The sequence below is a fragment of the Zootoca vivipara genome, chromosome 10 (genome assembly GCF_963506605.1).
Source record: "Zootoca vivipara chromosome 10, rZooViv1.1, whole genome shotgun sequence".
In the NCBI taxonomy this organism is placed as follows: Eukaryota; Metazoa; Chordata; class Lepidosauria; order Squamata; family Lacertidae; genus Zootoca; species Zootoca vivipara.
Window position 1 is genome coordinate 43,627,749 of NC_083285.1, and position 64,710 is coordinate 43,692,458.

The 64,710-nt window shown below is 44.0% G+C and overlaps 1 protein-coding gene across 1 annotated transcript; it reads left to right on the top strand.

The window, feature by feature from the left end:
* The first annotated feature begins 21,646 nt into the window (after nt 1-21,646).
* On the top strand, nt 21,647-57,893 carry CSNK1E (casein kinase 1 epsilon). Its single transcript, XM_035127002.2, has 10 exons — nt 21,647-21,858; nt 26,032-26,119; nt 42,523-42,633; nt 42,755-42,903; nt 43,568-43,796; nt 52,638-52,808; nt 54,419-54,567; nt 56,035-56,227; nt 56,566-56,705; nt 57,828-57,893. The coding sequence occupies exons 2-10, from the start codon at nt 26,044-26,046 to the stop codon at nt 57,858-57,860; spliced, it is 1,251 nt and encodes a 416-aa protein (XP_034982893.1). The 5' UTR covers nt 21,647-21,858; nt 26,032-26,043; the 3' UTR covers nt 57,861-57,893.
* Nucleotides 57,894-64,710: the final 6,817 nt, after the last annotated feature.

Here is a 64,710-nt window from a genome sequence, read left to right on the forward strand (position 1 = left end):
AATGAATCCCAAAGTGGCTTACAATCAGTAAACAACAATAACATGATAGAACACCACAAATACGGCACAAATTGTATAGAATAATTAACAAATATTCTGTGAATCGATTTACAATCTATTTTTTAAAAAGTAAAGGTAAAGGACCATTGGATGGTCAAGTCCAGTCAAAGGTGACTATGGGGTTGTGGCGAGGGAGGTGTTTGTCTAGGTCGGCAGGAGCTGGGACAGAGCAATGGGAGCTCGCCCCATTGCCAGGATTTGAACCGACCTTCTGATCAGCAAGCCCAAGAGGCTCAGTGGTTTAGACCACAGCGCCACCCACATCCTTACAATCTATGAAACACTGTTAACAAAGCAACAACAAAAAATAAGCTAAACATCATAACTAAAGCAGAAGTCATATTATATGATTAACCAATCAGTTCAGCATTTATAATCTATAAAACAATACTAGCAAAACAGCAACCCCCAAAAATAAACTAAGCACGACTACATTCATACACACACTCTCCACCCTCCCCATCACCCTCTCCACAGCCTGGAAACAGATAAGAGGGCTGCAAAACTCAGCAGCGCATGGGGTAAGATAGCCAAACTTCCTTCAGTAGCCCCTGCCTTAGGATTGCAGCCTCAGTATATAAAAGGGGCTTAACTCTACACAGGATGAAACTGGACCCTTTCTAGGTGTTCCCAGGTTGGAGGTAACAGAAAAGCTCCAAGATCTGTCCTCTTGATCCCAAAGGACAGCATGGGGAGTCTGCATGCAGCTAAATGATTATCTACTTATTTCTTTTGGGTTGGGCAGGTGATGGTGGGGAATGATCCGTCATGAACCACGTGCAGAAAGCAATTTCCTTCCTTCTCCCATCTCACATACATCAGCTACTACAGTACAGTGAAGAGAGGCCCTTTGTTTAATCAGTGCCTCGTCCCAGCCCAGCCAGTTTGTTTAGCTGGCCAGGACAAGCTGTCCCTTCTGTGGAAACCCCTTGCATAAGAATTAAATCTAAGCTGGGTTGAGAATGATGCTGGGCTAATCCACTGGAGCATGCTGGGAAGGCACATTTCAAAGCCATCCCTTCTCCCTCTCCCCTCGCCTATATGCGTATTGCTGCTGCTGCTGCTGCTCTTCCCGCAGATGTCTCTCCTCGCTAAACCGGCTGGTTTCGTAACAGCATGTGCTGCCCCATCCAGTCCACATGGGGGCAGCCATGCCCACGGAAGTCCCCCAAAGCTCAGCGCCTGGCCTACTCACAGATGAGAAACAAACAAACAAGCCACCACCCTGAAGCTCTGCGCATCTCTGCCCGCCCACGCACAGCACACATGTGCTGCTGCTGCTGCTCGCTAGTCAGTAAATCCGCATTCTCGCACAGATGCTCATTGTTAAAACGCTTCACAAATGTGCTGCGCACGTGAATCCCATGTGCATCGTCACATACTCCTTTCAAAGCTGCAGCGGCTTGTTCTGAATTCAGCACATGGGCACATGATGCGCACGGCCCTACCGTTGGGCTGAGGCGGATGACAAAGAGTGGAGAGTGGCAGCAAGCAATTAAAAGCGTAGAGCTGTGTGCCACGTGGTCTGCCCTGTATAGCCCCTAAGTTAGCCTGCTGCCCCAGGAGCAGGGGAATAAGAGATGTAGCTCAGAGGCTGAGCATCTGCACAGCATGCAGAACTCCCTAGGTTCAATCCCCGGCATCTTCGGTAGGGCTGGGAGAGACTCCCTTTCTGAAACCCTGGAGAGCTACTGCCTGCCAGCGCAGATAATAAATAGACCAATGGTCTCACTCGGTATGAGTCAGCTTCCAATGTTCCTATGAGGACACTGTCCTGTTCATCAGGCGGTGTGACTTAAGAGTCAGCTCCCAATGGAATTATCTTCTGTGTATGGAAAAAAGAGTGGGAGGCCCCATATCGTCTTTCAACTGAAGCAGTAAAATGTGTCAGGCTTTATGCACAGTCCTCCCAATACGATTTGCTTTAATATTTGTATGCCACTTTTCCGGCAGGAAAAAACAACTCCGTGCCCAAATCAGTTTGCAGCAACAAAATCAGTGTGCAGCAACAGCAGGTACATCAAATAACATTCCAGTCCAAGTAGCAAAAGCAGTAATGAAACCTATCAAAGCCACAAAGGAAATATTTCGGAAACAGTTGATAAGAATGTAAGAGAGGCCAATGCCCACCTAGTCTAGCATTCTGTTCTCACAGTGGCCAATCTGTGGGAAGCCTGCTAGCATCTGATAAAGGTAAAGGTAAAGGGCCCCCTGACCATCAGGTCCAGTCGTGTCCGACTCTGGGGTTGCGGCGCTCATCTCGCTCTATAGGCCGAGGGAGCCGGCGTTTGTCCATAGACAGCTTCCGGGTCATGTGGCCAGCATGACAAAGTTGTTTCTGGCGAACCAGAGCAGCGCACGGAAACGCCGTTTACCTTCCCGCCGGAGCGGTCCCTATTTATCTACTTGCACTTTGATGTGCTTTCGAACTGCTAGGTGGGCAGGAGCAGGGAGGGACCGAACAACGGGAGCTCACCCCGTCGCAGGGATTCGAATCGCCGACCTTCTGATCAGCAAGCCCTAGACTCTGTGGTTTAACCCACAGCGCCACCTGGGTCCCTAGCATCTGATAGTAACTAGCATAGTTTAGTCACATAGTAATAACAGCCACGACTAACTAATGCCAATGGAATTGTTTTACAATTAGCAATAATATTTACCAGCCTTTCGATCGTAAAAGCTGGGTGTGAACCTCAGGCACATAAAGCGTAACTCACTGGTATGATTGTAGGATGCTTTATCTGCCAGCTGATTCCCCAAAAGGCTGCTGAGCATTTGGCACAAAGCACATGTGCTGTCCATAAAGAAGCGCTCCCAGGGTAGGGGGTGAGGAGGTGATGCCCGTACTTAGTCAAATTTCCCCTTTGTTGTTTCTTGTGTTGGTTCCCCAAACTGCTTCTTAAAACTCTTAAACAGCAGTTTGGAAATTGGCTGGAAGGAGCTACAGTACTAACGAGAAAGTGCTTATCAAAATAACATCAGAACATAGTGAATCTCATTCTTGGCACATACACAACGCTATCTGTAGTGTGTGGCTGGCCAGGGGGAAGGAATGCCTGAAGGCAGTAAAAATCACACTTAGCAGTTGCATCTTCCAGGAGGGAGAAGCCTCCTTAGCTGGTGTTACAAGCCTCTCTGCTTCGACCTTACCCACCACACAGCTGCAAGTCCCAGCACCCATAAACTACAGTTCCCTGGATTCCTTGGAGGTAAATGAGGAAAGCAGGGGAGAAGGGGTTGGAATAGAACAAGCATAGGCAACCTCGGCCCTCCAGATGTTTTGGAACTACAACTCCCATGATCCCTGACCACTGGCCCTGTTAGCTAGGGATCATGGGAGTTGTAGTTCCAAAACATCTGGAGAGCCGAGGTTCCTATGCCTGGAATAGAATATCCTGGAAGGGGAATGAATCCTTAACAGAAGGACTTTACATGGCACCATTTTGTTGCAAATGCAGCTTGCTAAACAGAAAGCTAAAATATCTGCAATATCCTCTGAAGCTAAAGTATTTTGTTTAAGATTAATGGATGTTTAGTGCCCTTTTGGTGTAATAAGCATCAATGGCCCGGGGTGGGTGAGGGTTCCTCCAGGATATGGGGGAGGGATGATGAACTGCAGCCCCTCATGCCTGGAGAAACTGGGGCCTTCTTGCCTCATCTTTGAGGGGCAAGATTCGATCCTCTTGCCCTTATTATGCCCAAAGGGATTTGCCATGTATGCGGAAAAACGCTTGAAATCTCCCAGCTCATTGGTACAGCTGGGCTGGTTGCTATTTCTAGTCGGCGCTAACACACACAGCCTGGTGGATCAAGGCTTAAACTGACGGAGTTAGTGCCTTAATCATCTTTGCCCACAGAGGGCAAAGGGAAAGGAGAGGTGGGGGAAGAGGAAGGCTGTGGTGGAAACGATGACAGCCCAGCATGCAAAAGACACCGCTGTCACACTCACACAATGCATTTAAATCACTCCTATTCCACTTTAACAGCCATGGCTTCCCAAAAGAATCATGGGAACTGTAGTTCATTAAAGATAGTGGGCTCTCAGTTATGATTCCTAGCACCCTTAACAGTTTCCAGGTAACTTTGGTCCCTGGAATTCATGATGTTACAGCCCCTTACCCCTCTGCTTTGGACAACCCAAAGGTTGTTTTTTTCCCCCTGTGTGAGGGGGTTGGTTTGTAACAGCAGCTCTCCCATCCCACAATTTAAATCCCAAGGGAATTGATAGCGTGAGTAGAGTGGGGTAATATCACAGCTTTGCCACATTCAAGTATGAATTCAGCTGGAGCACTTGAGCATGGGCTTTGCAAGCTCCTCCCATCCCCAGGAGGATTTCATGAGGAGACTTGGCGCCAGCCTTGAATCCCCAGAGCAACACTAAATGGAATTGTTGTCCCCAAGACCCATCAGTGCACTGCTTTTGAGCAGCAAAGGTGCACAGACAGGTGTTATTGGTGGTTGTGGTCCCAGTGGCACAAGTCTTCTTGGCACAGTGCTGCAGGCAGGTAACTTTGGTCCCTGGAATTCATGATTTTACAGCCCCTTATCCCTCTGCTTTGGACAACCCTGTGGATGCACAGTGGTGAATTAACATTCCCTTTTGTTCCCTTCTTTTGTAACTGGGCCATTTCTACATTCCTGATACCTCAGAGTAACAAATGAGAACAATTTGCCAAGCCTGACCAAGAAAAGAAACACTCTCAGCACATACAGTTTTGCACTACCGTCTCAATTAAATATTAACAGCATCGTCACTGTAGGAATAAAATGGGGCTTCCTTCTACTGTCCTGCTGCTACACAGTGACAATATGGAACAATCTCCATGTCAACAAAAAAAAACCTATGCTACAATTAGTAGACTCTGCAGATATCTGAAGTCCCTTCCCTAAATTCTCATCTTCCATTATAATTATTTTTTAAAGCAAGTCTTCATTTTGTTTACTTAAGAAGACATGGTGGGGGGAGGGACATGCCTGTCTTAATAAAACCCAGCTGCTGAATAGGTAGAGTCTTCTTCCAGCTTATAACATTCTGGCCGGTCTGAAATGTAACATGAGTGACATTCCAAGGATGGCATTATATTTTCATAATGAGAAAATTTCTATATTCTTATGCATTATTGTTTTGCCAAATGCAATAGTTGTTTTCTATATTCTTATGCATTATTGCTTTGCCAAATGCAATAGTTGTTTTGGATTCAGTGGCAATAGCAGTAGTGGAGAGTATTGGTGCTTTTATTAAGTACCAGGCTTCAGTACAGATTAAAAGGCAGTGAAACTGACTTTAACCAGAATAACACAGCATAAGAGCGATAAAATACTTCCCCGTTCTATTATAAGGAGCTCCAAGGAATTACAACGGAGAAACTCCAGCTGGCACCCAAGAAGTCATGGCCTACACCAAATCTTGAATGTGAGAGACCCCATCAGGGAGATTTATATACTGTTACAGAAGTCGGGTGCTAGACTCTTTCTCTGCCAAGCGGTGGCAAGAGCCCATGGAGCCCCAGGCACACACACAGGGTCTGTGTCCCTTTGGAGAACAGAAGACACAGCGGAGACTGTTGTGCTTTAAGAAATATGGTGTGTTCACCTATTTACACCTTCATTCTGCATGTACGAAGGCCAGCTCTTAGACTTACAGCATGACAACCTTCCCCCTCTAAGATTCAGCTCTTTCATCCTCCTACTTCCTCTCAGAAACCCTTGCTCAAAAACACACCCCATCACCTTGGCAACCCTTCAAACCCCTGTCTTCACACCTCAGGGAAGGTGGAAGTTCTCTTCCATTGGCAATGTTCCTCAACAGCCTTCTATTGTTCCCTTAATGGTCCTAGCTTGGCCAGGCAGGTCCAGGAATTCCCTGTCTGGCACAGTTGTGCACTTAAATCCATATCCCAATTAATCAAAACCCTGGCATTTATTAATCTCTAGGGGTTACCCCAAATCTAAAGCAAGACATTAGACCTTTCAAATGCTGCCACGAGAAGCTGCACCGAGGGGACTCATTTCCCTCAGCGTGTCGCTTCGGCCAGTCGTATCATGGATGACGAAGGGAAAACAACCTTGCATTCAGAATGTAAAATGACAGAGGCCAAAGCCAATGAGAGTGTGAAGAATGATGTTCACCACCTGTCTGATGAAAAATTAGACTTTGACCTTTCGCCGTCTCCTATAAGTGACAATGAGGATGAAGTTTTTGTCCAGCCCATGGGCCATAAAGAAAAACGCATTGCAACAGCTCTTGAAGCAACGAAAGACACAATTCCTCCATCACAACTTGTGGATGAACCAACATGGAGCCCCATTTTTTTGAGGAGAAATTTGTGGAGATTTCTAAGGAAGCTCACAAGATAGCAGTCCAGTTACAAACTGGAAGCAAAGCGAAAAGTAACAATGGTTGCCAGCTTGAAGAGCGAAAGACAGAGGCTGAAGAAAAATTTGTGCAAGAATCTAAATCAAAACGGAAACTCATTGAGAATGGAATAGTGATGGATAAAACCCCAAAGAAAGTTAAGAGAGAGACTTATTGTGTGTGTGAAAGTCTACTCTCCCCACGGCCACCTTTGTTTCAGAAACATTCAAGGCAACCGATGGTGGGGATGGTGGACAGCTCTCGTTCTCCACAAATTCCTCTAAATACTTCTAGTCCTGCCAGAATGAGGAAATTGCCCCACACACCGCTTGCATCTTTAGCACAAGGGGAGAATGACAAAACAAATAACAAACCGAGCACAGTTCAGACTGTGAAAAATGCATCTGCATTTGGAAATAGTCTCTTGGCAGTGGGACAGCCAAAACAAGGGAGTATTTCCAACTGGAATAATTTGAGCAGTATGGAGTCGTCAGACGATTTACTCTCTGACAAATCAAGTCTTGCTTCAGATGCAGGAAATGCGTCCTTCTCTAGCAGTTCAATGGGGAAAGACAAGAGAACTCTTTCAACTTCCAGCAAGCCAATAGATCTGAGCTCTCCTCTCATCAGTTCTACACTGAAATAAATCAAAGAGAACCTAGATTCTCCTGAAGTTTTGATTTATTGAGCAAATCTCTTAACTTCTCTTAACTTTTTTGAGCGCAAAAAGTGATGTTTCACTAAGCAGGATGTGGATGGGTAACACACGAGTAAAACAGACATGAAGTTTTAAAACTGAGCACTTGACAAAAGACATCATTAGACCCTTAGCGGTTGTGCGCTGGCTGGCCTGATATCCTAAAAGCCTCACACCTGTTCCAGAAGCCATTATTGGGATGGTGTGAGGGATGTTACATCACCTGCCAGGTGAGATAGGCCAATAGACAGGGCCAGCACAGTTAATTAATCCTGCAGGTGTACTACTGCTGACAGGCACTCAACCTTCATCCTGCCGGCACTTATCCTTGAAGCCCAAACAGGATCAAGACAATAAAGCAAACTGAAAACCCTTCAGAGTCCTAAAGGGTCCAACATCATGGCTAGTATATACTGTTTCCCCTTCCCATTTTTGTCTATACCTTATTTCGGAAGTGAAGGTTCATGAGATGTATCCCCTCCCCCCGCAACCTTTTGATATTAGTTGGTAGAATTGCAAAAATTCACTGGAAGAGTCCCAAGAGTCCCTGTTATGGGATATAGCTCTGAAATTGCCAAGGTGCTTATTTATCAGTGGACGTGATAACCCAGTTACATAATTTTGTGTGCATTTCTTTTAAAGGAAGGATTTAGGAGGATGGCAGAAATTATATTCACATGTTCCTAGGAGCAGGTGCCCTCAAATAATCCAGGGGTGCACGTATGATCAACTGTGAACAAGTTGGGGGGGAACATGACAGAGGTGTATAAAATTATTCATGGTATGAAGAAAGTTATAGGGATAAGTTTTTCTCTCTTCCAAAATCCTAGAACTTGGGGTCATCCAACCAGTAGTGGAGCTTATCCAGCACCAGGGGGCGGAGAGCAGGCGGGGGCGGGGCTGGCGTGCATCCTGGGGGCGGGGCGCCAGGCAGGGGACAGCCGCAATGGCACCCTGTTGGTATTGCGCTGCCAGGGGCGGTACATTCCCGTCCTCTTCCTCCACCAGTGCATCCAACCAAGCTGATTGTTGCGAGATTCAGGACAGACAAGAGAATATACATTTTCACACAATATATAGTTAAACAAATGGAACTCACTTCCACGAGAAGTAGGTGACAATCACTACTTACTTGTATGGCTTTATAAGGGGATTAGACAAATTCAGAGAGGGTAAGGTGATCAGTGGCTACAATCATGATGACTCAGTAGTGGACGTGTGCTGGGTCAGTAGCACTTGCCTGACCTCCTGACGGTTGAGTTGCTGCTGCTTACCAGGGTGGGGAAGAACAAGGTGGCAGGGAAGATCAGTGCGGTGCAAATGCGCCAGCAGGAGCAACAGGTTGGCTCCACCAATGCCTTCACACCTCGCCAACCTCCCCACTGCCTCTCGTCGCCTCCTGACAAGCAGCAGTGAATCAGCTGTCAGGAGGTCAGGTAAGAGCCATTGCCCCATTATACTGTCTGCTACTGGGATGATGACTGTTATCTCCAGAATCAGAGGCACTGTGGCTGAGATGCTAGTTGCTGGGGAACAAAGTGTAAGAGCAGTGATGGCGAACCTATGACACGCGTGTCAGACGTGACACGCAGAGCCCTCACTGCTGGCACGCGCCCCATTGGCCCATTCACGCTGTTGTTGTTATTCCCCCCCCCCATTTGTTCTCCCACTCCTCCTACAGCTTGTCTCCGCTGTTAAAACTCGGGTCCTTTGTTATTGTTGTTGTTTTTGCTGGTAGCCAGAGATTGGTTTTTTTACCTTTTCTGTGCTGTTTTTTCTGGCGCTTTGGCAGACGACGATTGGGTGTAACAGCATTCGTTTTTTAACCCGTTCTGTGCTGGGTTTTTGGGAGCTTTGGCAGACTATGTCGATGCTGCGTGTTAGTTCCAGCGAAGGTATTATTCGTCATTTATTTCTGTTCTCCTTCCCCCCAAAAAAGCGCTGCAGCTTTGGGGCACCCCCCAAAAAAAGCAAAGCAACTTTTGCACCCCCCAAAAATACAGTTTATTAAATACAGTTATATATTACAATTATACATTTTTGTTATTTAAACTATAAATATCGCAAAATTATGGTGTTTTTTTCTCAAAGTGACACACCACCCGAGTTATGCTCGGTTTTTTGGCTAATTTTGACACACCAAGCTCAAAAGGTTGCCCATCACTGTGTAAGAGAGAACTAGTGATGTCTTGCTTGCAACCATAGGCATCTGGTTAGAACAGTATACTGGACTAGACAGGCACTGGTCTGGCCCAAGAGGGCTTTTCTTATATTCAGAATAGGAGAAACATTTTCCAAAGGGGTTGCCATGCCAGTTTGTTGCAGCAAAATCAACAGAGCCTTAAGGCACCTTAAAGACCAACCCATTTATTATGGCATATATGCTTATCTAATATGCACACACAGGTTGGTGGGGTGGCATTGCAAACAGCGAGGTCAAAGGGAAACGAAACACAGAAAGTACAGACAATGATAACTGCGCTAACAATGGCCATTCACAAAACAGTGGCTGGTGATAACATAGACATCCTGGGCAGCTAATTAGCATGTGAATACTGATTCATAAAAACTTTATCTCAGTTCAGCCCTTAAGTGATTGGAACTCAACCTCTTGATGAATTGTAATTCAACAGCTTCAGGTTCCAGGGTCCCTCTGTAATTCCTTTGTCTGAGAGGGGCCATTTTGTTTTATTGGACAGCCCTCATAGGAACATAGGAGGCTGTCTTGTACTGCGAAAGATCATTAGCCCGTCCAGCTCAGTAATGTGTATGGCAGAGCGGAGGAAACCGTTTGGCTCTTGTGGGTCAGATCCTTAGCAGAGCCTAGCCCAGGCATCCCCAAACTGCGGCCCTCCAGGTGTTTTGGCCTACAACTCCCATGATCCCTAGCTAACAGGACCAGTGGTCAGGGAAGATGGGAACTGTAGTCCAAAACATCCGGAGGGCCGAAGTTTGGGGGTGTCTGGCCTAGCCCAAGGGGCCAAATTTGGCATATGGGTGGTTTGACACCTGGTGACTGGCTTGCAAAGAGCTTTGTGCACTGTTTTGAAGGTGATGGGCCCTGGAGCTGACACCTGCTCTACCTTGCCAATGCACACTTTCAGGTTCCAGATTTTGCACTGTCAGCTGTGCCTCTATCAGCTGTGCCTCTGCCTGTGATTATATCACGTATCTGGGGCTAGATGGATATGGTTTGGGGAAGATAGTCTCATGGGCCAAATGTGAGCCCAATATTGGCCAATGGTCTGGAGGTTCCCCACCTTTGCTCTAGCAGGGTTTCAGAGATGCCAAGTACTAAAAGTGGGAGTTTCTGGATACAAACAGAAGCTCTGCCTCCGAACTATTGCCCTTTCCTGTAACACACCTCAGCATACTTCTGCTGGTACCCCACGGCCTGATGAAAAGCACTGGGGTACCCACAATTTCGTTGTACTATTTAAAGTACAATGACAATAAAGTATCTATCTAAACACTTGGTAGTAAGTGCTCACTTTATGAGTAGTTCCACTACTGCCGTCTCCACTTTGCTTCAGATCCTAACTTCCTGCTAAGTACGTGACCAGAGGCTGAAACTCTTGGTCCCTTCAGAACAAGGGGTCTTCCATAAAGGGACTTCTTCAAGGTAGCAGCATAAGAAGCTTAAGTGGGAGAAAACTGGTGAATTGCTCCTTATTTTCCCAGTCACTCTGGATGCCTCTGAATCTCCAAGTTGGCCTGACCCACAATACTCCCTTTTTCTGATTATTCACAGATGTGCAGTGCTGAGACAACATATTCCACATACTCAGAAGGGAAGTTTACTTGAGCATTCAGTATATGAAATCAGATGTTATGGAATTAAAAGGTGTTGGTCTCTAGATGATATGACCCATTAAGACCCAGCAGGTAGGCCCTGAGGAGAATTGCTAAGATGCTGAAACTGGGATTTGGGTCGAAACAAAAAAAATTCCTTCCAGTAGCACCTTAGAGACCAACTAAGTGTGCATGCACGCTTCTTCAGACACTTCTTCAGGGATTTCGGTATTATAGGATTTTGATGTGACCAGATCTTAAAGATATTTGAATTCCATGTCAGCTGGAAGGACAATTTATTTGTTGCTCCACTTTGGTAAAGCATTGTTTGGGATGATCCAGGTTATAAAGTAACAGTGGTCCACACAGCTGACTGAAGTGCTAGGATTCACCACAGTGACATTTTGGAGGCTAGGACTATAAAACAATTCAGTATACCGGTATTTCTCAAGAGGGGGCCTAGGACAAGAGGAAGGTGGGGTGGAGGCCAAATCCATTAATTCACAGACAAACCATGAAGCAGAGATCTATTGACTGTTGCCTAACCTTCATGTCTACAAATTCACCAAGTATGACAGTTGCCATAGGGATTGTGATTGTGACTTGGAGTCTGGATGGGGGGGGGGGCTGTGAGCTCTATCTCAGAGAGACTCCATGATATGAAAAGTCTGGAATAGGCAACTTTGCTCTGACTAAGGAACTAGGGATGTTCCAGTCCTGGCTTGGCCTTTGTTATGATGGAAGAGCTCGGATCTTCAGAAATGAGGCCACCTCACCGATTCCTCACAAATGAAGAGCCATTTTGTCAGGTGAGTGAAGCCTAAGCTACTGATGAAGTAAACTCAGCCTCTATGACACCACTTGATATTGACTTGGGCAGGTAATGTTGTCCATTGCTGGTTGCTTGACAGCTTGTCTTTCTCATAGCCTCTGAGGACTACCTAGAGTACACTGAATCCCCAAGCCCTCATTGCAGAAGATAAAAGGCTGGAGAAAGGTATCGAAGAAGGCGGGTTTAAAAATGGAAAGATTATGAGGACAAGAAGTCATTGGTCTTGGGTAGCTGAGATAGTTGAGTCTCACTCAGCTTGGCCATGAGCCAACTGTAGGTGGTGTGGAAAGAATTGGAATGTTGACTTTTATGTTTGGTGGAACTTTTATGTTTATGTAAGTTGTAAGCAGCTTTTATGTTTTTTCCCCCTTACAAATATAAAGCTGTATAGAGCAGGCATCCCCAAACTTCGGCCCTCCAGATGTTTTGGACTACAATTCCCATCTTCCCTGACACTGGTCCTGTTAGCTAGGGATCATGGGAGTTGTAGGCCAAAACATCTGGAGGGCCGCAGTTTGGGGGTGCCTGGTATAGAGTAACATTGTGGGCACCTGTCTGTCAAAAAAGACAAAAGATGTCCCTTAAGGCAGAGGGTAAAAGCAGTATAGAAATGATGATGGTGATAATAATAATAATAATAATAATAATAATAATTTTATTTCAACTCAGGTAGGATAGTGCACTATTAGTGCAGTCCTCACTGGCCTGGGGTGCTTCCCCACTAGACGTTTACAGCGGAACTCCCACCCACTGGAATTGTGCTCTTCCAGACAACCCGTCTCTTGAGCATTCACCCTTATTTGCTTGCACAAAGTTTATGTGAATGTCAGATTGTATATGGCCTTTACTGAGCATTTGTTCCAATATATTTGCAGAGAAGTTATATGACAATGAATAGTCACTCTGATTTGCTTGTGAAGTATTTATTCAATTTGCCCTTCATTATTTGTTCATTCTGCACACTTTTCAGTGCGCTGCCCATCACTTTCCTAACTACAAATAGCAAATTTTAATATTTTTAAAGGGGATATATTGTTTTAGGGGCAACAGAGTGATTTAACCTGCTTCAGTTGCACAAATTTCCTGGTATACACTTGAATCTCTTCCACAAAATACTGGGTTTGGAGGCATCCTTTGTTCAGTCACTTTTTATGGGTTATCAACATGACATCATAATCACATTGTTGTCCTCTTGTGTGTCCCCTCTCTCCCAATGTTCTTTCTATCTTTTAGATCTTAAAAAAAACCAGTAGTTCAACATCTCTACAGGTGTAGATCACCTTGATGCTCCTTTTCCATCCTTTTGAAGGCATGTGGTTTTGATGTGCACAATAACAAACTAGATAGATGAGCCAGTATAGCATCATGTTAATTGTTCCCCTCTAATCCGGCACTAAAACACTTTTTAATTTAGCTTTCAGAAAAGGCATTGCATTTTTAGCATATCTTTGTTAAATTTGTGTCGTAGAATCATATAATTGTGGTATTAATTATCATTAAGGTCTACTATGAATAACTTTATTTAAACAAGCTTTCTTTAACTCCTAACTCTCTCTGAACATCCTGCTCTCTCTTTCTATACTTTCTGTGCTGAATCACTTTCTGGTAGCTGTTCGCTTAACCTGTGCCTTCCCTCTGTGTCTCGAAGTTTCTCTCCCTGACTGCTGTTCTAGGCCTCTTATTTACCGTAGTTCCACATTGTTGTTTTTGTTGTTTAGTCATTTAGTCGTGTCCGACTCTTCGTGACCCCATGGACCATAGCACGCCAGGCACTCCTGTCTTCCACTGCCTCCCGCAGTTTGGTCAGACTCATGTTCGTAGCTTCGAGAACACTGTCCAACCATCTCGTCCTCTGTCGTCCCCTTCTCCTAGTGCCCTCCATCTTTCCCAACATCAGGGTCTTTTCCAGGGAGTCTTCTCTTCTCATGAGGTGGCCAAAGTATTGGAGCCTCAGCTTCACGATCTGTCCTCCCAGTGAGCACTCAGGGCTGATTTGCTTCAGAATGGATAGGTTTGATCTTCTTGCAGTCCATGGGACTCTCAAGAGTATCCTCCAGCACCATAATTCAAAAGCATCAATTCTTCGGCGATCAGCCTTCTTTATGGTCCAGCTCTCACTTCCATACATCACTACTGGGAAAACCATAGCATTAACTATACGGACCTTTGTCGGCAAGGTGATGTCTCTGCTTTTTAAGATGCTGTCTAGGTTTGTCATTGCTTTTCTCCCAAGAAGCAGGCGTCTTTTAATTTCGTGACTGCTGTCACCATCTGAAGTGATCAAGGAGCCCAAGAAAGTAAAATCTCTTAGTGCCTCCATTTCTTCCCCTTCTATTTGCCAGGAGGTGATGGGACCAGTGGCCATGATCTTGGTTTTTTTGATGTTGAGCTTCAGACCATATTTTGCGCTCTCCTCTTTCACCCTCATTAAAAGGTTCTTTAATTCCTCCTCACTTTCTGCCATCAAGGTTGTGTCATCTGCATATCTGAGGTTGTTGATATTTCTTCCGGCAATCTTAATTCCGGTAGTTCCACATACATTGATATAATGGTGTCTTTCAAAAAGGGATGTCATTAGAAGCAGTCATTGAACATATTGACACTTACTCTTGAGTAAACATGCCTAGGACTGCAATGTTATTTTTGTTTATAAAACACACACACATTAATAAGGACATAATTTTATAGGTGCATAAGATTCTGCCTTATACTCTTATTCCCTTAATAAATTAGCAATATCCAGTCTGCCACTCCTGAAGTGCAGGCCACATGTTGGAATTGTGGGGTGGAAATAGAGGTTCCAGTTTCCGCCTGCAGGAATGGCGGACCTGTTTTCCATCTCTCTGACCTTCGTAAGGAATTTGGCGGTTGCTAGGGGAGTAAATGGCAACCCCCTACCCTCTCCGGGGGTTACGGAGAGGGGCCACTGGCCCGCGATGCCCCCAGACCCACTCCGACTGTTTTTGGAGTGGGGGGAGCTTGGGCTGAGCACTTACGAGGGCCAGGACTCCCGGACGCTAATCTGCATGGCGGGGATTTCCATGGTTAAAGAAGATAATTAGGCTTAAATCTATGGACATACTTCAGAAGGAGGGGAAGAAGCGCTGTTTACTGCTGAGAAATTTACTGCTGAGAAATTTATGAGGAGTCAAAGACTGTACTGCATCTGGAAGAAGGATTGATGGGGACGGAGCGATAAGGGAAGTGAGTTTTCATTTTTTCTTCATATATGTTGCCTCGTACCTTCCCGGACGCGATGTCCTGGCTTGTTTGGAGTGAAAGAGAAGCAAAAGACTGTGTGAGTTGAACTTTATAACTGTTGTTACTGAGCATATTTTTTAAAGATGTGGAGTTGCCAATGAGAAAAGCCCCCCCCTAGTCGGACGGAAGGAGTTTTGGACGCGTTCGGAGGATTTATGAGCTGTGACGTACTTTAAATTGGAGCAGCGACCTGAAGCTAAGTTCAGCTATAGGGCAAGGAGATCCATTAATTTACCAAGAGTTTATGGTTTGATGTTTGGGTCTCCTGCCTGGAAAAGCTGTAAATTCTATAAAGATCGTAAATCTTCATGGCTATGAGAGAAAACGAAAGTGATTTGAGTTTTTTAAGATGGCGCTACTTCGAGCTGCTTCGACGCAACAGGGAGCTCCATTAAGAAGATTTATGGGGAGGCTGGACTGATTAACTCACACAGGAGAAAGAACATCTGTGAAACTTTGTTTGATATTTATCTCAGCAGCTGGGAAACAATCGGATGAAAGTGGAAAACATCTATGTGACTGTAGACGATTTGAACTTTAGAAAAAAGACGGCAGTGGACGGTTGCGAGGAATTCCCAATTTCTTGAAGCATGGGAACCCAAATAAAAAATTCTTTAGATGATTTGGCATAACATTCGGTTTGATTGATATATATATGTGTATAATTTGAAATATTGAATGTGATATAATTGGTTTTAATTGGAAAATTAATAAAAATATTTTTTTTAAAAAAAAGGAATTGTGGGGTGGAAATAAATATAGATCACCTGTGTGGGGTAAATAATAAAACAATTGCCTGGCTCCGTAGGTCTAAAGCACAAGGCTAAACATACTCCCCATCAAAAGACTGCCCCCAGCAGTTTAAAATCACAGAATTATACAGCACAGTGAAGCAGGGGAATAATAGGCTGTTAGACCTTTCAAATATCCTGTTTCTAGCTGCTTACAGCGCTTCCCTCTCTACCCCATTGCAATGAACAAACCACATCATTATGGTAGTAAATGTAAATGCTTTACTTACAAACTCCGAATGCCAGATTAATGTGTTATTCCATGCAGCAGAAAGTAAACATAGGCAGAAATCTTGGGATACAAAACACTGTATAGTGAAATAGCTCTAAGCACGGGGACTGAGCTTGTAACGAACAAGCTCACACAAGTCCTGTCTTAGTGAGCTCAGATGATGGAGAGCAAACAATGGGAGATACTGTACTTAACTTCCTTCCAGGTGAGGGGCATGATCTAACTAAGTCTAGGAATAAAATTCTTGATCTTAACCCCTACTTGCATTAACTAGCCTTAAGCTTACTAAGTCAGGCTTACAAAGTGATGTTAGACTGCAATTCTGTTTGTTTTTAAGGCTGCACCAAAATGCCCTTTTATCACGTTGAATTTCATGTTGATTTTGTCCCTCAATAAATTTTTTTCATGCTTCCTTCTCTCATAATTATGAGTTGGGGCTTGTTATTATGCAATCTTATACAGCACATGTCTACTCAGAAGCAGATTCCCATTTAGCTCAATGTGAGTTACTCCCTGAGAAGTGTACACAACATTGTAGCCTTAGACTGAAATCCTAAACACACTGGGCAAATTATATTCATAGTAGACCCATTAAAATTAATGGCCGCAATTCATTTGGCTCCATGAATTTCAGTGGGTTTACTCTGAGTAGAACTTAGTTCACTGCAACCCACTTACTAGAAAGTAAGCCTCATTAAACATATTGACACTTACTCTTGAGTAAGCATGCCTAGGGCTGCAATGTTATTTTACACACACACACACACACACACACAACTATTAATAAAGGCATAATTTTATAAGTGCATTAGATGGTGCAGGGTTTCAATCAGGGTCTCTCAGCCCCAACTGGATATACTGTGCATTGAAGCTGTGATCTCGTGCATGCAAAGCACAGGCTGAACTACGCACTGAGCTACCGGTACATCTCTTCCTTTCCCCCAGTGTTCCCCCCCCCATCCCTCAATAAATTGATCCAGTTTTTAAAAAGTAAAAGGCATGGAGCACGCAACCTTAAGGCAGAGTGGTGCAGGAGTCAGATTTAGCTTCTTGTGAAAGGAATTTGCAGAAAAAAGTAACAGTGTCCAAACTTACCATTAAAAAAAATAGAAGAAAAATATCTGTTTATTCCAGGCCAAGGACAAGACAACAGGCAATTAGAAGGACAATCCAAGACTGCTAACTTTTTTGCCTCTTTTGATCAATGCTGTGCAAGTCTTTGTGTTAAGTATAAGCGGAGCACAGTGACAAATATTGGGGTACAGGGTGAGTCCAAAAAAGAGTGGGGAAGTCTATGGGTGTGTGTGGGGGGGGGGGGAAATGCACTTTTTCTTCCCTTCCTGCCAAAATCTTCTAATGCATAGCCTTCTCAGTCTAGCCATGCCAATGGCAAGCGTTTGTCAGCAAACTTGTTGAGGTCTGGTCAATATATCCTAAACTTTGCCTAGAGCAATCCTGACACATTTACACAGTTCCGTAGACTCTGCTGCTTAGATGAACGTGTTGCATAAATTAATAACAGATGTGTTTCTGGAGTTTGTCTGAGCTGCTATGCTCCCATGGGCAAAAGGTGCTTAGGAACATTGGGAGGTGACAGAATAAATTGTTGCAGCATTACTTTCCTGTAGGTGTGGCTGTAATTCATTTTATCTTAGGCCAGCTTAGTTTGCATATGAGCCAAACAATGAGGGGTTCTGGGTGCTGATAACAGAGCCAGCTTGTTGATATATTCAAATTCCTCAAGAACCTTCCTTTCTCTGCTTAATAAGCGTAAAGCTGAGTAAAAGAAATCCAAGTGGATTCTTGGAGCTTTGTCAACACTTCTTTCTTCTTTGTCGATCATTCGTAGCCGAGTAAGATTGTCTTCCATAAACACGGTTTTAACAATGAGTCCCTAAGTGACTCTGGAGGCCAATTCTGGATCCACATGTCCTTCCACAATGGGGACATTGGTTTCCGGGCAGGAGTTGATCACTGTGTGGATTTGCCAAGCGTGCCTTCCTCTTAGCACGTTTCTCCCTTGCATCCTGAGTTCGAGTGTCTTCAAAGCCCATGACACCTTTGGTAAAGGCTGTTCTCCAACTGGAGCGCTCGCAGGCCAGTGTTTCCCAGTTGTCAGTGTTTATACTACATTTTTAAAGATTTGCCTTGAGACAGTCTTTAAACCTCTTTTGTTGACCACCAGCATTACGCTTTCCATTTTTAAGTTCGGAATAGAGTACAGTACCGTAGTTGCTTTGGACCTCAGTTTTCAATTGCCCAGAAAGCTAATGCAAAGCGCTGTGAAGAAGTCTGGAATTGTTCCAGATATAACAGGGCAACCAAAATATCCCCATATTAGCCACTGGTGGATAGTTGGTTTTATGATGTCTTTAACATGAGTTATTTGTTGGATTGTCATGTTATGTCACAAAATGATAGGGGTAACACCCACTTCACACATTGAAAGCTCAGAGCTTTCCCAGAGAATCCTGGGACTCTTAGTTTCCTAGAGGTGCTGGGAAATGAAGCTCTGCAAGAGGTTTGACTACAGCTCCCAGGATTCCACGGGGAAAGCGATGTGTCTTGAGTCTTGACTGTGTTTGAAATGTCTGGTGTGAATGTCATCTTAGTATTTTGTTACTGTAATGATATCTTGATCTGCATTTTTGTTGTTCTGTTGTGAGTCACTTTGAGCATATATTTACGTGGAAAAGCTGCATACAAATTTAAATACTGTTTATTCCGGCATATAACTGGGCGTATAAGATGACCCCCAACTTTTCCAGTTAAAATATAGATTTTGGGATATACTCGCCGTATAAGAAATACGACCCGGCATATAAGACGACCCCCGACTTTTGAGAAGATTTTACTGGGTTAAAAAGTAGTATTATACGCAGGAATATACAGTATATAGCTTGACTACCAGCCTTGACATATCCTCCATGAATTTGTCAAATCCCCTTTAAAGTCATCAAAGCTACTGGCCTTGACCACATCCTTGTGGTAGTGACTTCGAGGCATTAATTATGAATTATGTTTTTTAAAAAACCCACCTTTTTTGGGCTGCATTCACATCACAGTTTATTCCATTTGCCTATGTTTCCCTAACTACCGTAGTTAATTTTAATTCAGTTATAGCTGAACTGTCACACCACATAAAAGCCATTTCTGGAAATATAGCAGAATATAGTGCAAGTTTAATATTCGTGCCCATGTTATTTGCTTCCAGAAAAAAACCCATATGTAAATAGCAAGGAAATGGGTGGGCGCTAAACCTTCTACTATATTTCCTCAAGTGATTTTTACACTGTGGGAAAGCTCCAATATACTGCGGAAATTAACAATTTGGGAAACAGAATACAAGGACACCATTGTGGAATCATCACTAACACACATACACATTAGAGACCCAGGTTGAGTTTTGTCACCAGACAAAATATTAGCCACAGGCAACAGGGCTTGCTGAATCCAGACCAAGCTTTGTGTCTTCACTAGTTGTTGTTTTTTTGTAGGAATCCTACTTTGGCCATTGATTTATTGCATTTATATCCCACCTTTTCCTCCAGGGAGCGCAAGGTGACGTACATGGCTCCCCTCCCAATCTCAGGTCCTACATTGGCTTCCTCTGGCTACCACAGACTGCAGCCACTCCCAAGTGCTTAGGGAAAGGGGAAAAGGGCTGGGCACCTCAGCTGAATTACATGATGATACATACCTATGCACTCCTCTTGATTTGGAAGGATGGCCAGGCTGTGTTCTAGGAAGCTACTCAGCACCTCCAGTTAAGCAAGACAAGGATGTCTAATACGGCAATTGCTGTATGAGAGCATACAATTGCCGTATTGTGCAATTATTTGATGATAGATGCTACCAACCTTTTTATCTGCTCTACTTTTGTTAATGGAGAGGTCAAATCAACACCATACATTTAAAACACGCTTAAAGTATATGTTTTTCCCCAAAGTATCTTGGGGCAACTTGCCCCTCACAGAGCTACAACTCCCAGCACCTTTAACAAACTACAGTTCCCAGGAGTCTTTGGGATAAGACATGTGCTTTAAATGTATGGTGTGGGTATGACCTTAATCTCCAAGTGGTGTACAGTAAGGTTACGAGAGGTACAATAAAGATGAAATCGGTTAAGGACAACAAAAATCAGAAAACTTAAATTGCCTGCTGCAATTAAGTGCTGGAAGTTCAACAGGGAGAGGGCCTGGGTGGGGGATTTCACAGAATTGGACCCACAATATTCAGGAAGTAGTCATTGCTTGTCTTGTGACCTTTGATCTAGGGCATCCAGAGAAATGTGAACCATTTCAGAACATTCATAAACAGGTATGTATATGAATGATCCAAAAGCTGATGGTTCAAATCAAGTAAATTTTGTTTGATAAAACTATTGGCTGGAAGAAGATATGGGGGAGAGGAAAAGTCATTTTTACAAGCAATGCAAATGACATAGCGCAGCCTGAAATGTTTATGGTTTGGATTTTGTGTTTGACTTTAAGCTGAGTTTTCAAGACAAGCATACAGCCCATTCCTAAGTGAGTTTCTTGGGATGTTCCACCCAGCACCATGAGGCAGATTGAAGCAACTGCCTCAGGCAGCACATGCTGATGGCTGCACAGACATGTCTGAGAATAGCTCTTGCAAATGGCTCAGGGTCCAATAAGTAAACAAAAGCAAATAAATGTTGCAATGAGTCTAGAGTGTTAAAAATATTTTGGTGTGGAGACTTGAGAGAAACACCTCACATTCTCCAGAATACAGGCTGGATGTTATGCAAAGCAAACCACAATCTTGAGATTTTAGGAAACACTGGAGGCTGCTTTACACTGTGTTAGAGGCCTTTGGTCTTTGCAGCTCAGCATGATGGCCTGTTCTGTCTCAGCCCTACCCCCTGGAGATGCTGAGGGTTGATCCTGGCCTGGGACCTTCTGCATGCAGTGCAGATGCTATCCTACTGAACACTGCCCTTTGTTGTCAGAGGGCTTGGTAGGAAGTCTTAATGGGATTTACAAAAAGAAAATGTAAGATTTGGCTGTTAATGCACTCACTACATTGGGCCAGGCTTTAAGACTATAAGCTCCCACATCTCAGCCCTTTGTCTAGAGTGCGTAAAATATAACTTTTCTGATCTTGAGGTTTTTATCTGTCTGTGGATTATTGATTTGCTAAAAAGCTACCCAGAAAGTTAGGATGAGTTCAGCTTCCCCTCCAGCTTAATATGTGCAGAAGCTTGCAGCCTCTCTTGTCCTGAGCCGAGCAATGAGAGCCTTTTCGTTTACCCCGACAAGAGGCATTGGGCGCCCGTTCTTTTGGATTCCGCGCAGCGCGATTGCGATGCACTGCGGTGCAGGTGTGAGATAGACAGTTTTCACAAAATTGCGCCGGTACATATTTTTTGGGATGGGGTAGCGTGCCATTTCATAACCCCCGTCCCCCGCGTGTTTATTCTCCCCCCCCCTTCAAAAAAAGCGGTTGCCAACGTGGGCGACCAGGAAGCCCTCGCAAAAAGCAAGAAGCAACAAAAACAAGCTGCTGCCCCTTTAAACCTCCGAGGGAGGGCCCAGGGCTTTGTAGGATGACATCAGTGGGTTTGGCCCTGAGACTCAATGGAAACTCAATGAGCGAGAGCCTCGGCTGTACACACACCGAGGGAGGCTGGAGGGGAAGGAGGGAGGCAGCTGAGCAGGCAGAGCGCAGAGAAGGAGGAAGCGGCGGCGGCGGCGGCGGCGCTCAGAGCTGGCTACGGCCGCCTTTCCCAATCCTCCGTCATCCTTCCTTCCCCGGCGCCTTTCCTCCCTGACAGCCCCGGGAGCAGAAGCGGCAGACAGGCTCCTTCCAGGCAGGGTGAATATTGTGGGGATCCGGGCAGGTTTTGGGGTGCAAATCCGGGGGGAAAGGCGGCCCCTCCGTCCCTTTGTTTTTCTGCTGAGAGAGGAGGATAAGGCGGGGGGGGAGGGGGAAGAGGCTCTCGCTCGCTCGCTCACACACAGCACACAGCACACAACGCACACATACACAACACAACGCACACAAGGCTGGGCTGCCCCCCCCCAGTGGAATTAGGTGACAGGCGAAGAAGGAAGCTGTAACCGAAACGGGGGGACGACAACAAAAGGCTCGTTTTCTCTCTCTGTTTGTGTGTGTGTGTTTTAATTTTTGACGGAGACAAAGGGTTATGCAGGCATCTTTCTCTCCCCCCCCCCCGGCTTCACTTTCGGAAGGACACATTGAGGGGCTCTTCCCCCCCCCCTTGATGTCTACATGCAGAAATGGCTCCACTACTTTATATTTATATATTTAAATTTTACTTATTGGGGGTTATGCTCAACCTTATGCCCAAATCAGTGTGTGTGTGTTTGTTTCTGAGAGGAGGGGGCGATTGCTGCCCCCCCCCCCAGTTTCTCCCTTTCCGTTTCCTATACTTAACATCTGTGTATGGGTTTCACAAACAATTGGTAGTGAGTAACGGGTATCTCTCTTTTCTCCTCTCTCCCCCCTTGGCTCCAGCCTTCGGCTGTTTGTGAGGTTTTTTTGGGGTGGGGTGGGGGGGTACACCAGTAGTAAACACTGTTGAATTTCTAAAAATGTTATATTTGACAAATAGGGTGGGTATTGTGAGGGGGAGGGGGGGAGGAAGTGGCTGTTATTGTAAATCACTTACCTCCTTTTGTGCACTGGGAAGGTTCGGTATTGTAGGGAGGGGGGTAAAGAGGGGGGCAAGATCTCACCCACCCCCACATCGTTTCTGAAATGTTGCTTCTTTGTACCAGCTCAGGAATTTGTAATGAGGATTGTATAGTAAATAGAAGTTTTGCTGCTATTTCTGCTGCCTAATTCTCATTCCCCGCGGCATTATTCTCCCCCCTCCCTATTTTATAAGATGCTTCTGGCGCTGAAAGAGGGTGATTTAATTTTAAGTTATACTTGTGGCTGAGTGATGAGATGATCTTATCAGTTTTTATCTCCTTTTAATGCTTGCATTTGTTGTGTGTGGTTTGATCTGCCTTCTTTAGCTCCTTTTCTTTTTTTGGTAACTGCTCTAAAGGGAAATGGAGAGGAAAGAGGGAAGGAAGCAAATATCTGTTGTGGCACATTGCTTTTTAGAAAAGTATTGCTATATTTATGTGCACACTCCTGTTTCCCCAATCCTTTGAAGCTGATATGGAATATTCCCCCTCCCCCCAATTCTTCAAACCCAGAAGCATCCATTATATATCTGGTCAGCTCTCACACAGTGTGGCCTACTGTAGCCCTCCATGCATCCTTGATTTCTAGCAAATCAAGGAAAGCTGGTATGGAGGTCCTCTTGTTTACAATAACTGCTTGGGGGGGTTGCCTATGCTGTACTGTAAAGTGCTGAATGCCAGATGTGTGGGGCCTGCTGTGTGTTTGTATGCACACATACCGGTATTTTTATTATATGATTGCATTTACATAATGTAGAGTAGGTTTGTGTGTGGTGCTGATTCGAATACAGCTTTCTAGAATGTGTGTGTGAGAGAGAAAGAAAGAAAGAGGGAGAGAGATAGAAGTGGCTATTAATATAGTATAAGCATCCACTCATGCAGAGTATATGCATTAGAGTGTGTGGGAGTCTTTCTAGTTTCATGAAGAGGGAATTCTTGGCTGGCATCTTGACTGGCCTAGGGCTGTTGCTCTAGTTTTAGGAAGGCCATAGAGTTGCCTTAATTCCTTTCTGTCTCTCTGGATGGAGGAGGTGAAGGCCTGAGAGTTTGGAGAGAAACTGATGTGGCAGCAGGGTGGGTGGGTAAGTGTTTCCATCCCCAGCACCTGGAAGCAATTCCTGAGGTGATTGGTTGATTTTGTTGTTGCCCTTGCCATGAACTGGTCTTGCTGCCTTCTCCGAACCCTCTGTCCACTCCAAAGCATTGCTTGCCTTATTAATGTTTCGATCATATGCATGCTTACTAGGAAGCAAGTCTGATGAAACTGGAGGTACTTAGGTGTGTGCTTCATTATTATCTTTATGAAAGGGAAATTGGGAGATAATCCTTCTTTGTCTCCACACACACACACCCCGAACAACACCTGCGTTTTCTGGAAAATGAGTTTGAAGCCCAGGGAGCTGATAGGCTTGTTGTAAAACTGTGTGGGGTACCTCTGATTTAAGCCCTGATCTTTCAGGAAGTTAAAAAGTCACAGCTAACTGCAAACCACAGTGTGAGCAGCTGGGCCCATGCTTGCTTGAGCCCAGTGCTGTCCTGAGTCAGATGGGTTACTAGCTGCTGATACGCCGGTCCCTACTTCTGTCTGTACTCTTGGGTTATGTGTTGAAGAGAGCTGGCAGAGAAACCTAGGAAACTCCTAACCTTTAGGGATCAAGCATCTCCAGAGTAACTTCTGAAAACTGCTGGCTCCTTCCGGTTTGTGTGTCACCAGTGTTTATTATACGAATAAAAAAACCCTTATCTTGTATTGAGAGCAAGTTAGAGTACGAGTCAAATGTATATGCAGTTACATTCCTAGTTTTAATTGGGGTAGTGGAAGGGATGAATCCTATTTTCTTGCTCAAATATAACCTCTTGATTCCTCTTTGTTCCCCAGGGCTGTACTTCAGTTGTGTATTCTGCTTGAATTTTAAGACAAGAGAATAACTGTAGTCCTTGCAGATTAACAATCCTGCATGCTTGGGTACATGATTTAGCAGGGGGCTCTGCCTTCTGTTGTGCTTTGAGTAATTGGAACTGGGTATTTAGGGTTCATGATGCCCTGTTAAAGCTTACAGTGAAATGTGTGCCTTTAAGCTCCACCACTTCTCTTTGTGCAGTACATGATTGGTTTGGATATGACTAGAACTCCGCTTACTTTGCTTATTCTGGCATATTGTAGTCCTTGGGGTGCAGCAGAAATGAAGCTGTCGACTCCATCAAGCGAAAGGACCCCCTGTCTGCTTAATCCTTGCCTGTTCTTTCAAGCAGCCTACCTACCCAGGAGAGCAAAGCCTGCATACAGTACATTAATAAATATGCATTACATAAATTAACCATACAGCAGCATCCTTTAAAAAGAGCCACAGTCTTTCAAACAGATCCACATTACTGGAACAGTGGTGGGGCGGGCAGAAGGAAACAGGAGAAACACAAGATGGTGGTCTTCTGGGAGAGGATATTGCTGGGAGTCTCCAGAACAACATTTGGCAGAGGCTTAAAGGAAGAAGTTGGCATGCATGGCTGAAGGGAAGGTGGTAGTGCTGGGGTTTGGATGGATCTCTCATGTTCATGAGTGTGATGTGTGGAAACATATGGTGTGCCTAGTGTCAAATGTGGCATCCAGATGTGCACCTTGGGCCCAGTAACTGGTTGTGAACCATGTGATTGAGGAATTTGTCCTGTACTACCATGCTACTGCCCAGAAGGAAAGTGAAGCAGAATACTGTAGAAATGTTGAGAGCCCAAATCCCAGTTCATTGGAATGCATGCCAGGTGCAGGGTTCCGGCTTGTCCTTGAGATGGGTTCACTTTCTCTACCATAAAGTTCTCCGCTAACCATTTTGTTTTAGCCAGAGACCCGCATCCTGGTTCCAAGCGTGTATTATGTTCAAGTCTGTCTCACTGATTTCATTGAGGCTTTTTTCTAGGTAACGTTGGCAGCCAAAGTTGGCCTTGCAGTCAAGGTTACTTTAGGTGACTGGTTTGGTTGAACTGTTACTTCCCCACATCTTCTGAACGCCCCCCCGCCTGGAAAAAAAACCTGTTAAGAAATATCAGACTACTGTTTACTAAATTGAAGGTTTTACTATGACAGTGAGGGAGTCCCAAGGGTTTAGGCAGCAAAACTGGACCCAAAAACTTTAATTGAAGAGGGAATAAACCAGGGGTAGGAACCTCTTGATGTTGCTGAACTCCCATCACTTATAGCAAGCATAGCCAGTGGCCAGGGTTGATGGGGAGTTCCCCACACCAGGAATAAATATTGGGTCCCTCATATGGTAGCTGAATGTGTTGACTTAGGTCATCTTTCTAATCTTACCCTGTATGTCCTCTGTTTTATTCCCAGAGCAACTGAATCATGGAGCTTCGAGTGGGGAACAAGTATCGGCTGGGAAGAAAAATCGGTAGCGGATCCTTTGGAGATATTTATTTGGGTGAGTTTGTCCTAACTGTAGGAATGCATCTTCTAATAGCTTAGAACAGGCATCCCCAAACTGCGGCCCTCTAGATGTTTTGGCCTACAACTTCCATGGTCCCTAGCTAACAGGACCAGTGGTCAGGGATGTTGGGAATTGCAGTCCAAAACATCTGGAGGGCCGAAGTTTGGGGATGCCTGGCTCAGAACATTTTGGAATAGTGAGCTGGTGTGTGTTGGTTCTAGTGTGTTTCTTCAGCCTTGAATTCTCCTCTTAACTAGGGAGGCTAAGGGCTAGAGGAAAAACAGCTCCTTTAGACAGAGACCGGGGAACATACTCTTTTATCTGACACCTGGAATTCATACCATTTAAAGAAATTGAGGTGCAAGATTTCTGTACTACTGTAAAGGCAGCAAGCATTTCGCACAGGGCTTCTGTTCCTGGCCCCTGCATGCGTGTCGCTGGAATGCGTATAAATGTGCTCCCTTCTTCCCTCTTCTGGGTCCAAAAGGACTATGCGTTGGCGATTGTGCCAATTGGACGCACCTAAAATGGTCGCCGCCTGTATTCATTAACGAAGGTGGTGGTGGAAGTTCTCAAGCTGCAATATGTTCAGCACTGTATAACAGCCTGACCCAACTTGATTTCCAGATGTTCTGGACTTCAACTTTCAGTCAGAGTTGTCAATGATCGGGGATAATTGAGGTTGTCCAACAACATCTAGAGGACATTGGGTTGGGGAAAGGTGCCATAAAATCTTGCATCTGTTTTTTGGATTTTGTATATAAAGTACATGTTTGTTATTTTATGAACATTTATAACCAGCTCAATAAAAAAGTACTCAAGCAGTGTATAAAACATGATATATAAAAGCAACAATGTTTTCCTTAATCCCCACCTTATCATAATAATGGTAAAGTCAAAATATTTGGTACAGGTTTCAGCTTTCAATAACCTGTTGGATTACTTAGATCAGAGAGTCCTTGCTGGTAGCACCATGTCTAGCAAAGCTAGGGCAATTGAAATAAGTCTTTAAAAAGATGTCTAAAACAAAGAAAAGAAAAAGCAACACATATGGCAGAAGGAAGAGTGCCAGGGTAGTGCTGTCGCTACCAAACGATGGTCCATAAGACATGGTGCTACTGGTAAGGAATCCTCAGATATAAGAAATCTAGCAGGTCTGTGTATATGGGCAGGTGGTTTTCAGGTAACCTTGTTTTAGAAACCTTTATATCCACGTAACCCTTCTACTGCAAGGTATTCAAGATAGTTTATAATCCAAAGCAATTGGTTAACAAACACACCACACAACAATGGAAATGTCAGCAGCAAAATAGGCAGGCAAGAAACATCAAGGGCATTTTAGTGGCTGAAAAGTTGTGAGAGTATACTGGGACTTGACACCTAAAAAATAGAAGTCCAAGTGTCAAATGTGGGTCTTCCTGCAGAAAATAAGCCCTGCCCTTAGTCTCAGCTCACCTGTCCCCTTTGATGGTGGGGGCACCCAGTTCAGGACTGTAGATGTTACACTATGCTGCATGCATTTGTTCCCTAATTGGGAAGCCCTTTTTGCTAGCCTGTGGCAACTAGGCTACGAAGCTGGCTGCTCTCAGGAAAACTGGCTTGTGTGACAAAACATGCTTTGTCTCACTGCTGCGTTGTACATCCCTGGTGTAGAGTATGCTTGCAAGGTTATGACAGCGGTGGTCTTAAGGATTCCTCCTTCTATATGTCCCATGTAGTTCTGATCACTGAGGGTGTGCAAGGGCCAGAGAAAAGAATTCAAATGCTTACCTCCTGTATTGCTGTGATTGGGAAGGGGAGATTCTTTTAGGATACTCATCAGGTTATGAATTGGGGGTGGGTGGGTCAGGGAGGAGTCTTGCCCTGAGATGCTTGCCTTTTTTCTCTTTTTACTTTTGAGGATGGTGGACTTAATTACGTTTGTCAGTGCTTTGGCTTATTTTTATACTGCCAGGCTGCATGTCTTCCTCTTGACAACCCAGGGATCTCTTCTCATAATCAATCTAAACTATCTCTTGTTCTGAATGACCCTACCTTTTTGTGTGTGTGTGTCCACTTGATGGTGTGCCCAGAGATAAATAAAAAGTCCTAGGTGTGGCTTCCCTTCCCAGGGCTGCATCCGAAAGGGCTACCCTCTGAGTGATCTGTAAGGTGATGCCTCTGCATACATAGCTTCTGTGTAGCATGTAGCTGGCTTTCCCAGCTTCTACCAGGGTGTCACATTGCAACCGCCCATCTCCAGTTTTCATTCTGGCATCTCCACAAGATTTGCCAGCCCCACTGTTTCCCAGATTCCTCCTCTTGAGTGTGGTTGCTTTGGGTTGTTTTCTTCTGAGCTGCCCTGCCTTAGTTTTCCAGTGTAAACCTTCAATTTTCTACTTATTTTATTGATATATATATATATATTCAGATTTTTATACGCTGCTTTTCCACCTAAAAGAGTCCTCAAAGTGGCAGGTGACAATGCAGTTATTAAGGATACAACTAAATTAAAACAATAAAAATTAGCCTGTGTTGTCATCCTTTGGGCTGTGTTTTGTGGGTGGATCATAATACTGGGCCTGTGTTCTTTGCCCACTGGAAAATCCTGTTCTGACACCATGGAAATGGATTTGTTTGATTTTAAAATTTTATATCCTCTTAATTTTACTTAAAAACAAATCAAAAGTTCTTTATACAGAGCTTAAAAAATAATATTTTTAAAACCCAATTTGTTATGGTATTGGGTGTGGTGGATATGGTGTCTCTAGCTGTATCCTTCTATACTTAGGCCTGTTAACTTGTACTCCATCTTGTCACCTTTTCCTTTGACAATTTATTTCCAAGATTCTGGTTTCCACTTGTCAAAAGCCCTCTGCTCCAACTGGATATCTGACATACCTATTTAGCAACTAAATATGTATTTCTCTCTCCTTCCAAGGTCTCAGGGTAGTTTTCTCATGCTATCCCTTTTTACCCTGTGAAGTAGTCTAGTCTGCAAGTGATTCTGTCTAAGCCCTGGTGAGCTTGTATCTGCCCCCTTGGTTTGGACCAGGCACCACCAAACTGCAGCCCTCCAGATGTTTTGGCCTACAACTCCCATGATCCCTAGTTAACAGGACCAGTGGTCAGGGATTATGGGAATTGTAGTCCAAAACATCTGGAGGGCCGAAGTTTGGGGATGCCTGGTTTGGATCATACTTGTAGTGAGGTTTTCTGATCTACTCTTAATGAGGTTCTGGAAACTGATGTGACATGGCTTTTAAAAGCAGCCCCCCCAATAGTAGTATCTAATAGTAGTAGTACTGTAGTAGTAATAATAATAATAATTAATAAAACTTATATGTTTGTGTGCCTAATAATTGATGCAAATTGCTTTCAGAATACTTTTGAATGAAGCAGGATATGAACATTTAAATTGGGTGTTGAGTCCATCTGTTTTGGGAGAGCCGCAGGTTCCTAACTCCCAGCAAACCTCATGGCCAGTGGTCACGGATGATGGGACTTATAGTTCAACATCTGGAGGGCCACAGGATGTCTACCACTGGTTTAAATAAACAAACACAACTTTGAACCCAGGTCTCTCTGGTCTAAGCCCTGTGTGTTTCCAACTGCATCCAACTGGACTAGCTGGACTAGCTAGACCCCCACCCACCTAACAGGCTACTTCAGCTGGACTAGCTGGACTAGCTAGACCCCCACCCACCTAACAGGCTACTTCAGCAAGAGCCATTGGGCCCCATTCTACTTGCACCTTGAATGCCTGCTGATTTCCTTCATCTCATCCAAAATGTTCATCCATTCCTTTTATCCCCAGCCCTGTATTGGTTGTATATTTTTGTTGCCAAGCCCTTGCTTACAAAGTACTTCCATGGTCTGTTGTGCATCGACTAGGAACTTTGCTGCTAAGGTGTTCAGTAATACGTAATTTTTAGTTATCAATTGATTATGGTAATTTGCACTTCACTGGCAGCTACATATATTGTAGCTTTTTCTGCTATTCCAGAACTGGCACACAGGTGGGGAGCTACAATATTTATTGCCTGTATTTTAAGTCCAGCTTTTGGTGCAGGGTTGACAGGCTTCAAGCAAGAGATTGTGGTCACTGACACTGCACATATAGTGGTTGTACTGCAAATTCATGATTGCTTCTAAGTTGGGGGTCAGCAAGTATACTTTGGGCACTGCCATGTTGAACGTAGAGATGAAGCAATGTGCAGTGTGCCCTCTAGGAATAAAGATGGCAGAACAGTCCATCCCTTTTCTTGCAATTGTGAAAGTATGGGCATAGGCAAAGATGGAACATGCCTGGCTTGAAGCCTTTGGAATTTTGCAGTATAAGATAAAGGCTAAACATTCTTGATTAGGAGTATTTCACTATAGCTTTTCTGTTAAGTAACAGACTCTTAAGTGGTGGTGGTGGCGGCTTGTTTTTTCATTCCTCCAATTTTGAATTTTCTGGAGCTGCTCAAGTGATGGGGGACACCAGTTCTCTGGCCAACCATGAGTTATGGAAAGCTTCAAAAATTGATGTCTAATGAGCTGGTGTATTTGATCCTTCCCAAGATCCAGCAGCCATTCTATGGTTTCATCTCAATGTCACCATGAGAGGATTTGAAAACGTCTCAGTTGGCTCAGCCCCCACCGTTCTTTCTGTCCACTTGCATCATTCCTCTAGGTCTTTCCACCTTTTTTATTCCTCTGTCCAATAAGTGCCAAGTGAAATGTATTTCATTAAATGCAAGCACTTGTATTTCCTACCCCACCACAAAATAACTGAAAGTGAAGTAGGTAAAAACAAAAATTGGCTGGCTGCTTCTGCACATGCCAGCCACCGTGTGGATTTATTGAAATTGTGCTCTCAGGATGCCAGCCCAGTTGTGCAAATCAGACTGGAGTGACTTGCGTACCCCAGAGGGAGGTTGCTTGTTGCTTGGCAAGCCTGGTATTGGGTAAAAGAGCATTGGAGATCAGGCCGAGAGACTGGGGTGTCCTGGGCTAGACACCCTATAAGCCTCTTTTGCATCCTATGATTCTGTAATTCAATGGCTTTTATAAACACACGTCTGGAATGTGGAGACTTTGCTTTCTGTTGTGAAGACTGTTTGGTTTGGGAGGCTCAACTGAGCAACACTGGTGAACCAATGGTGCGTGGGGGGGGGGGGAGAGGTGGGTGATCCTGAACACAGTAGCCATTCGGGAGGTGTATTGTCATTGGATCCAGAGGGAGAACATTTATCTACAGGAGTTGCTACAGGTTGGAATAGGGATATTTCTCCATCAGACACGGAAGGCTGTTTGGCAAAGCAGGGCATGCTGGGTAGCTGGTGGTGTCTGCTTGGACAGTTCCTGATGGCAGGCCCCTCCCTCGGAGGGAGGGGGTGCATTCCCTTTGTTTCCTAGCTAGTTAACTCTCTCTTTCCCTGCCTGACTTCACCCATCTGTTCCATTCCCATCCTTTTCTTCTGCCGCTCGGTAACAAAAAATGACGGGGAGGAAAGGTGGTGGCAAAATGTCGTTCTGCTCTTGGATGCCAATAGGGGTATGTGAGTGTATTTATGTGCCCCAACAAGTCCATGCATCTAAATTTTCCAAAAGAGTCCCTCATTAAGACTGTCATTTTCACTTAGGCTGGTGGCATCAATCTTTTTGTAAGACCTTCTCTGTCATGCCACCCTCTCCCAACATTTGAGCAGTTTGAAACAAATGGATTTTGAAGTACGCGGCCCACACGATTGAATGAGACAGGGGGTGGATGCTGCGTAGGATTGTTGATGATTTCCAGATTTCTCAGATCACTGAAGCATAAGGTCTTGGTAGCATTTGTATCTATACGGAATGAGGCAAAGGAACGGGATTGCTTCTAACTACCCTTTGTCTTGGCTGCTTCTTAATCTTATTTGTAATAGCAAAGGCATGATTATGATTGGATATGGTTTCCTGGGGATTTATGTAGTATGGGGACGGTGCCTGATGTTCACTTGACTCTTCCTTCTGTGTTTGAGCGATGAGGTGGGGATTATGGGATGGGCTGGGGAAAGACAGGAGAGCAGTGGAAGGAGTTGCAGGTAAAGTAAGGCGATTGGGGGTTCAGGAAAAGGCTGGCTGAAGAACTGGGGCTCGAGGAGGAACCTAAATGAATATAAGCTTTATAAATGAGCCTTAGGTATAAGCACCAGTATGGTTAAAGACCTGGGTATGAAATGGGGAGAAGTATGCTATTTTCATTTTTAATGTAGTCTTTGTTTTAGAAAGCATTTCTGACTTTTAGCAGGCAAGAGGTTATTTATCGTTACATTTATATCCCACCTTTATTGCAAGGAAGATCAAAGTGACAAACAAAAGTTTCCCCTTCTCTCCATTTTACCTTAACAACAACAGTGTGTGGCAGAGTTACACTGAGAAGCTGTGATAGTGAACTTCGTGGCTGGGGTCAGGATTTGAACCCAGATCTCCCAGATTCTTGTCCAACACATTAAGGACTACACCAAATGGGTAGAGTTCTTGTACTCTGAGCTGCATTAAATTTAGTCTTCTTCTTACCTTGTTCTCTGGTGTAGGCAAGCAGGGGCTTCTGTCATGCATAGCTGGATGGGACCAGGAAGATTTTGGACTTGGCTATGACAGGAAGTTGGGTCTTTGCTCATGCCTGCTGCCTTTCGTATTGTCCACACCTCTGGGCTCCTTGACTGAGCAGTCCAGAGACAAAACCACTCCAAAGAATGAATGCTACATAGATGCGTAGAATGTATGAGTGAGATAATTACACCATCTCCCGTTGTGGATTTCACTTGTGAGGCTTTTTAAAGAGATCCAGCATATTATTCTCCCCGTATGCTCTGCTGCCCTAAAATAATAATAATCTAATTAGTGAGTCACAGCCTAAAATACAGTTTTTAGGAAAAAGGTAGGCAGGTTATGTAGTAGTAGTAAGATGTTGGCGAGGATTCCTAAATAAGCAGTTTGCATACAACTTGTGTTGGGGAAGGACCCCCATGGCATGAGGGCAGAGCACTATGCTTTGTATGCAGAAAGGTACAGGGGAGAAAAGAGGTTTGGGTAGCAGGTGATTGGAAAGACAGCTCAGCCTAAGTCTCTGCCATTTCAGAGTAGACAAAGCTGGGCAAAATGGACCAATTAGCTGGCCTGGTGTAGAGCAGCTTCCTACATTCTGCTTACAGACTCTTTCGAGGTAGAGGACTATTTTGAATGGCTGCTTGGAAAAAACAGGTACCCCCCCTTCAAGATGTGTGTGAGGCCTCCAGCCTAAAGGACAGGCATCTTGATACAACTTCTCACATGGCATTCTCAATACAGTACTGCCTTAACACTTGTAGGATTCTAGACCAGCTTACAAAAATACCTTGCGTGTGGCCACTGATGTTATAAATGGATGCCATTTTTCCTGAGTCTGCAGACGACAGACCTGAAGCTGTGACTCAGATGTCAGCTCCTGTGTGCCCACAGCCTCCCTCCCCCAGGCTAATCTCATTGGGGTTGTAGCTTTAAAGCCTAGTGACAACACTCTTTAAATGTCAGCATTAACTTTGGTTTGCTGATCATTTTAGCAGTTGGAGTGAAAATAAAGCCCATGGGAAGGGGTGGGGGGAGAGGACTAGGAGTTCCTACAGAGAAGGAAATATGAGAGAGAGAGAGAGAGCGCACGCGAGGCAGGCAGGCACCGCAGGTTGTATAACTCTGGTCCTAAGGGGGAACGTATCTTCCTAATGAGTAATGCCGGGCATGATGATAAGATAATGGCCGAGAATTTAAAAGCGGAAATATGTATTATGCAAGTGCCATGCACCATCCTATTCAAGTGAAGAACTGAGTTGGTGGATCACATCCCTGAATTTACACCTTGCCCTCAGGGCTATGACTAAAATGGAGTGCAACTGCTTTGCCAAACAAAGTTCACTGACAGGTTGGTGATGGCATTACTTTTGTCTCTGTGTCCCCGCCCCAGACCTGTTCAAATGATTGCTTCACACACATGTTCCCGTGGAAAATGGAAATCTTCCTTTCTCTGGCCGGTATATCAGAACATATTATATTCCCAGCCTGTTGTGCCTTGTTCTTCATTTCCACTAGAGAGAGAATGTTGCTGATGAACTTAGAGCAAGATAGGGGCTGTTTTGTTTTGTTTTTGCTTTGGCCATTTTTGCCCACAATTGCAGAACTGTGTGCTTGTTGGCTATTCCTGCAGCATAGATAAGGACAGAAGTCTTTTACTTAGGTCACTTGCCAATGGGGTTCAGTCCTGTTGGGAAATCCTGCCCCCTATTGCCAGATGCATAGGAGCAGGCTGCCATTGCACTCTACACATATACCGAGGTGCTTTTTATTGCTTTACATTGTCAGTACCAACTTCCCAGAACTGTACACAAGTTAAAGGGCTTTCCTTGGTCGAAACTGCTCCATGCTGCCATACCTGTGCACATAAGTGTCGTGAGATGACTTTGAGGTGGTTCACACATAATGCCAGACCATGGTTTGGTCCAACATGAAAGAGCAGTTAAAGGAGCCTTGGAATCTCATGCTGCTTCTCGTGAGGCACTTCCCATAGTTTGTTTTGCCCACTGGGTACTTACGTAGTGTGTTCTTTCCCCTGTGTTGCAGATGTTGTTGGACTCAACACTCATGAGCCCCAGCCGGCATGGCCCGAGGTTCAGGGGTGACGAGAGTTGTAGTCCAGCAACACCAGGAAGGTCATGGGTTCTATATCCCTGCAATACTGGAATCAGGATCAAATGCTGATTTTCAATCCTGATTTGCAAATTAAGTGAAAACTGTGGTTCTAATTGAACAGCAAATGATGCTTTGTCTCAAAGTAGAAGAGTGGAGATCAGGCCAGAGAAGAACGGTGGGAACTGCTGCACATATGGAGTGAGGGGAGCCCAAGGCTTACAAAGCTCTACCCCTTTGAGTAGGTCTAGTGGGAGTTTCTGCACCTTAGGGTGAGTGGCTAACTGACAAAGTGGATCACTCCTGAAGCCCCAAACTAGATTTGTTTTCTCAGAAATTTGCCCCAACATGTCCTTTGCATGATCATGATTCTGCCCATAGAAGGTCACTCAGACTTTGAAAGTTCAAGAACCAGTGACATTACAATATATAGAATGGCAGCTGACCGGTTTATGGTAAGCCTAAAAAACCTCCATTTGTGTTCAAAGCAGTGCACCTCCTCTTACCTTTCTGTTCCTGGAGGGGGAGGTTAAATCAAATACAGTACTGTATTGCTGCTCTCACTGTTCCCTCTTAGCCTATGGCTTGTTGATTTGCCAAGCCTCTGTTTTGCATGGGTCATTCTTTATTAAGCACTCCAATTTGTATTTGAAATAAACAGTACCAAGCTTCAACTACATTCAGTATCCTACTTTTGTCTGTGAAGTGTAGGTTCTAGGTCACTTGAGCTTTGCATAGAAATGTCCCAGATAGCATTCCATGGCCTCGGGCTCCATTGTTTACACCATTTTTCTTATACCCATATGTGTATAAAATAAAAACATGCATGGCCTTACTGGGGAGAGCCCTTGCACAGACAGGAAGCCAGAACCAAAAAGGGCCTCTTCCTTGTTACCACTCATCAACCCCCCCCCCCCCCGAGGAAGCACCCAGGTAAGGGCCTCTGATACAGATCTAAGAGCCCCTATACTAGGCCATGTTGGGACAGACATTTCTGAAAAATACTGGGGTCCAGATCCACATAAGGCTTTAAAGATCAAAACCAACTTTTTGAATTGGCCTTGGAATGTAGAGGCAACTAGTGCAGCTGAGCCAATATCAGCTTAATATGATTATTTTGCCTCAAGTCTGTTTGCAATTGGGTAGCTGCATTCTGCACTATGCTGTTTCTGAACAGTTTTTCAAAGCAGCCTCGTGTAAAGCACAGTGCAGCCAGGTTATACCTGCTCAGGTAGGGTTGTAGTTGATCAGCAGCCTAAGCTTCTGGAAGGTGGAACTTGACACCACTGAAGCTACCTCTTCTTCAAGTAACAGCAGCGGATCAAAAACTATGAACCTGCTCTTTCAAAGAGAGCTCCCCATCTCCAGCATGCTGCACACCTCTCAGCTGAACAGGTGAACCACCCACCAGCAGCACCTGTCTCATCAGGTTTAAGCTGCTGTATGGGTTAAGCAGCCATGGGTTTCTGAAAAATAAGTCATGTCAGACTAATCTGATCTCATTTTTTTGACAGAATTACAAGCCTGGTAGATGAAGGGAACGCTGTGGATGTAGCCTATCTTGATTTCAGCAAGGCTTTTGACAAGGTGCCCCATGATATTCTTGTAAAGAAGGCCTTTGACAAGGTGCCCCATGATATTCTGTATCGAAAATGGGGAAGGAGCTCTCCCTGCAATTGCCCATGGTTATTGAGCTTTTTTGTGGGGGAAAGACAAGAGTTATTGAGGGTTTTTTTAAGGGGGAGAGCTCTTTTCTTTTAGGCTGGCGATCACTAAGGAACCCACAATCTACCCGGGATCTACCAGAAACGTCCTGGGGATCTACCGGTAGATCGCGATCTACCTGTGGCCATGCCTGATCTAGATCAAGGGAAGTAATGGTACACTCCTCACCTGGAGTACTGTGTCCAGTTCTGGGCACCATAGTTCAAAAAGGATACTGACAAGCTGGAACGTGTCCAGAAGAGGGCAACCAAAATGGTCAAAGGCCTGGAAACGATGCCTTATGAGGAACGGCTTAGGGAGCTGGGTATGTTTAGCCTGGAGAAGAGAAGGTTAAGGGGTGTAGCCATGTTCAAATATATAAAAGGATGTCATATAGAGGAGGGAGAAAGATTGTTTTCTGCTGCTCCAGAGAAGCGGACATGGAGCAATGGATTCAAACTACAAGAAAGAAGATTCCACCTAAACATTAGAAAGAACTTCCTGACAGTAAGAGCTGTTCGGCAGTGGAACTTGCTGCCAAGGAGTGTGGTGGAGTCTCCTCCTTTGGAGGTCTTTAAGCAGAGGCTTGACAGCCATATTGTCAGGAATGCTTTGATGGTGTTTTGATGGTGTTTCCTGCTTGGCAGGGGGTTGGACTGGATGGCCCTTGTGGTCTCTTCCAACTCTATGATTCTATGATAATTACACACAAACAATTCTGGTGAGGTGGCCTGGAGCACTTTTTTTTGGGTAAAAGATCATTAAAGTGCCACACAACTTCTTGCTTTCGCTGACTAAGAATATCTAAATGTAACTTTTGATTGTAATACTCAAAGTTGTGCATTCTCAGTGACGATGTCTAACATGGGATTTGGAAACGGAGCAAATTCCAATATTCTTAAGTGATTTTTTTTAAAAAAAGCTATAGTACACCAGAGGGGTCTAGGAAGCTGTGTGTGCATAATTCCCTCTGGCTGAGGGCCTAAGTCAGTGTTTCTCAACCCGTGTGCCTCCAGATGTTTTGGGACTACAACTCCCATCATTCCTGACCACTGGTCTTGCTAGCTAGGGATGATGGGAGTTGTAGTCCCAAAACATCTGGAGGCACACTGGTTGAGAAACACTGGCCTAAGTTTCAGACCTCTGTAGAATTACTTCCTCTTTCACTTGCCTTATTTGGGGCAGAATAAGATATGCAAAACATGCATAGTATATCCAACTTCTAGAATGCTACTTCCTTTGTATAGGCATTCTTTAGCTGCTGAGCGTTGCTAAGTGTAACAAGACTGACACATTTGTGGCAAGACTATAAAGTTAAGATTTTGCAACCCCGGAAGCCCAAATTGTGTAAGCTTGTTATAAGCAAAATAAGTGGTGCTTCTGATCTTGCAATAACTGATTTCTTTGACACAACACTGTCCTCAGCATTCACAGACAGGCTAACAGATTAACTGGCACCAAACCACTAGAGCTAGGTAAACCAATACTGATTACAGAATAAAGCAGGACCAGAAGGGGAGAAGAAACGTGATTTAATTATAATTTTTATAAGTGGTAGGTAGGGGAACTGAGAGTGGAGACTGCAAAGAGTAAAAATGGTTTCCTGGCCATCAAAAGCATATTCCAGAGTCTCACTTCTTCTTCCTTCCCTAGCTTCTCTGTAAATCAGGGTTAGATGTTTATATCTTACAAAAGGAGCTTATAAAATGTCAGGACAGCATACACCATTAAAACATAAAACACTTTTAAAACAATGCAGATACTGAGGTTCCCAAGAATGCTGGAACACATCCCCATGACTTCTGAATGACACATCCTAGAGCAGGCTTCCTCAACCTCGGCCCTCCAGATGTTTTTGGTCTGCAGCTCCCATGATCCCTAGCTAGCAGGACTAGTGGTCAGGGATGCTGGGAATTGTAGTCTCAAAACTTCTGGAGGTCCGAGGTTGAGGAAGCCTGTCCTAGAGAAATGGAAGAAGCTCCTCCAGGATTTTTTTTTTTTAAAAAAATCTGCTTCTTCGTTAGTTTTGCATGCCCTGTGCTAATTTGTTTAAATACAGATGAACTGAAACAGCTAGTTTTGCACAAGGTGACAAATCAATTCCTTTTGGAGATCTCTTTCATTGGGGCCTTCTCTCTCTTTTTGCTCTCCCCGACGAGCACAACGAGCCTGTTGCCAAAATGAATGGGATGATATTCTGCATCATGCTGCAGTGAAATCACTACAGCACAGTGTGGCGAGGTGGGAAGCATCCCTGTTTCCAAAGCAACTGGGGCAATGCTCTGCCTTACTAGTATAGTGCAGTTGCCATGACAACTGGCATGTTCCTTCCCTGTGCTTAAGGGCGCAAAGCATTGACTATCTTCTGCCCTCAATAATGTCACAGAGCCAAAACCTGGGTACATAGCCTTATGATGTCATGTTTCCTACATGATTCCTAACTGGTTGGGATCACTCAGAAGAAGAAAGCAGAGCCCTCTACCCCACCCAGCTGCAGTGGCACCACAGCAGAGGAATAAATTGAGAGCTGTGAATCGTTGCCAACAGTACCAAGAAAGATACTGTATAGATGCATTTCAGGCAGGGCCTTAGGTAGGCCCGACTCGCCTTGTTATGTTATGGGGTGGGCTCCCTCCACCCAAATAAGTAGATTGTGAGGGGTCTTGGTACATGCCAAAAGGATATCCTGGTCTTAGGGTCTTTGGTTTGAACCTTTTGTTTAAGGGGAGGGGAAAGCTGAAATACTTAGAGAATTGACTTTCATCAATTTATTGTAATCAAAAATTATATGCGCACACCGTTACTGCAACAGCTTCCCAAATGCTATACAGGTAGATGTTTTGTCATACGTATGTTTGATTCGGGCGGCATTCGACTAAGCTTTACTCAGATTAGACCCATTTAAATTAATGGACTTACTTTAATCATGTTTATTAATTTCAGTGGGTCTTCTCTTGAGCACAGTCCTGTTTAATCCCACCCATTATTTCTTAGCTTGGATGCCTTATGCTCAATGATTGCCCTGCCCACAAGGAAATACAATTGGATGTATGTGTTGGCTGGGGATCTGCCACTTTATTGGGTTAGAATTCCACCTCTGAATGTTCATAAACTGTTTTTCACCTTCTAAAAGCTCTGCTTTTGCCTCAAACTTTTGAGAATGCAAATTTAGCATGGTCCTAACATTTAATTGTTAAATAGTTGGACATAATTTAGTATATAAGCTGAAAATAAATGGCACCAAGAAAAAAGGAGGTCTGCCACCTGGGCGAATTTTGCATTTTGTTGATGGGAAATGGTAAGTTACACGGGAAATCACTGGAACAACTATTTTTAGAGCAGCAGAGAGCCTCGGCCCAGATTCAAGTAGGCCTCAGTTCTCGCCCTCAGCTGCACCTGGCTCCTTACATGAGCACTGCACAGGAGCGCATAGGAGCCAGGAGAATTGGTTAGAGATCAAGGCAAGAGAGGCTGTAGCCTTCAAAGTTGAAGAGGAGGCTGTGGGAATGTTTGCATGGAAGCAGGTATTTTAGTACACCCTTAATTTGGTTAAGACTTGGGTAGGCTGCTGATCAGATTAGGAATAATGAGGATGAAAAATGGTGATGTGCTCTGAGAGGGCTATGTTGAGAGTAAGATGGAAGTGGGTTTTGGAGGAGTTGATGGCCTGAGGGTGTTGAAGCAAATACTTGAGTTGATAGGGTTATATATTACTGGCCCCAAGGTCTCTCTTGAACAGGGGAGACAGCCATTTGCTTGCCTAATTTGTGAATTAATACTGTACAGAATGGCTACATGTGTGATTGGGAGGTGACAGGACACAGAGAGAGATGGGTGGGCTTGGAATGGCGTAGCAAATCTTCCCCAAGCATATGGGGCTACTGTATTCAGGTAGGCTGTGGAGCCTCGTACAATGAGGCCTAACAACACTCACTCTCTTGTTTTTGTTAGCTTCTGACCTACAGAATTGGAGTGTCCTGAAATAAAAGCTATCTCTTAATGACATATTTGACAGCTCTGAGATTGGGAAGGAGATTGTGGCGCAATCGTTGCAGGCAGGCTGAGTGCAAATCTTGCTGTTGTAATTTTTGGCTGGTGGAACCTCTCTATTCCCATAAGGGGGGGAAATGGCATGCTCCACCCTCTTCTCTCGCAACCAAAAGAACAAAACAAAAATGATTTATTTAAAAAATAAAATAGGGTTGTGTGCAGCACTTAAGCAATTTCTTGTTTTGGTGGCAGCTAAATTTAGCTCCACCCGTGTCAACATTTAATTAAATGAGAAATATAATGGTACCCTGTGTGTCATAGTCCCTGTGTGGTTTAATTTGCTAGTGAATCTTTTTTCTTCATTCAGAGTGTGTGAGTTAATTGATAAACCAAATGGGATTTTAAAAAATATTTCCAAAAGTATATTTGCATGCTTTGTTGAAGAGGAAGGCACCTGAAGAGAGGGAGCAGGTGGGATTGTGGGACTTAGCAAAAAGAAGCCAGTTGATTGCTTGCTTGCTTGTAAATGGTTTCACTGCAGAAATAATATGAACATTGTTTTGATGGCAGTGGCAAGAGTCCTGGGATACAAGGTGTGTGAACAAGAGCTACTCAGCTAGACGGATACCTTGGTGCTAGGAGAATTCTGGTGTTTACAGTGCTTGCAAAGCTACTGTGCTTTTGCTGCCAGTGGGGAAAAATGGGGTGTTCCATACATTTCTGGGGTACATCACCATGGCGTGTCTGCAGTCTTGTCAACCTTTGATCCATGATGTTGCTGGCTCCCTCTTTTATGAATGTTGTCCTCAGCCCTATTGCTGCCCATTCTGATCCACACTCCTGATGTGAAAACACTTGCACTCTTTTTTGGTGTGTGCTCTCATCTCTGAAGGCCATTTTGTGCATTGCACAACGGTGAGTGCAGGTTTGCCCTCAATAGGACACTCAGCAGTAAGGTGTGCAACCATCTTCCTGAGAAGTGTCCCAGCATGATGAATGTGTCTCTTTCATACTTACAAAATGCAGTGTGTGAAGTTCCAGTTCTTTTAACCCTGTGTAGCTAGGGTTAGACAATTTCCTTGCCCAGTGCCGACCTAAGAATTCCTGGCTAAATTGAGATTGTAATCTAGTTATTTATTTAGGTTCATGCATTATCTGCTTGACCAAATTTAGCACCTTGGGCTGTGGGTTTTTTTTTAGTAATTGTGGGCAAACTGGTGAGCCACTTACATGTATTCAGATCTCTGCTTGTGTCCTCTGATGCATCCTTTTAGGAATGGCTTCCTTTACATGGATGGTATACCAACACTTTAAATGTCTCTTATGGCTGTGGTATATTTATTGCAGCTGATACATGGCTTATGATGAACGTGCTAAAGCGTTCACTGCATTAAACAGCCTCTGTGCTTTCCATGCCATTTGAGGCTGAAAAGTGCAAACAAACATTTAGCTAATAAAAGCCAACTGTTTGTTTATACTTTTCACATTAGGAAGGCTCTATCCGGTGAGTAGTTCATCACCTGAGGTTTTGAATGTGTGTTTTGTTTTTTAAATCAAATGCTTGCTTTGGCTTGAGGGTCTTAATCTCCTCCTTGCTTGACTAATTATGAAACAAAAGATTTGCCTCAAATTCGTAAGGTGGATCTGCTACCCAGTATTAAAAAGACTAACACCATAAACTTTTTTGTGAAAGTAAAAGTGTTTCACCCAGGTCATGTGCAATGGAGATCCAGTGTGGAGTGAGATTAAGAAGTGTGTCAATAGGACCAAGGAGACATGTTCAAATTGCTTCCCAGCCATAGCTTGATGGGTGACCTTGGGCCAGTCATGTAGCACCCACCCAATCTACCTCACAGGGTTGTTGTGTGCATAAAACAGGGGAGGGGGAAGAACTGTCCTAAGTTCTTTGGATGATGATAAATGATGATGGTGATGATGATGTTTATACCCCACCCATTTGGCACTGTTTCCCCAGGATGGATGAGATAGAAATGTACTAAATAGTCATCTCCCCCCTCCCTCTCTTTGTTTTCATGCAGGTGCCAATATTGCCACTGGGGAAGAGGTAGCCATTAAGTTGGAATGTGTGAAAACCAAGCACCCGCAGCTCCACATTGAAAGCAAATTTTACAAGATGATGCAGGGAGGAGGTAAATTCAGCAAATAATGAAATACGAGTTTGAGGTACAGTGGGGTTTGGATATTAAACCTTGGTACCTGCTTCTTGGTGTCTCATAAGGGGTGTGTGTGTGTGTTTCTCTTCCCTCTTAGTGGGCATCCCTTCCATTAAGTGGTGTGGAGCAGAAGGCGACTATAATGTGATGGTGATGGAACTTCTGGGACCCAGCCTGGAGGACCTCTTCAACTTCTGCTCTCGCAAGTTCAGCCTCAAGACTGTTCTGCTCTTGGCAGATCAGATGGTGAGTTCTTATAATCTGTTCTTTATGCTCACGTGTACCTTTCTTCTCAGTTCCCTTCTTTGTCGCAGTAGTTCAAGATTTAATTATCCTAAATTATTACGCTTGAGTGGGGAATGGAGAAAATGTGCACAAAGGGTGTTTTGTTCTGCAAGAGCTGGAGAAGCATAAATCCTCATGATGGGGTGTGTGTAGCGTATGTGCTATTGGCCAGTGCTGGAAGATGCTGAGGGCAATGGGGTGTGTTGCTAGAGTTGATAGTCTGTGATGCACTTAGACCTGGGTGCTCGGTAGCATGTTTCCACACCCTCTTTGGTGGCGGCGGCGGCAGCAGCAGCAAGAAAATCTTGCTTCTGGCTCTCAACCCATGGCCAAGTAAATGCATTTGAAATGTTCCTTTTGAAAACTTACTAAGCTCCAAATGTCCTGTGATTAGGCCCACTTTTTCCCTTTCCTGCTACCGAAGGACAGAAAGTTGGGTTTAAAAGAAAACTTGAGGTTCCCTGATTTCTCTTTGAGATAACATTGCAAGTTACAGGAGACTTCAGGTTAACCTTCTTGTGTGTATGTGGTTTGCTGTGTAGCTTGCAGTGCTATTAGTGGCCTTGGTTTCACAAATTTCTGTGTATATTCTCCTTCCCGTCACCATTTCCCAACCCATTTTCAGATCAGCCGTATCGAATACATTCATTCCAAGAATTTCATCCACCGAGATGTGAAGCCAGATAACTTCCTTATGGGGCTCGGCAAGAAGGGCAACCTTGTGTACATCATTGACTTCGGCCTGGCCAAGAAGTACCGAGATGCCCGCACTCACCAACACATCCCCTATCGGGAAAACAAAAACCTGACTGGCACAGCCCGCTATGCCTCTATAAATACTCACCTTGGAATTGGTAAGCTTGTCTTGTACTCCCATGTTATTATGGAGAACATGGTTAGGTGGAGAAAATGTGGCCTTCTATATGTTGCTGGATTCCCATCAGCTTGCATAGCCAGTGGTCAGGGATGATGAGAACCTTAGATCTACAGGGTCTCCACCTTTGTGTTAAACAATAATCCATTTCATACGGTAGTGGTTTTAATTTTGCTAACTTTAAAAATTTGCAAACTTGTGTAATAACTTCAGGGTACCGCTCAGCACTAAGCTGAGCTTTCTTAGTCTGCAATTGTGTGCTTTTTTGAAGTTCTGACATGCCCCAGACACATGAGGCCAACTTTTTTTGTACAGCAGGCCAAGGGCATTCTCTTACTTGGCTCCTTGCGGACTCCTTTGTGATGCTATTGGGTAATGTGTGAGCTAGCAACCTAATAACTAGGACACTTAGCAAAAAGCTAGAAGAAATGGAAGCCTGTGGCATTAGTGTCCAGTATGAGGTCTGTGTTTGAAACTTCAGATGGTGTAAACCATCCAGCTTTTCAAGCAATTGATTACTCAGATTTACACAGTGGCCTTCCTGTGTTTGGATAGAGCCAGGGAAAGAATGTCATCCCCCCCCCCCACCTGCCCCCAATGGCACAGGGAAAATGGACTAGCTGACCTGTGTACTCTATGTAAGCTGGTCCTTCAAGAGTTTTAGAGGTCTTACTAGCCACACCCAGTTATTCAGGGAAAATGTTTAATCTCTTAAGTTTTAGTTGATTGTGCTCATTAATCAAAGTTTGCAGCCCATCCTATGAACTTAGTCACAGTGTCCAATGATTGGGCAGAAGATTTTGTTCTATGCTGGTTACCCTGTCTCAAAAAAGAAATTAAGAGAGCTGGGGAAGGCTTTAAGGAGAGGACAACTGAAATGACCAGGGACATGGAGGATTGGAGAACTTTTTCACCTTTAGTTTAGGGGGAAAGGATGGCTAAGGGGACACAAGGGAGGATATAAAATCATGAATCATTTTGTGAGAATCTGATAATTTATATCTTTCAGAGTACTGATAATTTATATCTTTCAGGTCCTTCAGGTTGCTAAAAATCTACCTAAGGTTAATTATGTGTTGAGTGAAACAACTTTGGAACAGACAACAGGACACACATGTTCATGCAATGCATAATTAACTTTGGATTAATTGCTCAGATGGCTTTGGGTGGGGTGGGGGGATTAGACAGATGTGTGGAGTCTTTGAATGGCAATTGGCTATGAAAGCTAAAAATGGTATTTTCCTACCAACAAGGTATAACTATTAACATAACGCTCTGCTTGGAAGCTTACAAGGGGCATCCTGCTGGACACTGGATCTGTAGTGTGGCCCAGAAAGGCAAGTTGTTGTGGGAAATTCCCATCCTCTGCCAGCCTTTAACTGTGCTGCTGAAGATGAAAGGAATGCATAGCCGAACTGAAGTAACATTAGAACATGTTTTGGGGGCCCTTTGGCAGCTTAAGCTTCTGGACAATTGGCCAGTGACCTGGTCAGTGCATGATTAAATGTCAAATGTTAAACAGTCTTAAAATTTAACTGCCATGATGACTTCCTTTTTCTGCCTTGCAGAGAGAGAGCGAGAGAGAGCTAGCTAGCTTATACCACATGCCTCAAGACCTCCCGTTGCCCCCCTGGGAACTTGGAATGTGCAAATAATTTTTTATAGCTGCAGGAAAGCCGTTGACCTGCAGAATATCTTCCTCCCCATTGTGTTGAAAACAACAAAGCAGTAATGTTGCTGCGTGGAAGATTGGAGGATCCCAGTACTGTAAATATGTTCTGCATCACATTGAGATCAATAAGAGGGAAATGTTTCACATGCTTTGTGTTTTGAGATACATTTACTTGCATTTCCCTTAGTGAGTCTGTTTTTGGGTGATTAGAAGCGTGGGGAGTGGGCTTCACACTCTCTTCCTTGAATAAAGGGTGGTTGTTGTTGTTTATAGTGTTTGCTAACATATTAGCCAGCTGAGCAAAATTGACCCAATTCTGGACAGAATGTGTCTAGTACCAGTGTCCACTGGTAATGGGGGACAATCCATCCTTCAGCTTTAAATAATCCGAATAAACTCCTAGGGAGCAATGGGGTTCCCAGGAGTAGAGCTTTAAAATAGTATTATCACCCCCATCACTGGTCCCTTAAGAGAAATATTAGTTTTGGCTTTTTGTATGAAATTCTAGCTCATGGAGACTCTTAAAACCTGGAACATCATAGCTAGGGATTTGCTTTTGTCATCATGGCAAATTGTCTTCATGCCATTTGGTTGGTTGCTGTGTTCTTTTGATAAAGATGCATCTGTAAGAATCTTGCAGCAATGAGCTTCATCAGTGGTAGCCAACATGGTGCCCTCCATATGTTGCTGGACTTTAACTTGCATTATCACTGGCCGTTGGCTGTACTGGCTGGGGCTGATGGGAGTTGTAGTCCAGCAACATCTGAAGGGCACCATGTTGGCTACCGCAGTGTACATGCTCTGCAAAGGCTGATATTTCAGACAGCTTGTTCTTTTTTAGATAGCAGTGCCGTTTGAAACAAATAGCAAATTATTATTTTTAAAATGGTATGGCGAGTCTTACACAACTATATTGTGAGGACTAGTGCTTATTTTTGATTCAAACAGCAATCTGATAAAGAACTTTCCTAATAAATTAGTCATCTAATCAGTTGCATGAATGTGAGAGACCAGTTGGTAGATTAGTATTGTTTGGGATGCTGTATATTGCTTGTGAAAAATCATTGGGGGGTATTGGTAGAATATAGTTGCTATTTGCATATATTTCTCTCTTATTTATTGTGTAGATGCTCTGTGCTTTGCACCTTGGAGTTTTTCCTTCTTATTGTAAACCATTTTGGATACCTTCTGTAGAAAAGCAGAATACAGATAATCTTGAGTTGTGGTCTGTGGTAGTTTATAACAGACCACAGTTTGTGATCAGTCGGCAAACTAGAAACCGTGGTTTGAAATGGGTTTGAAATTGTGGCTCATGTTGTTTTTTGGCATGCTGTGTCCCCCTTGGCCAACCATAGTTAAGGTCTCTGATCTGCCTCCAGAGGTCATTATGGGTGCAAATGGGGATGCTGAATAGACGGAAAATGAAAGCAGATAAGCAGCCCAAACCATAGTTGTGAACTGCCCTGAGTTCTGTGGATGAAGGGCACCCACACCCACCCACAAAACTATGGTTAGTGCAAAGCAAGATTTGCCTGTTTTAAGTTCCCTGGGTTGTTAAAATGTGTGTGGATCTTCATCTGCGCCTGTTGTGCAGGCCATGTGTACATGAAGCCAGATTAAAAAGTTTACAATTGTCATGCAGGTTGTGTACAACTCACTGCATGGTGTTTTTCGTGTAAGAATTTTTTCATGGCTGAGGGGTTCCTTAGTCAAGGTTCTTTCAGCAACGCTAACTTGCTAGACTGTGTATGTAGTAGCCTTGCATAAATCAGTCCCAGCTGCTGTTTGCATGAATGGATCTTTTGGACTTGGCAAATAAGCAGCTAAAGTGTGTGTTTGCATGTTGATTGGAGGGACCTTAAGACTCAGCAGTCTGACTTGCATATTGTAATGAATGTTTTGACATTCTTCTTAGAAAGGCATACAACCATACTGTATAAACCTGACTGATCTAGAAATTTCAACCTTAAATAGTAAACTGGTGGAAATTCTGTTTCTCATTTAAATGAGTGGCTTGTCTAATTCATGCTGGGCTAAGTAATCAGAAGCTCTAACATTAAAAACTAGTTATTTCTGTGGTGGGGGAAATCAAACTCAGGAAGCTGTAAATCTGTAAGCTACATTGAGCATGCACATTTTGGAAATGGATCTTTTATTTTTTTATTATCTTTTATGTTTTGATATTGTGGTACTGAAAGGCAGGGTGTAAAACACTATTGCCACTTTCCTATGCAGGAATTGTGTTTTACTTTAAATGCACAATTACAGTCAGATTTCTTCATTTAAAGAAAACAAGTTTAGTGACCAGAATCTCATGTTAGATTATGACACAATATTTATGTGCAGTACTATGTTGATGTGCTGTGATCTATTTTGAGGTAGGCCTACCAACTTGGAGGCCCCTGGACCAAATGCAGCATGCCAGTCATAGATTGCTGGCGGTCTGGGGCTGGATAGTCGCGCCCCCAGGCTGACCCTCTGTGTTAACATAAACTCTGCACTACTGAAACCTCGTAAATAAAATGGGCTTGAGGCACTTGTTGTAGGCAAGGCCTAGTGGATTGTCTGAAGTCTTGTGAGGAGTCTAGGCAGGAGCTATAATTGGAGCCGGCAAAGCTTTTAAATGGACGTTTGACAAGTTTGCCATTATTCAGAGTCTAGAATTTTGTGCTTTAGAAATACCACGTTCTGAATTGGCAAATGTGGCTGGTTGGCTTCATTTTGGCTGCCCAGCTTTAGCAGTGATTTTAATGAATGAACCCAGTACGTTTTTATTCTGTAGTATACTTGTGTTTGATTTTTTTTTAAGGGAGGAGGAGGGGAAATGCATTCTGTTGAATTTAATTTGGCTACAGTATTCTAAATTTGAATGTGCAGTGCAGTGATTACAGTGTCCAGAGGACATGGCAGGGTGTGTATCTATTCAAACCCTGAGTCAAATAAACTGGGAAGGAGGAGGGGGGAATAGACTGCAAGATCTGGGTGAGCGCTTCACATGGACCTTGCAGGAAATATTACTAGGAGGAAAAATTTGGAAAAGGCAGCTCTCTAGTCAGCATGGAGTCAAGCATTCCAGTCAACTTTCACATGCTCAAAATATGTCTTCCAGCATATTTTAGATCTGCACCCTTTAGATCTCGAGATATATGAAACAGACACCCAAAAGTGCCCAGGGAGATGGCCTGTAACAGACTTTGTCTAAATAGCTGGAGGAGAAGGGCATAAATATATGAATGGTGATCCCTCCCCTCTCCCTGCTCTAGCTGGGCCCCAGAGCCTTCTTGGTGATCCTGCCTTCTAGCATCTATAGTTGATTCCATGCCAAAGTGTAAAAAGCATTAGCCACACACTCCAGGTCAGGGAATCAAAATTTACTGACTTCTCTGATTTTTTTTTAAATGCCAGTCAGCAGCAGGCAGGATCAAGCCCCAAATTGGGGTGAGATGTTGCCTGATGAGCTGCTGCCGCTGCTTCTCCAGTGCGGTGTGGGTGGCGCAGGTGGCTGTGGCAGGGCAGAGCGGCACTTCCTGTTAATGCCCCAAGTGGCGAAATGGTTAATCATGAGCCTGGGCCCCAAGCACTCCAAAGCTCCATTCTGATTTATGATACCAAATCGCTCCTGGTGCTGCGGGGAGCAGTGACAAAGTAGATACGCGTCTGCTTCTCACGGTTTTTCTGCTGCCATGGTGAAGCCACCTACAGTGTCTGAGGCAAAGTCAATGTGAATAAACATAAAACTTTCAGAAGTTACATTAAAAACAAAAACAAAACCCTGCTCCTCCCTGTTAATGTGTTAATTTAACATTGTTCTCACAGAGAGGATTCCACAGACAGTTGAATGCGGCTGTTCAGCTGAAGTTGCTGTAGGACTTGAGTTGTGCCACAACAAATTTATTAGCATCCTTCAATGTGCCTCAGGACTTTGGTCCTCTGCTGTAGCAAAAACAAACCAAAGGAGGCAAGCTTGTGTTTAGAATACAGGATAACACAAAGTCTCCACCCAGGAGCCCAAAGGGTACGCAGGTGCTGAAACTTCCCCTCGAGACACCTCCCTGAAGTCTGTTGCTTTTCTCTGAGGAGAGCTCTGGTGCTACTAGTGAGCTCAGCTGGAAGAAAAGAGCTGGGGTGAGTGGGGGAGAGGCTGTGGCAGGCACAGGCTCAGGGTGCCCCTGCCAAATGAAGAAGGACCTTTTTGGGAGGAGTAGCATCCTGGCAAGGGGACAGCATTCCCAGGCACTATCCTTCTGGTTTCCTTTTGCACCAATTAAAGGCCTTTGTGTTCACCCAAGCTCTTTAAAAAGTTTTATGAAACCTGGACTATCCGTGTTTACCTCTTGGGGTGCGGTTTAAATGTTTGTTGCATTTTTCTTTAAATTATGTACACACACATTCAGAGAGAGAGAGAGAGAGAGAGAGAGAGAGAGAGAGAGAGAGAGAGAGTGTAAACTGTCCAGGTAACATGTTATGTTAGAAGGTGTATACAAGATACACATGCAGATAGATAGATAGATAGATAGATAGATAGATAGATAGATAGATAGAAACACACACACACACACACACACACACACCCTCTGCTTTATATATGACTGGGGCAAACCCACTTTTCAAGATTCACATTTCTGTTCCCTTTGCACCTAACAACTTTTTCACTTCTTTGTTTACAATTTTTTTTATTCTGCCTCTCCACCAAATAGTGCTTAAGGCAGCTAACAGTGATAAACTTGTTTGTTAGCTTGTTCATTTCGTTTGTGAATTGCTTCTCGTGAAGCATCCCAAAGCACTTCAGCAATAAAAACATAAGAACAAATTTCAAGTCCAATAGGGAGACACATTAGGTTTTAAAAAACACCCAGTGGTTTGGGGAGAAAGGTCTTTGGTAGGTACTGAAAGGGTGATAGAGAAGACATGCCTGCCTTATATGAAGCGCAAATGAGTTCCAAAAGGTAGGCACAGATGTAAAATGCAAAACATGGGTACTTCTCTGGGGTTTGTGTGGTCTATTTTTAAAAAAGAAAAAGCTGAAAGCTGCTTTTCTCCTACTGTATTTCCCCCAATATCCGTAAAACTTTAGTGCGGTAGTTTAATTTGTGGTGGCTTGTAGCATTTTGTATGGTAGCGTTTGTTTTAGAATATTGTGTTTTGATTACTTATTTGTAACCTGCCTTTCTTTTAGGAAGCTCAGGGGAGTGCACACAATTCCCCTCCCTGCGTATTTTGTCCTCACAGTAACCCTGCGAGGTAGGATTGGCTGATAGTGTCTGGTCCAAAATCACCCAGTGAGCTTTGTGACTATGTGTGGATTAGAACCAGAATCTCACTTGTTCCTAGATCAACACAAATGGCTGTACAGTACTGCACTTTGAGACAATGAAATCCTTTCTCAGTGATTAAAAACTCACTTGGGTTGTTGCTGCTACTTAGCCGCAGCACGGGTGCTGAGGATAAAATTGGATCAAGATGCATTGTAACCTGCCTTGAACCCTTATAAGCTAGCTGAGTTGTTATTAGGGAACGCTGGAGAACTTAGTACAATAAGAAAACAGCAAAAGGGAATACTGTATAATTTTTCATACTGACAGTGTGATGAATATTGCTCAGTCTGTATACTAAATAGATCATTTGGTCAGGAAGCTCTTTTCTACATGGACAGATCTTTCAGAGACCTAGCTTCTGTAGTAACATTTTTTCCCAAGTTTCTGATATGATCCAAACAAGGAAATGGCACAGATATAGGGAAGAGAAATCCAGCCACAGTAGAAAGCTATGTCGGCCAAATGCATGCTAGAGGCCAAGTAATAAAGGTCAGGGCCACAGTCCATCACAGTTAAGCATGCTTAAGCCCATTTGATATCAATGAGCTTAAGAGTGCTTACCTCTGTACCAGATTTTATTTTTCTTCTCAGCTGCACACTGAAATATGAAAGGATTCTGTTCTGTTTTTGTTTTTTACATTACTAGTGCTCTCTGAGAATTTTTCAGCTATTCTGTCATAGGGTAGGGTAAAAAGGCAACTGAAACTTTAGGTAGCAGGAAACATGAAAGAGCAGAAGGATAGACACCTGGTGCCACAAGGATCCACAAGAGGCAAAACATATGTTTTGGTCATCTCTCTCTCTCTCTCTCATATATATAAATAGGGCATGCAGTATTTTGTGGGGTAGGCAAACAGAAGTTATCCCTTTATCAACACACTGGTCTTGATGAAAATCACTTCCTTGAAGCTGCTATTTGCATCAGGAGGGAGTTTGCATTTAGACAGCGGCTGCTATTTCAAAAAGACAGGCCAAACCCATATGCGTTAACATAACACACAGTTTCCCCCTGAAACCAGTGCAAAATGCAGGAGTGCCATCCTTTCTAGCATCTGAGGAAGGACAAATCATATACAAAAGATAAGTTGGATTCTAAAAAGCATCTAGAATTTATCTGTATCGTCAGTAAAGAGCCTTGTAAAAAAACCCAGAAAAGTTACAAGCCTTACACCCACCCACACACACGGGCTTGCTAAGGGCTAGCAGAGGAGAGATGACTGTCCCCCTCCTCCAGCAGACTGTTCTCTTGCTTTGATGGTGTGAGGAGAGGGCTTCCGTCCTCTGCCCATGTGTTTGTTTTCTACTTGGCACCACCAACCTGATCCTTTGTCTGCATGCTATTCCTTGTCACCCATGGCTACTAGGCAAGTGCTTAAATACAAGCCTGATTATACATTTACTTTGGGTTATTAACTTTGGCTTCTGTTGGTCATGGGGAAAGGTAACTATTGAAGCTTTGATTATAGGAAATCTTTACCTACAGCAGTTTCCTCAGAATCTCTTCTTTGCAGTCTTGAGTGCCTACTTTTTCAAAAGAAAAAAAGAAAGCTGAAACTCCAAAGATCTTGAATTGTGGACCAGTTTCAGCACCTCTTTTCCCTTCCATGGTTTTGTGCAACACATAGCCCTGCCTGGATCTCAGTCTTGCCACATACTTGCAGGACTCCGTCAGAGGGGATGAATGCAGGGCATAAACAAATCTTCATTTCTTGGCAGGATAAGCCAAATTCTCTGTTCTGTAGCTTGTCTATATCATCACCTTGACTTTTCTGACGTAATGCAAGCTATTGCTGGAATATCTCTGCTTCATGCATGTGTGCGCATCTGTTTCCAGAACAAAGTCGCCGTGATGACTTGGAGAGCTTGGGCTATGTGCTGATGTACTTCAACCTTGGCTCACTGCCTTGGCAAGGCCTGAAGGCTGCTACAAAGCGCCAGAAATATGAGCGCATCAGTGAGAAGAAGATGTCGACGCCCATCGAGGTGCTCTGCAAAGGCTACCCTTGTAAGTTCTTTCTTTGCATGCACAAGTTGCCCTTGCATCTCCTACACTCAGAGATTTGTGTCTCCATAAACATGCTCAAATTTGTCTAGTTGCCATCTTTGCATGTGCTCTGTGACCTTGCTACCTATTTAGGATCAAGATGAACGGTGCTACTCTGATTGCAAAATATTGGGTGAACAATCTTTCAACAAGTTCGGCCCCCAATAGTCTAAAAACTGTATAGCTAAAAGGGCTGCCTCAAGACGTAAGGGACAAGCCTGGGGAAGGGTCATAGCTTTGCTATGTTTTGCATAGTTTTGCATCAGTTTTGCATAGTCCCAAATTCAATCCCCAGGTAAGATTAGGAAAGAGCCGTCTGAAACTTTGGAGAGCTGCTGCCAGTCAGTGTAGACTCTACTGAGCTAGATGGATCAGCGGTCTGACTTGGTATGAGGTGGATTCCCATGTTCCTAAAGCCTTGCTTGTACCTGAAGCAGTCCGCTGGGTATATGTTGGGCAAGCTCATTTCAGAGTCTCCAAATATGGGACTTATGTAGAGCAGGATTAAGTCCATATGCTATCCCCTTTATAGAGGGAATTGGAAGCCTTAAATGTGTGCATTCTAGTATGTCAAGTCACAGAGTGTGATGGACAAATTTCACTGCCTATGAACAGATGCACAGCAGTCTGTCTTTCCTGCTTAAAGCATGGCCTCTCCCTGTACAGCACCAATACCAGAGGTGCATGCCCTCCCAATATACAAGTCCTGAGCCTCGATCGGCGGACCTGTATTTATGAGAGCAAGGACTGAAAATCTGGGAGGAAAGTGGAAGGGGTGGCATGCAAGCCTGCTTGTAGGTTATTTCTCTCCGGTTTGGGGGAAAGTGGGGTGAATTTGGGGGGCATGTATTTGGCAGGTTTCTGTGGGAGTGAACTGGAGTAAGAAGGGGTAGGAATAGTCATGTACCTCTGCAAATTGTTGAAATAAGGATTTTGGCACCAGGTGGGCTTTAGGCTTGATAACAGAAGAAGCACCACAGCTGAAAAGGTCTTTTCTTGGGTCCATAATATGACCCCAAGAGGTTAGACAATGAAAATCTTAACTGCTAGCTAGGCTTGTTTTCCTTTCCCAATATTGCTGCCTAAGGTTGGTGTGAGAAATAGCCAAAATATGAAATGAACACAACCATATAACATGCACATACAGGTTCATGCTGCTTTGGCTCTTTGAAGTTGGAGAATTTATCATGGTTTATTTAAACCCTTAAAAAAATTAAAACATACATAAAATAGAAAGACAAACAGGAAAACTAAAACATGATAGCAATAATAGAGTAATATTAACAGCAGATAATGTATCTAAAGATCTAAAATACATTAAAAGATATTAAGGCTGGTGAAATTTCTGGGGGAAACAGAAAGGGCTTCACCTGGTGCTAAAAGATGACAACTTAGTGGCGGGTGAATGGGAAGGCATTCCACAACTGCAGCGGCACCTCCGAAAAGGCCCCTCTAGTAATCTATAACATGAAGACTTTATGAAGGCGAAGAAGAAAACAGCAGTGCCTCATTGGGGGGACCGACCGCTGTGCTTGGTGGCAACTAATAATCTCTCCCTGCTTTTCTCCCAGCTGAGTTCTCAACATACCTCAACTTCTGCCGTTCGCTGCGGTTCGATGACAAACCAGATTACTCTTACTTGAGGCAGCTGTTCCGCAACCTCTTCCACCGCCAGGGTTTCTCCTATGACTACGTGTTCGACTGGAACATGCTCAAGTTTGTGAGTAATTCCAGTTCTGAGCCTTTTTGTTGTGTCCTGGAGTCTGTGTGTGCTTGTGAGCTGCAAGTGGAGGCGAGTGGGGTGAACAGTAGGGATGGCCATGTTTGAGGGTCTCTTTTTTTATTGATGGACTCTTGTGTTCACACATTATACTACTAATTCTTTTTAGTAGCAGAGTTCTGTGTCCTGACCTCAACTGCTGTTTGTTTGTTTTTCAAATAAAAAGCAAGTTCAAAACCCTGTATGGCTGTAGAAATAAGCTTGGAAACAAGTGCATAAAGATCACACCCGTACGATATATTTAAATAATATTTAAAGTGCATAGCTTCTTCCAACAAATCCTGGGAACCGTAGCTTGCCCCCCACAAAGCTACAATTCCCAGTACCTTTAATAAACTACATTTCCCAGGATTCTTTGGGGGAATCCATGTGTTTTAAACATATGATCTGGATGTGACCACAATCTTGGAAGGGACACAATGGGGCTTGCTAGGCTTCCTTGTTCTGCTCTGTTCCTTGTTGGACCATAGCCAAATCTTGTGATGGGGCCTAAAGGTACGCTGAGGTGGCACTGTAAATTGATGGAAAAACTTAAATATTTAGTTGCTGTGTTCTTAGTTTTGTCTAACCATGAGAGGGAGCATGGGGTGGTGGGTGGTCTACCCTCTCACTCCCCTTCCCTGAATGTTCAGCTTTATTTTTCTTTTTTAAGTGAAATGAGTCTCTGCCCTCAAATGTAAAGTTGATTAGATATTAGTCAAGCCCCTGAGCTAGCAGGAGGGGGCAGTTGTATACCTGTGCCTGGCCTTGCCTGGCCTCCACCTGCAAAGTAAGCTGCACCCATCAGCAGGAGAGCCCTTCTGCTGAGGAGCAACCTCTTGCATCTGCCCAAACAGCCTGGGAACCTGGCACAGCGAACGGGCATTTACCACCACCTTCTGTCCTGCAGCGCTGGCTCTGTCACTCCGCTAAGCTGCACCACTGCCCGCCATGAGTTACGGTTGCAGCATAAATTCCAACATTTGTCTATCATTTAAGTGCCTTTGCACGTTATGTCCAGAACACTGGAAGACAGGGCGGGTTACCATTTACTGAGCAGCAGCAGTAGAACATTGCCTAAACTTTTACTTCTTTTCAGCTTGAAAAGGGTAGAGACTCATTCCACTTTTTTAAAAAAAGAAAGAAAAGGAAAACTGAACATTCAAGGAAGGAGCCTGAGGGGGTTCACTGTCCACCCACCCACACTCACTGTCATGGTTAGAAGAAATGAAGAAACCAAAATAAACCAGCATATGGAAACTGTCCTGCATGATTCAGCATGACGGTTTTCCTTCCCCCCCCTTCCCTGAACTCTTATCTCGTTGCATGTGCAGCTAATTCTGCATATGAATAAAGTGATTTGTAAAAAAACCCCTTTTTAACCTGCTTCTAAAATCTGGATGCCTTCTGGGGTGTTTGATATTTCAGGGAGCAGCCCGGAATCCTGAGGACATGGACCGGGAGAGGCGAGAACACGAGCGAGAGGAGCGGATGGGGCAGCTCCGGGGTTCAGCTACGCGGGCACTGCCCCCTGGACCTCCTGCCGGAGCCACAGCTAACCGCCTCCGCAATGTCGCTGAGCCCATGGCCTCCACACCCACCTCCCGCATCCAGCAATCTGGTGAGTAGAGGGAAGGTCAAATGCAAACCTGTTCTCTGCATAGCAATGAATTGCACAGCCAGGCATGTGCGTCGTTTGCTTCATGGGCTCGTTCCTAAGTAAAGTAAAGCCTCCGTATGTGTAACTACAGCTGCTCACCTCCTTCACTGCTGCTTGCTCTTGCCTTTCCCGTTCCTCCCCCCCTCTAGCGGCAGCGGCAGTGGTATTTGTAGGACTCTTGCCCCGTCTCCGCCCTGCCTTTATCCGTTCAAAATTTAGAGTTTGAGCTCCCTCTTTTTTCCTTACATTGCTCTGCAAAAAGCATCAATTTTACAAGTTAGTAATTTGCCCCTTGCCAGGAAACACGTCCCCCAGGGCAATTTCACGGGTGGACAGGGAGCGGAAGGTCAGCATGAGGTTACACCGAGGAGCCCCTGCAAACATCTCCTCGTCTGACCTCACAGGGCGGCAAGAGGTGTCACGGATTTCAGCATCACAGGTGGGTTCCTACTGGTGGCCAAGTGGGGTCAGAACTGCTTCCATCTGCTTGTGGGCTGTGGCTAGAATTAAGTAAATGGTAGAGTTGAGTCTCACCAGGGCATGTTAATCTGGTAAACTACCCAGTTGGTGCAAGTCCTCCTTCTGCTTCTGTGTGGGACTGCATTAAAAATGGCCTGCTCCTCTGAAAACGATGGCAATTACATCCTTATGTGAAAGGGGGGAAATTACCAACCTTCCAGCTGTTGAGAATTTAAACATTATGGCAGCCCAGCGTGAGAAGCAGAACAGCTAAGCCAACTGTGTTGCAGGGCTTGTCATACGCTGAAGTAAAAAAAAAGAATCTTTAGTCTGAATTCTTGTGTGAAGTCCTATCAGAATAGTCACAAGCCACCAAATATGTTCAGCAAAAATACATTACGGCTGCTAATCTGCTTTTCTTCCGCCAAGATACATATGGCTCAGACCCATGGGGTATTTTGTAGATTAATAATAGTACATTGAATTGTGCTTGGGAGTCAGTGTTGCAGTGCAGCCTATGTGCATTCTTGTCTGCTGATGTCAATAGCAGGCAGGCTCTTGCATTCTGTACTAGTTGAACTTCCCGATTCTTTTCAAAGACACAGCCCCATTGCAGTGATTTATTCAAGTCAACAACAAATATGGATTATTTTAACCAGGGGGGAAAAGGACAAAACCCTTGGACCAGATGGAACTGGTAGAAAAGCACTCATGGCTGCAGCAACTGCCTGCTTCCCCAAACTGGGAACAGGATCAGCCAGAGGATATGCATGTGTGACACGATCTCCTTGGAATCTAGGAACCATCAGTCGTCATCATCATTGCCTCCTTTTTTGTGAATTTGGTTTTAGCTTTATTAACTAATCAGTTAAACGATTCTTGAATCTGCTGAAAAATAAGTCAACTAGGAAATAAGGTTGCAGTGCATTCAGTACTTTGATGAAAATTATCTTGTGTTTGTAGGTAGTTGAATGTATTCCTTGGAAGGAGGGGTGGGGTCTTGTTGAGACAAGGGTGGGAGAAAGAACTTAGATGACATCTCTTTACCCACCCTTGCTAAGGTCTTCTTCTGCAGCCTACTCACTTCTCTATTTGTTTGTAGACAAGTGTGCCATTTGATCACCTGGGGAAGTGAAGAGAGGATTCCACCGGACCAGTGTTTGCTTAGGTTAGTCTCTGCCTAACCCCTTCTCTTTTGTCTACATGGATAGTGGATCTTTGTGGGTTGATATGCTTCCTGTATTTAACCCCAGCATAATGCCCCATGGTTATAGAAACGGCACAGTCTGTGAACAAGTGGGGTGTTTGAACAGCTCCAGCTATTTAGAACCTATGACAGAGAGATCTAAATATTCATTCTCTCTGTGTCTCTTGGTTGGTAAATGTTCCAGGCCCACCCAGTATCACAAGGCCATTTTTGAACATTAATGGTCATGGCTAAACTTTGGCTAACATGCCACGGTTAGCAATCTCTGCTGTGGGAACATGTAACCCTAGGCATATATTATGATATTGTTGAGGAATGCATTCACCCTACCAGCTCAACTGCTAGGAGCTACTACCTAACAGTAGTAGACCTCACCCTTGAGTCTCACTCACATGGGACTCTTGAAAGATGCAATGTGCCCAATTCTTCAGCACACCATAGTTTGCTTTCTTGTCCCCTTGAGTGAAATCAGTCAGTTAGAATGCTTTTTAAAAAAAACACACAGCTTGCTCTGTACATCCTTTCTTGGTTGGAAAGGAATATGGGGCAGGCTGCTATTTGCCTTTATTGCAGAGGGTGAAGGAAGGCAGCAGATTAAGGGGGAAGAGCAGTGACTTGAGTCCTCTTCCCAAAAGCATGCAGATGTTGATGTAGGAGTAAGCCACTGCTGTTTTTAAAAGCAGGCCTTTATGTAGCTTACTGGACTTGGTCCTAACTCTCTAGCGTTCTTTGGGTGCTCTTCCTTGTGTAATTACCATTGTGTGGGGGGAGAGTGCGGATACGTTCCCTAGCCTCACCTCCCCACCCCCATAAATCCCATCATCGTAGCTTATCCCATCACTCCCCTCCACATCTTGGGGGCTGAATTTCTGATTCAGAAAACCTGCCCTGCTTCTGCAGGCTCCCTCTGCGATTACGAACCCTGACCTATCAGGGTTCTCAATGGTGCCGAGAGCCTCTTGTGCAGCAGAGCAGCCTGCCGATTGCAGAAGTTCAGCCCCCAACCTGTGCAAGCTGCAAAGAGTGTTGATGGTGTTGTGATCGAAGGAGAGGGGCCGTGGAGTGTGCCCCTGGAATCGCAGCACCCTTCTGATTTAACCCGCCTTTCTTGCTGTGTAGAATTTTGATTTTTCTTTGGGAGGTGGGAAGAGGCTATCCTGGTCTGATGCTTCCAGCATTAACTAAGGTGAGCATCTTTTCAGTTTTGGGACTGCTTCCAGGACATCCCGTCCACGTTGCCGATGCATTGTAAAGCTTAGGGAAGGAACAGGAAGCACCATGTACACTGTTTCACAAATGTCCTTTCTAAAGAGGGTCAGTGGCACAATCGGCTGACACTTTTTCACAAGAGTTGCTGCTGTGTGTAGTACTAGTGGTAGTAGTTATTAGTAAGATTTGTCATAGGGTCTCCACTGTTGGATGGGGGAAAACATTTTTAACAATGCTCTCTTCTTTCTCTCTCCCCCCCCCCATTTCTTTTTCTAGTGTCTTCACTGTATTTTTCTTTTAAAAAACAAAATAACAAAAACAAATTTAAAAAAAGAAAAAAAAACGAAAAAAAACCCCAATTCCCCCCCCTGCCAGCAACAAGGAGAGGAGCTGCCCTATGCTGGCGTCCATGTCTTTTCTGAGATCGTTGCCTGCGTTCCCGAGCCCAACTTGCCTTGGACAAAGTCACAGACTCAGGAGGAGCCTTGCCGAAACACCTCTGCTGCTGTCGCGCAGTTTCATCTCCGTAGGCCTTGCCCAATTTCACGCCAGCAGGCTGTGGCCAGCCACCCCCAGCTTCAGCTTCTCGCTCCATTTTTTTTTTGATCTGTTTATATCATTGGGAAAAGGAAAAAAAATCACACAACACCAAAATCAAACTCCCGACTTCCATATTTTTTAAAAGTTCAGTTTGTGCAAGATGGAATTTGTTTCCAGCATAATTTTAAATTCCATTGGGATTGGGGGGGTTGGGGGGGAGGGGAGGGTTGGGGGGCGGAGGAGGAGGGAGAGGAGGATGTTTGCAGCAGACTTTTACAATTCCAGGCCCGAGTGGTGTCAAAAGCTGGCTTTAACATTCATTAAAATGTGGACTGTGGTTTCAAGCAGGCGCTGCCTTTGTGGGTGGCAGGGGCCGGGGCGGGGCAGTGGTGGAAGAAGCACCCAGGCATTCTTTCCCTAGGGGACACCACTGCCCCTCTGCATTCACGGGCATGTTGGGAGATGCCCACGGGCAGACCAACAAGGCGAACAATACCGGCACAGTGGCAGTTGCGTGCGAAGGGTGTGCTTATGGTGTGGAGGCATGTGCTGCGCAAGGCAGGAGCAAATTTGAAGGACGTGGAAATGTTGCCTGCCTCATATCCAGGCAGTTGAGGGGGGGGGGTCTCTCTCTTCTTCTTCTTCTTAAAAAATTGAAACAAAACTGTTTGCGTGTGTTTAGTTTATATTTTTTTAATTATTGTTTTGTACTTCCTCAGGAGCTGGGGAGGGTGTTGAGGACAAAGGGGGAGAGGTATGTGAAAATAACAGTGGGGGGAGAGTCCCTGCTTTTACTGCAGGGGGTTGGGCCTTGTGTACCACCAGTTTCCCAAAGGACAACCCCAGCTCAGACGCACAACCTCTCCTCACGAAAAGGTGTCTCCCACCCTCTGTATTCACCCCCATTACTATTTTTTTATTTTTTTTAAGACTTTAGGCTTTCCTTAAGAAAACCAATCCATCCTGGGATGTTCATTGCCGCAGTCGTTGCCATGCCCTGCAGCCTCTTGCTTGGCACACTTTCTTAATTTTATTTTTTACTTTGGAGAGTGTGGAACCATTGGAAGTGGGGGTGGGGCCTGGCATATTGGGTTCTTTTTATTCTTTCTATTTAACACACAGCTCTTTTTATTTTCCCCCTAATTTATTTACCCTGCTTACTGTGTCTTTCTTCCTTTCTCTCGCTCTCTCCTTTTTTTAATTAAAGTAAAAAAAAACTTTTTATTACTTTTAAAAAAAACAAAAACAAAAAACCTTGAAGAACTTTGGGGGGGATTTTGTACTTTTTTCCTGTGTAAATATTGGACTTTTTTGAGCTTTATCGTGGTTGTTAATTTGAAGTAATAAAGTAGAAAATGATAAAGTGATGGAAGCATCTTGTCTTTTTTTCTTCTTCTTCCCCTCTTCCCCTTCCAACCTGGCTGTGATAATGTCATGTCGGCAGGAAGTTTCATCTTACATATAGCCTCCCTCCTGCTCTGTTTCCAAGTTCCAGGAAAAAGATTGACAGGGAAGAGAATGTACACCATTTGTACTCCTAAAAATAAAGCTGGTCTGGCCTTCAGGTTCATAATTGATATTGGTCTGATAGCAGAAGAGTCATCTGAAATGTGATGCTCCTGAAGAAATGCTGCCTGCGTTTTGGGCTTGAGGGAAGAATAGTGTGCAGAACTAGGAATCTCCAATTTGGTTCAGGGGCCCTTCGCTCTCTATTCTTTTAGAGTTCCAGGTGTTCAAGCCAGTACCACAAATACCAACAAACTCAAAACGACACTTCCAAGCCTGCAGCCGTGACCTCCATTAGAATTTAAACAGCATAATTGTCATGAGTTAAAGAGCAAAAATGTCATTGAGCACTAGTAATTTCTGTTCAGCCATAGGAAGCGTATGATTTTTAAGCTAATGCTTCTAGACTCTTCAGCTGAACCTGGATGCACATTTTAAACCACAACTAGCCAGGCAATTGCAGATTTATGGAGAATATGTTGTTTGTATTGAGATTGAATCATCTCTTGGTGCCTTTTTGACAACCTTTTGCTTTCAGCTTGGGTTAACTTCATACAAATTCAATTATTGTAAGCAACATTTTAAAAAAAAGATTAGTGACAACAGGTAAGTTTAATTATTTCTTTACACCTTACGATGTCCTAAAGAAATAATTTTCTGTTAATTTATAAGAATGGGGCATGCTGGCTAATAGGCTGTTTTTGTGTGTATGTGGAAATAGGGAGTTTTGAATTCTTTCTTAGCCATGAAATTTGATGGGGTAGCACTGAGAGCCACCATTCATAGTTTGGAACATAAGAAGCTGCATTTATACCAAGTTGTGACTACTAGTTTATCTAACCACGAATTGCCTTCCACAGCAGCTTTCCAGTGTTTCAGGGCAAGGTCACCTGATCCTTTTACGTGGAGGTGCTGGGGACTGAACCAAAATCTCATCCCTGCAAAGTCCGGTCCTTTCTGCAGTTGTGAAAATGATAGTGAGATCAAGAATCTGACAAGTTTTTGCTGAAAAGCAGTACAGAAATAACCAGGCTTCAGTTGAGCTCCTTGCTTAGCTCCAGTGCCCATGCTAAAAATACATCTCCTGGCTAGAGAAGAAATCAGGTGGCATGCATTTCGGTTGAGACATTTTGCATGAAAGTGATTGGATACAGTCATTTGGGCTGGATTCTCTTTGAACATGTACTGTGGTTAGCAAATCTGTATTCAGATGTGGGACTGTGCATCAGAATTAATGGTGTCTAATGTTTACCTTATTGAAAAGAGGCATTAGCTATCAAAAGCATATTAGTGCACAGAGCTATAGGGCTTTCTTTCCTTCCTGGTTTGTAATCTACAGTACTTGGAAAGATGCTAATCCTAGGTTGCTGTGTTTAGTATGGGAGAGGGCTCCCATTACTGTAGTAGCTTGTCCCAGTGGCAGCTGTGGGAACATTTTAGCTTTGTAGGGCTGCAATTTTTAACCTTGCTGTTTCCATCACAATAGGACTTTGTACAGAACCTATTCAGGAAACACTGCCATTACACATGTGCAGAGTGCCATTGTTTCCCTCTCTTAAAAAAAAACAATTATTTTCTGCACATCTATGGACAGGGGGAAAAGTTTCCATGTAAGAGTGCCCAAGCATGATTTCCAGTTAAGATTGACACCATTCCACATAAGTTTTTGAATTCATGTATTTTCACCTACATATTCATTGCCAAGAATCTAAACACACACAAACTTTTTTAAAAAGAGGAAAACCTGCCTCTAGTTGCATGATGTCCCCCCCCCCAAAAAAATCAGTTTTAACTATTTGTTACCCAAAACACCTTTTCCCTCTAAATTATAAAAGAACAAAGTATTCCAACCAATAGACAAAAATGATGAGTTCATCTCAACCAGGGCATCTCTGAGCACAGCAAAACATTTGCAATGCATTGCTCAATTCTGAAAATGTGAACTGTTCATTTCTGCTCATTTGCAGAGTTCACCACAACCTCTGTTCTATCTGAAATGTGGAGGATATATTCCAGGTTTAGGGAATGATGTGGAGTCACATCCAGACACCGTTTTCCTCAAATGGAAAACAAAAGGAAAAACAGATAATTATTATAGAAAGAGGCTAACAATCGCTTGCTCTCAAAGTCATAAAGCAAATACTAAACCAAAAAAGGTTTCTCAAAGTAAGGAACACTCGCTGCTTCCTCTCAGGACTTCAGGGAAACAGCTCTGGCCATGCTGGTGGATCTTAGAGGTTCTTGGAGAAAACAAAAGTATATAAAAGTCTGCTCACTCCTAACGTGGCTGAAGCGAAGCAGGTCTCTGTGTTGTTAGTGCTTGTGTGGAAGACTGAGTGAAAGCCCCTTTAATGTTTCCTTGTGTTACATAGAAGACTAAAAAAGGAGACCTTTTGTAATTGGGAATGGATATTCAATTGTGAAGACAAGCTATGCCTTGATAGCTTTGAAATATGGCTTGTGTTCTCTGAAAAATATCCAAATGGCCATTGGGAAAGGATCAAACTCCTTTACACAAGAAGCTTGGGTGTCTTGTACTACTTGATCCTAAAAAAATGTTTCTATTATGAAATTTGGGAGAAGGGCATATGTTGAGAGTATGGCATATACTTGGTATCATATCAGTTCTAGGCAGGCCCAGTTGAAAAGGTAATACAGTCATACCTCGGTTTAAGTATGCTTTGATTTGAGTACTTTCAGTTTAAGTACTCCACGGACCTGTCTGGAACGGATTAATCCACTTTCCATTACTTTCAATGGGAAGGTTTGCTTCAGGTGAAAGTACAGACTTCCGGAACCAATTAAGTACTTAACCCGAGGTACCACTGTACAAGGAGAGGGGCTGGGAAAGACCCCTGCCTGAAACTGACCAGCTTTGCCAATCAGAGCAAGCAGCACCAGATTAAACAGACTAATCTTAACTCAGCAGAAAACAGTTTGGTTTAGTCATATAAAAGAATTCATTTATTTTAAAAACATACCGTATTTGGACCACTCGGTTGGCAAGCCTATGAAGGCAATGTACAACCAATTAGCAACATAAAAATCACCCTTAAAATAGAACAAAGCATCATTTTAAAATGGCATCACATTTCAGCAAAACAGACCAGACCTCTGATGGTGGCCATGCCATACTTAAAAACCTAGAGAAAAGAGGGATGGGGAGGGTCAGGAATATGGTCACGGTCACACACATACATACGGGTATATATAAAGCAAGTGGGATCAGCCACAAAACGCTGGAGCCTGGAGTGTTCCTGCTCACACTTCCAGTCAGCCATGGTCCCCCCCTCCCCGTGAAAATCTGCCCTATTTTCTCCCCCACAAACAGCATTCTTGACCATTGAGTGAATTCATTCCTCCGTTGGGCTGGCTGTTTCTGGGGATTCCCCCAAATTAGGACCTTTGAACTTTGGAATTAGAGGGAATGATTTAAATTTAGGTGCCATTTGGACTGGGGATTTCCTAGTGCTTACTAAATCTTAATGTAGTTGTAGTGTTGATTTATCTGTGTTATATATAC

Excerpts from the sequence above, each read along its gene's own strand:
- CSNK1E (XM_035127002.2), top strand. The coding sequence starts at position 26,044 with ATGGAGCTTCGAGTGGGGAACAAGTATCGGCTGGGAAGAAAAATCGGT. Across the intron at positions 42,634-42,754 it reads CAAGATGATGCAGGGAGGAG|TGGGCATCCCTTCCATTAAG; the intron begins GTAAATTCAGCA and ends CTTCCCTCTTAG. Across the intron at positions 43,797-52,637 it reads AAATACTCACCTTGGAATTG|AACAAAGTCGCCGTGATGAC; the intron begins GTAAGCTTGTCT and ends ATCTGTTTCCAG.